At 43.7% G+C, this 71331-nt stretch overlaps 4 protein-coding genes and 1 non-coding gene across 5 annotated transcripts; 2 read left to right on the top strand and 3 right to left on the bottom strand.

The window, feature by feature from the left end:
* Window positions 1-21255: 21255 nt before the first annotated feature.
* On the bottom strand, window positions 21256-23847 carry LOC100383121 (uncharacterized). The gene is made up of 7 exons (NM_001175787.1): window positions 23698-23847; window positions 23569-23595; window positions 23357-23456; window positions 22475-22621; window positions 22312-22392; window positions 22076-22221; window positions 21256-21571 (listed from the first exon to the last, which is right to left on the bottom strand). Exons 1-7 carry the CDS (start codon window positions 23748-23750, stop codon window positions 21505-21507), a joined length of 621 nt encoding a protein of 206 aa, NP_001169258.1. The 5' UTR covers window positions 23751-23847; the 3' UTR covers window positions 21256-21504.
* A 13955-nt stretch (window positions 23848-37802) lies between these two features.
* LOC103630609 (proline-rich receptor-like protein kinase PERK2) lies at window positions 37803-42439 on the bottom strand. The gene is made up of 8 exons (XM_008651656.3): window positions 40882-42439; window positions 39590-40084; window positions 39384-39470; window positions 39208-39278; window positions 39054-39130; window positions 38809-38956; window positions 38549-38710; window positions 37803-38411 (listed from the first exon to the last, which is right to left on the bottom strand). The coding sequence occupies exons 1-8, from the start codon at window positions 42341-42343 to the stop codon at window positions 38058-38060; spliced, it is 2856 nt and encodes a 951-aa protein (XP_008649878.1). The 5' UTR covers window positions 42344-42439; the 3' UTR covers window positions 37803-38057.
* Window positions 42440-46139: 3700 nt separating this feature from the next.
* Window positions 46140-47333, top strand: LOC103630608 (uncharacterized). The gene has a single exon (XM_008651655.4). It carries the CDS (start codon window positions 46657-46659, stop codon window positions 47080-47082), a length of 426 nt encoding a protein of 141 aa, XP_008649877.1. The 5' UTR covers window positions 46140-46656; the 3' UTR covers window positions 47083-47333.
* A 1589-nt stretch (window positions 47334-48922) lies between these two features.
* TRNAR-ACG (transfer RNA arginine (anticodon ACG)) lies at window positions 48923-48995 on the top strand. Its single transcript has one exon. It is a non-coding gene; the product is annotated as a tRNA-Arg (tRNA).
* A 1635-nt stretch (window positions 48996-50630) lies between these two features.
* Window positions 50631-53992, bottom strand: LOC542193 (expressed protein DH12). The gene is made up of 4 exons (NM_001111807.2): window positions 53611-53992; window positions 53225-53509; window positions 51802-52330; window positions 50631-51710 (listed from the first exon to the last, which is right to left on the bottom strand). Exons 1-4 carry the CDS (start codon window positions 53875-53877, stop codon window positions 50977-50979), a joined length of 1815 nt encoding a protein of 604 aa, NP_001105277.2. The 5' UTR covers window positions 53878-53992; the 3' UTR covers window positions 50631-50976.
* Window positions 53993-71331: the final 17339 nt, after the last annotated feature.

Below are 71331 nucleotides of genomic sequence, written 5' to 3'. Positions count from 1 at the left end.
TCCCTTAAAACCGGGTGTGACATCTTGGATATAAAATGAAATATAAAACTCACTTATATAGATATTATTCTATACATGGGCAGCAATTATAGAACTTCCTTAATGTGATGGAAATCGGGAAAAGATTTCTTGGTAAACAATATTCTTCGTTTCATCTACTGATTTTCCATCATCATCTTCAATCAGCACTTTGAGTCCTTTTTTTAAGTAACTCTAGAGACAGCAACATATAGTTGTCCATGTGTGAAAACAGGTTTTTTAAGAACACGGTAACATTGGACAGAGTTTGTCCTTGGCTCTTGTTAATTGTCATGGCATAACAAACTTTAATGGGATATTGTCTTCTTTCTAGAGTGAATGGTAGCCTTGTGTTTTTAAAGTTAAACATACACGTGGAATCAGCATAGTTTTGCTTTATATTTTCCAGTCATGATCTTGGCTTCAATAATCAGATCTCCTAGAGTAACAATAATTAACCTCGTTCCATTGCAAAGACCTTCATATTGGTTAATGTTACGCAAAAGCATAATTGGTACTCCTTTTTTCAGTATTAATTGATGTTGCGGGAAATTGTTGCCAGTAACTGAAATGAGGAATTCAACAGGATATAATAAGTCATATGGATCATTGTTGTCTGGTCCTTTTACTATGCTATCACAGCTAAGATATTCCTTTGGACCACCAGGTATTAGAGTGACAACAAAGTCGTTGACCATGTCAATAATCTCATTTGTTGGAGAAAGTATTGCATGTTCTTTTAAGTATTGTATTTCTGCATACCTATCTCTTATATCTGGATACGCAGAGTCAACAATGCATTGAAGACTATTATTTTGAAATGTTAGTAAAATGTCATGCGGAATTTTTATCCAATATCTTTCGGTTTCACTGTCTCTTGCTCTTGCGGGTACTTTGCCATCACCTATGTCCAACAGCCATTTGCTAAAGGAAGAAATCTCATTCTTGCTTGTAGCATCCAAATGAGATGAGTTTAATCTCATATTTTTAGTCAAGTATAAGACAATAATAGAATTCCATAGAGGAGAGCTAGTTATTGCAGCATCTATAATCTGCGACCGTGTACCACCTTCAATAACTAGGAGTATTTGTCTAGCATCACCTCCTAAAACAACAACCTTTCCACCAAAAGGTGTTTTTCAGCTGTAGGACATCGAGGAGAAAGTAAATCACGCAGTGTTCGATCTAGAGCTTCAAAAGCTATCCTGTGAGTCATGAATGCCTCGTCCCAAATGATTAATGAAGCAATTTCAATCAATTCAGCCAGCATAGTTCCCCTCTTAATACTGCAGGTAGTGGATTCATTTAAATCACATGGTATTTTAAATCTAGAATGTGCTATACGACCTCTGGGAAGGAGTAATGCAGCAACCCCTGAAGAAGCAACTGTAAGAACAACTTTTTTCTGTGAACACAAATATGTTATAATAGTATTCCAAAGGAAGGTTTTTCCAGTCCCACCATAACCTGAAACAAAGTAGAGGCCAGGCTGTCCCGACAAGACATTTTCCACAATGGTATTGAAGGCTTTCATTTGTTCTGTGTTTAATTGAGAAATAAGGACTTTAGATTCATTTGAGAGGTTGTTTGCATCGTATGATAATTCTTCTTCAAGTAAACGATTGACACTTCTATCTTGTAGGTTGTCAGTTTTCCTTGGGAGGTTGAAGTCTTGGATGTTGCTGCCGCTCTTGTTGAATAAAATTGCTAGCTTATCTAGTAAATAATTCTTGAGATCATCTTCTATTATGTGGAAATTAGGTTGGTCAAGTGCTTTATGAAAAATATATTCTATGTCATCTGCAAGGTATTTCCAAACTTTTTCAAAGAGTGTATACTCATCAGCTACCTGACAGTAAAGGAGCATTATGACAAAAAGTTGTCTTAGCTGAGAAGACATTGCCCAAGTTGCAGCTTCATTCATAGTAGCCAACCATTCTTGATCATCGCCAAGGAGCCCACATGCTTTGCATGCTTCCTTGAATGTATCATACACAATATTGTTGTAGGTTCGAACTTCCTCGTAACTACGTGCACCTTTGACAACTAACAAAAGCATTCTAAGATAATATTTGTCGCCTGCTAGGGGATGCACATAGTATAGACGTCCTATTTTCCTTCTCTTGCTTGTCTAGGATGCCAAGTTTTGGTCTTGTCATCCCACCTCCATTTTGATGGGAATTGAGAATATGTAAGATCTCTAGCATTAAAATATCGTTGATTAGTAGTAAACCATTCAGTAAGCATGGTTTTTCTATGAAATGGTTGCGACAATATGTCTGCCATGTTAGCAGAAGTATTATATGTTATGTAATTTTAATTTGGTAAATGAACATGTATCCTTTCCACAGCTGAGTAATGTCTATGTATCTCAAATCCAAATACCCACCAGCAAGAATCAATGTCACAAAGATACCGACTGTCAAGGTATTCTTTGATTTTGTTTCTTGCATCAGTTTCTTCATCATAAGGAACATCTTCACCTCTCTGAATCCTTTGAAGGAACATTTTGTTATGGTCTAGTCCTTTGGTCACATATTTAAAAAGATACTTTATAAAGATGGTTTTATTGCACCATTCAACATTTATATGTGCACCAAATTTTTTCAGCAGCAACAAATTTGTTGGCACAATGTACCTATTATCTAGTGCAATCTTATTTTTTAAAACAAAACGTCCATTATTTCTTCTTCTGTAGAGAACAAAGCCATTTTCATCAAATGAAGTTTCCTCTTGAAATTTTTTTGGATAGTTTTTTGAACATTGACCATTTTTCATGCAAGGAGCATGTTTGTTGTAATTTCCACATGGGCCATGGACAATATGTTCAGCAACTAAGGCATAACCCAATGGATCAGTTTCTGGATCCATTATCTCAGCAGTTATAAATGAGTCAATCATTTCAGGTGTTGGTTGAGAAGTGTCTGTAGAGACCCAAAATATAATGTGTGCATGAGGTAAACCGCATTTTTGAAATTGAACGATATGTAAGACTGCAAGTAAATATAGATGATGATGTTATATAAAAAGAAAAGGAAAGAAAAATGAATCAAAGAAACTAATATAAGATAGAAATTATGTTGCACTAGAAGTTATTACAGATAGAATTACCTGCCTGGAACGGACCAAAGATAGTTCCTGATCTAATATCTTGAAGCAATTCATGAAGCTTTAGATGGAAGACCCTTGTAACTACATCCGATCTATCAGGAGCTGTTTGACCGTGTTGAAAGATACTTCCAGTAATTTCAGGCCATGAAGCGTTACATGTAAATGTAACAAAAAATTCCGGAGGGCCATACTTTCCGCAAATTGCTAAACCGTCATGGTAATTTTGAAGCATATACCGTCGCCCTCCAATGTGAGATGCTGGAAGAACAATTCTCCTACCCATTTTATCGCCATTTATGCATCCACGACTAACAGCATCAGTTATTCCTTGGATACTTTCCATTCTTAATTTTTTTGATTTTGAGCAAAGTAGTGAAGTCTACTTTCCTCGATAGCAGCACGTGCATCAACTTTGGCTTGGCTTGATAGTAGACTGTAGCATAGGTACGGATTTGGCTGATCCTTCCTATAATGGAATTGATAGCAATAATATTCTTGCATTGTCATATGGTGTACTGTGGTTGCTCCATTAGGATTCCTATGACTATAATGAATACCAAGCTGGAATCCATGTTCACCATAAGGAAATAAAAGAGGATATTGTAGTGGCATGTAAGCTAGATGTAAAGAGGAGATTCGTTTAAGGTCTCTACAATGTGTTTCAATTATGATATCACGTTTGTACGTATCCAAAGAGAAGTCACCAACCACCAACATTGCAAGTTCATCAGTAGTTGGTAGGTTGTATTGAACTGGATCACCCTCTCTTGTGCCAACAATTCTGATGATGAAATCTTCATTATTGTGATCAGTCAACCGATCTCTTGCCATTCTAAATTTCTTAGCAAATGGAATATGTTGATCTAGCATGATAATTAAATCATGTATAATTGATGGATCAAGTGATTCAATGGGTCTATGCTCAGCATCAAGACATTTCATTCTATTGCTAACTTCATTAGCAGTGTCATACACATAAAGTTGAAGAAATTATGGGGCGGAATCATCAAGGGGTAAAAGAGAACCAACATGATGATGTACTTGGCCACATATTTTGAATAGCGGCGGTCCGCGACCATCATTAATAGAGTTGTCAATTTGTGCGCCCATTGATGTGAAAGCAAAGAGACAGTTATATTTCCTGATACTACGTATGCATTTACTATATCTAGAGTCACCATTGAAGATTGCCAAGGAAGCCAGTGGTTCAGGTCGATCTTTAAATGAAGGTATATCAATCTTCCCACTCTTACAGCAAGTATGGTACCGAGGCCTTTTCGTTTGGCAATTTATAGAAGATTTTTCACCATACCAGAATAAAGCATGACAGTACTCACATTCATAATCTAGTGTTCCATGGAATGATCGACCTTGATATGATGCTAGTAGGAAAAAATATGAGTTAAAAAATAAAGAATTTTTTCTAAGAAGAACTTTATACGTATAGATAACTACAAATTATCTAGCATTCTATATATTACTTATATTAGAGGCGTGTTGTTGTTATACCTTTAAGCGCAGCTATGTATTCTTCAGGAAAATAACCACATGTCATTGATGTTCTGATACTTTTGGTAGGACCTATGTTATTGTATTGTCAGAGCCAGCAGACCAAGTATTAATGTTGTTAGGCATTGTAATTATCATGTATTCTTTGGTACCTCGGGTGACTAATCGATGATGTTCCAACGCTCTTTTACGTTGTTGTCGTGCAAGTACAACATTTACGTGGCTAGTCACATAAGAAATCTTTCTCCAAGGAGTTAAAGCCCAAGTATCAGTTACATGAGAAGCCACAAGAGAAGTAGGAGGATCTGCTTCATCGTTGACATCCATTTCATTTGTTGCTGAAGAATCACTCATTTGGCAAATTAAGCTTTATATGACTGGACAATTACTCGTCCTATAACATTTAGTTGAGGTATTATATGTTAGTTTGCGTATGGATGAAACACTATGCGATTGAAAAATGTAGATATATGGCGAAAGCATAATCAACAAAAAAAGATGGGGAGCTCTAAATATCATTATAAATTATGTGAATGAATCTAAATTCATGATAATAGTGAGCAAAACATTTATTGCATTGATTAGACCAGGAAGACGTTAGTACAGTGGGGAATAAGCAGATAATACATTACCATTGTCGATGGTCGATATTCAGCCATCTAAGCTCTTCTTTTTATGGATGAACTTGCAACTACTGCAAAACATGGCAACTTATATCTTTTAGTATGTATTTGGCTACATAGGTATCACAAGAAATAAAGAATAGGAAATTGTTGTAGGTACAAACTTAGCTCCCTGAACCTGGCTTTCAATGAAAGTGTTATCCCTGCAAAGTATAGTAATATACAGATTTTAGTTTTTTTTAAAAAAGGGGCGAAGCCCCCTATTTTATTAGGAAATAGGAAAATGTTCATTACACATGACACCATTGCGGCCAGAAGGCCCGACAGAAACTTGGCTTAAACGAAACCCTACCAGATCACCTTTCAATATCATCCTAGATAAGCAAGGAGACCTAGTAAAGAACAAAGCCCAAACAGCTAACAAGTCCATAAGCATTTCTTATTACAACGACAGAAACCCTCGCTAAGAAGCGAGGAACAGCGTAAACTAGCTATGAAACCTAAAATCAGAAGTTTAGACACCAGCACAACCCTGAACCAACAGCTTCCAATCACCCAGAAATGAGACGGACCCTCAGACACCATCCATACGCCCGGCCAAACGCTTCACTTGCTATCTTTCTAATTAGCTTGCTTCCTTGAACCACCATCTTTTTCCCCTCTCTTTCTGTCGAATAGCCCAGGAATCCAACCAGAAGCAACAAAGAAAAATGACATTAGAAGGATCAAACAGAATCTTATCACCGAAGCACCAATCATTTCTTGTTCTCCAAATTGCCCAGAACACCGCACCGCAACCAAACAGAAGGAGATTGGTTATTATATCTTTATGTTTACTCAACCAACCATCACACAGATCTCTGATACTTTTTGGAATGACTACCAAATTTAAGGCAACCTGAATCACTCTCCACACATATCTTGCAATGGGACAGTGGAAGAATAAATGATCAATTGTTTCATCGCACCCACAAAAACAACAATCTTGAGAATCTTTCCAATTTCTTTTTTTCAAATTATCTTTTGTGAGAATTTTCTTTCTCACAACCAGTTAGAATTTTTTTTTTGATTTTTTGTGGTAAATTGGATTTCCATAAGAACTTGTACGACACTTGAAAGGGAAATGTGCCTTTGGGCCATTTCTATAATGTTTTGGTGATTAAGTGTCCAACACATATTAAGTGAGTTGATTATGTGCCAAACAAGCAAGAAGTGCAAATCATGTAGCAAGGTATGTTTCTAGAATTAGTACATTGTTTTGAATACTAACATATATTGTCTAAGTGCTAGAAACAGAGAAAAGAAGAGAAGAAAAGAAATGCAAAAGACTTGGCTTGGTACAGCCGAAGTCCAGCTCGGCTTGGCACACCGGACTTTCCGGTGGTGCACCGAACAGTGTACGGTGCGCCAGGCCAACCTCCGGTGAACATGCCACTCTCGGGAAAAATCGGCGGTGTATGGCTATAATTCACCGGACTGTCCGGTGGTGCACCGGACTGTCCGGTGAGCCAACGGCCGCCAGCGCAACGGTCGGCTGCGCAATCTTTACGCGACACGTGGCTCGCGCCAACGGTCGGCAGGGGGCATCGGACAGTGTCCGGTGTGCCAACTGCCACGAATCTGCAACAGTCGTCTGCGCCAGAATAGGAAGGAGATCGGCACCGGACCGTCTACAGTGACTGTTCGGTGGCGCACCGGACTGTCCGACGTGCCACCTGATAGAAGGCAAGGATAGCCTTCCTTGTTGGCCTCCAACGGCTCCTAGCTGCCTTGGGGCTATAAAAAGGACCCCTAGGCGCATGGAGGAGTAACCCAAGCTTACAAGAAACATTCTAAGACTCCAAGACTCCAACTTCGCGCATTTGGTTCTTTGAGATAGTGACTTGAGCTCCATTTGAGTTGAGAACTCCGTGCGTTGTGTTTTGAGCTCGAGTTGTGACTTGTGTGCGTGATTGTGCTGCGATTTGAGTCTTGTGTGTGTTGCTCTCCCCTCCCTTACTTCTGTGCTTCTTTTGTGATCATCATTGTAAGGGCGAGAGGCTCCAAGTTGTGGAGATTCCTCGCAAACGGGAGAAAAGACTAAGGAAGAAAGTTGTGGTATTCAAGTTGATCATTGGATCACTTGAAAGGGGTTGAGTGTAACCCTCGTCCATTGGGACGCCACAACGTGGAAGTAGGCAAGTTTCACTTGGCCGAACCACGGGATAAAAATCGCGTGTCTCTTGTGCTACTCCTCTCTGTGATTAATTGTGTTCGCAAGAGATAACTTCAAGCCGCTTAGCCGCACTAACACTTATAACTAAGTTTTGTGGCTATTAGTTTTTGATTTTTATAGGATCACCTATTCACCCCCCCCCTCTAGGTGCTCTCAATTGGTATTAGAGTCGTTCTCTACACATAAGGGACTAATCGCCTGAAGAGATGGATCCTAAGGGAAAGGGGATGGTGGTCAACGATAAGGAGAAGGAGTCCATCTTCAACGAGCCAGGAGATGACAAGCCCACTGACTCTGGCTCGAGTCACAAGAAGAAGGACAGGAAGAAGAAAAGGCACATCAAGAAGATCGTCTACTACGACAGCGATGAATCTTCTTCTTCACCAAGAGACGACGACGATGACTCGTCTAAAAAGAAACTGGTTAATCAAAATTATTCATTTGATTATTCTCGTATTCCATTCAATTCTAATACTCATTTGCTATCAATCCCACTTGGTAAACCTCCACATTTTGATGGAGAAGACTACTCGTTTTGGAGTCACAAAATGCGTACTCACTTATTTTCTCTCCATCCTAGTATTTGGGAGATAGTTGAAAATGGAATGCATTTTGATAGTACGGATAACCTTGTGTTTATTAACGAGCAAATTCATAAGAATGCACAAGCTACCACTGTCTTGCTAGCATCTTTGTGCAGGGATGAGTACAACAAGGTGAGCGGCTTGGATAACGCCAAGCAAATCTAGGACACCCTCAAGATATCTCATGAGGGGAATGATGTCACCATGATCACCAAAATGGAGTTGGTGGAAGGAGAGCTGGGAAGGTTTGCGATGATCAGGGGAGAGGAGCCAACACAAACATACAACAGGCTCAAGACACTGGTTAACAAGATTAGAAGCTATGGAAGCACAAGATGGACGGACCACGACGTCGTCTGACTTATGCTAAGGTCATTCACGGTAATTGACCCCCATCTTGTTAACCTTATTCATGAGAATCCCAGGTACACCAAGATGACGCCCGAGGAGATTCTTGGGAAGTTTGTGAGCGGGCGCATGATGGTGAAGGAGGCCCGATATGTGGACGATGCTCTAAACGGTCCACTACCCGTCTATGAGCCTCAAACCGTTGCCCTCAAAGCAACAAGCAGCAGGGAGGCGCTACCAAGCAAGGTGGCACAAGTTGAAGCTGCCGGGCAAAATGAAGAAGAGATGGCCCTAATCATTAAACGCTTCAAGACCGCTCTAAAAGGACGCAAGGAGCACCCCAACAAGAACAAAGCGAAGGGGAAGCGCTCCTGCTTCAAATGTGGTAAGACTGGTCATTTTATAGCTCAATGCCCCGATAATGAAAATGACCAGGAACAAGAAAAGCATGTGAAGAGGGAGAAGAAGAAGGTTTACAAGAAGGTGAAGGGCGAGGCGCACCTTGGCAAAGAATGGGACTCGGACTGCTCTTCATCCGACTCCAACGATGAAGGACTGGCAGCCTCGGCCTTCAACAAGTCTTTTCTCTTCCCCAACGAATGCCACACTTGCCTCATAGCCATGGAAAAGAAGGTGAGTGTTCGAGAAACCCCTAAGTATACTACTTCAAGCGATGATGATTCTAGTGATGATGAAGTAGATTATACTGATTTATTTAAGGGTTTAAATAGAGCTAAAGTAGATAAAATGAATGAGTTAATTGATGCTCTAAATGAAAAAGATAGATTGCTAGAGAAGCAAGAGGACATTTTATATGAAGAACATGAAAAATTTGTTAGTGTACAAAAATCTCTTGCTTTAGAAACTAAAAGGAATGAAATGCTATCTTCTGAGTTATCTGCTTGCTATGAAATTGTATCTAGTTTAAAGAGTTTAAATGATGATTTAAATGCTAAGCTAGAAGAAGCTAATAAATCTAATTCATGTGTAGAGCATGTTAGTATTTGTAATAGATGTAAGGACTTTGATGTTAATGCTTGTAATGAACATCTTATTGCTATTACAAAATTGAATGATGAAGTGGCAAATCTTAATGCTCAACTTAAGACTTGCAGAATCGATTTTGATAAGTTAAAATTTGCTAGGGATGCCTACACCGTTGGTAGGCACCCCTCAATTAAGGATGGACTTGGCTTCCGAAAGGAAGCCAAGAACTTAACAAGCCAAAGGGCTCCCATTCCCAACAAGGAGAAAGGAAAGGCCCCTATGGCTAATAGTACTCAAAGGAATCATGCTTTCATTTATAATGATAGAAAATTTTCTAGAAATGCTCATTATAATAGGAGTTATGATGCGTTTAATTCACATGCTATGTTTGCTTCTAGCTCTACTTTTGTGCATGGTAGAAGTGAGCCTAGGAGAAATCATGTTGTGCATCATGTGCCTAGGAGAGTATGTAATGAACCATCTACTATTTACCATGCTTGCAATACTTCTTTTGCAATCTTTTGTAAGAATGAAAAAGTAGTTGCTAGGAAGTTGGGATCCAAATGCAAGGGAGATAAGACTTGTATTTGAGTTCCAAAGGCTATTGTGACTAACCTTGTAGGACCCAACAAGAGTTGGGTACCTAAAACCCAAGTGTAAATTGCCTTGCAGGTTTATGCATCCGGGGGCTCAAGCTGGATTATCGACAGCGGATGCACAAACCACATGACGGGGGAGAAGAAGATGTTCACCTCCTACGTCAAGAACAAGGATTCCCAGGATACGATTATTTTTGGAGATGGGAACCAAGGCAAAGTTAAAGGTTTGGGACAGATAGCCATCACAAGCGAGCACTCTATTTCAAATGTATTCTTAGTAGAGTCACTAGGGTATAATCTCCTGTTTGTAAGTCAATTGTGACACATGGGCTACAATTGTTTGTTTACAAATGTTGATGTTTCTGTCTTTAGAAGGAGTGATGGTTCATTAGCGTTTAAGGGTGTACTAGACGACAAACTCTACTTAGTTGATTTTTTGAAAGAGGAGGTCGATCTAGATGCATGCTTAATAGCTAAGACTAGCATGGGCTGGCTGTGGCATCGCCGTCTAGCACATGTTGGAATGAAGAACCTTCATAAACTTCTAAAGGGAGAACATGTGTTAGGACTAACAAATGTTTGTTTCAAGAAAGATAGACCTTGTGTAGCTTGTCAGGCAGGAAAACAGGTGGGGAGCACTCATCACAGCAAGAATGTGATGACAATATAAAGACCACTAGAGCTACTACATATGGACCTCTTCGGACCCATTGCCTACCTTAGCATCGGGGGAAGTAAGTATGGTCTTGTTATTGTTGATGATTTTTCCCGTTTCACTTGGGTGTTCTTTTTGCAGGATAAATTAGAAACCCAAGGGACCCTCAAGCGCTTTCTAAGGCGGGCTCAAAACGAATTTGAGCTCAAGGTGAAAAGATAAGAAGCGACAATGGGTCCGAGTTCAAGAATCTGCAGGTGGAGGAATATCTTGAGGAGGAAGGCATCAAGCACGAATTCTACGCTCCCTACACACTACAGCAAAACGGTGTGGTAGAGAGGAAGAACAGGACGCTTATCGACATGGCGAGGACGATGCTTGGAGAATTCAAGACGCCGAGCGGTTTTGGTCGGAAGCTGTGAACACAGCCTGCCACGCCATAAACCAGCTCTACCTTCATCGCCTCCTCAAGAAAAACCTCAGTCTTCAACAAATCATCGGGTTTGGTTGAAGTCTCTAGCGACATTGTATTTGATGAGACTAATGGCTCTCCAAGAGAGCAAGTTGATCTTGATGATGTAGATGAAGATGATGTTCCAACGGCCGCAATACGCACCATGACGATTGGAGATGTGCGACCACAGGAACAACAAGAGCAAGATCAACCTTCTTCCTCAACGATGGTGCATCCCCCAACTCAAGATGATGAACAGGTTCCTCAAGAAGAAGCGCGTGATCAAGGGGAGCACAAGAAGAACAAGTTATAGAGGAAGAAGCACCACGGGCCCCTCCATCTCAAGTCCGAGCGATGATCCAACGACATCACCCCGTTGATCAGATACTGGGTGACATAAGCAAGGGAGTAACAACTCACTCACGTTTAGCTAATTTTTGTGAGCATTACTCGTTTGTCTCTTCTATTGAGCCTTTCAGGGTAGAAGAGGCCTTGCAGGATCCGGACTGGGTGTTGGCCCTGCAGGAAGAGCTCAACAACTTCAAGAGAAATGAAGTTTGGAGCCTGGTGCCACGTCCAAAGCAAAACGTTGTGGGAACTAAGTGGGTGTTCCGCAATAAGCAAGACAAGCATGGGGTGGTGATAAGAAACAAGGCTCAACTTGTGGCAAAAGGTTATGCCCAAGTCACAGGTTTGGATTTCGAGGAGACTTTTGCTCCTGTGGCTAGGCTAGAGTCTATTCGCATTCTATTAGCCTATGTCGCTCACTATTCTTTCAGGTTGTTTCAAATGGATGTGAAGAGCGCTTTCCTCAACGGGCCAATTAAGGAGGAGGTATACGTGGAACAACCCCTGGCTTTGAGGATGACAGGTATCCCGACTACGTTTTTAAGCTCTCTAAGGCGCTCTATGGACTTAAGCAAGCCCCAAGAGCATGGTATGAATGCCTTAGAGATTTCTTAATTGCTAATGCTTTCAAGGTTGGGAAAGCCGATCCCACTCTTTTCACTAAGACTTGTGACGGTGACCTTTTTGTGTGCCAAATTTATGTCGATGACATAATATTTGGTTCCACTAACCAAAAGTCTTGTGAGGAGTTTAGCAGGGTGATGACTCAAAAGTTTGAGATGTCGATGAGGGCGAGTTGACCTACTTCCTTGGGTTCCAAGTGAAGCAACTCAAGGATGGCACCTTCCTCTCCCAAACAAAGTACACTCAAGACCTTCTCAAGAGGTTTGGGATGAAGGACGCAAAGCCCGCAAAGACACCGATGGAAACCGACGGGCATGTCGACCTCAACAAAGGAGGTAAGTCCGTTGATCAAAAGGCATACCGGTCTATGATAGGTTCCTTGCTTTATTTATGTGCTAGTAGACCGGACATTATGCTTAGTGTATGCATGTGTGCTAGATTTCAATCCGATCCCAAGGAATGTCACCTTGTGGCTGTTAAGCGAATTCTTAGGTATTTAGTTGCTATGCCTTGCTTCAGGATCTGGTATCCAAAGGGGTCTACCTTTGACTTGATTAGATATTCAGACTCCGATTATGCCGGGTGCAAGGTTGATAGGAAGAGTACATCACGTACGTGCCAATTTCTAGGAAGGTCCCTGGTGTCGTGGAGCTCAAAGAAACAAACATCTGTTGCCCTATCCACCGCTGAGGTCGAGTATGTTGCCGTAGGACAGTGTTGCGTGCAACTACTTTGGATGAGGCAAACCCTCCGAGACTTTGGCTACAATCTGAGCAAAGTCCCACTCCTATGTGACAATGAGAGTGCAATCCGCATAGCGGATAATCCTGTTGAACACAGCCGCACTAAGCACATAGACATCCGGCATCACTTCCTGAGAGACCACCAGCAAAAGGGAGATATCGAGGTGTACCATATTAACACCAAGAACCAGCTAGCCGATATCTTCACCAAGCCTTTAGATGAGAAAAGGTTTTGCAGGTTGCGTAGTGAGCTAAATGTCTTAGATTCGTGTAACTTGGATTGATCTATAGCATGCATGTGTTCTATGCCTTTGATCATGTTACTTTATGCATTTATGTAATGTGTTGCTTATTTATGGTGCTCAAGTTGTGCAAGGGATCCTCGGACCTCACAAGTCCATGTGTGAGTGATGCACATATTTAGAGGGAGGTGTGCTACAACTTGACCCTTTGAGACTAATCCGTTTGTTTGAGTATACTTGATGTAGTCTCAAAGGTGAATTGAAAGGGAAAGGTGAACTTGGACCATGCAAAGACTTCCACTGCACTACGGTATTAGTGTACTTAATTCCAAGTTCATTCTTATGCTCTTATTGCCTTTTGCTCTTAATTGACAATTTTTGGTGAGGCAATGGGGTTAAAGGGCAAAAAATGATCCAGTTTTGGTGCTTAATGCCAAAGGGGGAGAAATTAAAGCCAAAGCAAATGGATCAGCTACCACTTGAGAATTTTGAAAATAGTAGAGTTAGAATTTTTTATTTGTCCAAAATACTCTTATTGCAAAATTTGGTACCACTTGAGAATTTTGAAAATAGTAGAGTTAGAACTTTTGATTTGTCTAAAATATTCTTATTGCAAAATTTGATCTCTTGTGGGGGAGAATTTATGATTATGGGAAAAAGGGGGAGTTTTTGGCTCTTGATAAATTTTTCCATTGGAATATCTCTCTTTGTGCCCAAACAAGTGAGTTTGACTTAGAGATAGGAAAATGAATTTGATTTGCAAAAACAAACCAAGTGGTGGCAAAGAATGATCCAAATATGCCAAATTAGAGTCAAAAATAATTTAGTCCTTATTTGCATCGATGTTGCACTTATTTGTGTTGCTTTTTGATGTGTTGGCATAAATCACCAAAAAGGGGGAGATTGAAAGGGAAATGTGCCTTTGGGCCATTTCTATAATGTTTTGGTGATTAAGTGTCCAACACATATTAAGTGAGTTGATTATGTACCAAACAAGCAAGAAGTGCAAATCATGTAGCAAGGTATATTTCTAGACTTAGTACATTGTTTTGAGTATGAAGCAAGTCTCTGTATCTTATTGGTGAAACTGAATACTTGAAATTCAACAGAACCCCTGTTTTCTTGTTTTTCTTCTTTAACCATAAATCAACAAATTTTTCTACCTCCTTTCTTTTTCAACTTAGTGAGTTGCGGGGGTGTGTAATATCCATATCCATCTACTAAGACGAAGACGGTGTTTAATAACACTTTTGCTAACGCGTGCATTAGAAGTGCATCAGATGGGATGGCTGAGATGAGTTTGCATAACCTACTCCGGTTAGTTCGGATGATCCGATATGATGGCAAAACTCCTACCTGCTATGGCAGCCTCTACGCTGTGGATTATTGCGAGATAACTTCTATCTCGTACTTAGAGCAGACGGAGAACCCCACTTTGAAACTTCATTCAATTGGCATTCGCACTCAACTGCTTTCCATTTTCTTGAACATAGGAACCAGCACTATTCGAATCAGTTCGTTAACTCGAGTTACACTACGAACAGAGTGCTGCCGTTGATTGATTGCAAAAGTCTGATTCCCACTTTTGAGTAGTCATGTGCATAGAACGTCGTAATATGGTCCGCGTTAACCCGCTTTTCCATATCAACCATCATATACCCCCCTGCGTAGGGCACGTGAGTTTTGTCGACATTTGTGTCTCGTCTTTTTAATAAAAGAGTTTCTAGATCAGCAACAAAAAAATATAGTTTTGTTTTTAATTTCTGTTTTATCGACAGGGATATATGACTGATAGCGTCTTTTTGAACGTCGACCCATAGTATTAGTTAGTAGTACTATTCTATTAGTTAGCGATCCCGGCTCTGTGAGTTCTTTCTTCCGTGATGAACTGTCGGCACCAGTCCTACATTTTTTCTCTGTGGACCGAGGAGAAAGGGGGCTCAGTAGGAAGAGAGAGGATTAATTGTACCATGAGAGAAGCACAGAGGTCAACCCGCTTCAAATATGGAACATGGATTCTGGCAATGAATAGTGCACTCTCCTCTCGTGGCTGTTGCCGATCGCTTGATTGAGAAGCAGCCCTCGACTCGGTCTACAACTCTAAGATCTCAGGATTGGCACTCTTGAGGGCGGACACCGGCCTAAACTCCTTCTATTGGATTGAAAGAGGAACGCTTGCAACGATAGCCCTTGTCAAGCAAAGCATCCTAGTGTGAAAACAAGGCTGACTTAGCACTTAGCATAATGCTTTAGTTCTAGTGCATAAAAGTAAGTGAGCAGGTGGGTGAGTCCAAAGGTTTTTCTGAAGCGCGAAGGACTTGCAGTTCTAAAATAGGAAGGGCTCTGTACTCAAATCAAAGTAGTACTAACATATATTGTCTAAGTGCTAGAAACAGAGAAAAGAAGAGAAGAAAAGAAATGCAAAAGACTTGGCTTGGTACAGCCGAAGTCCAGCTCGGCTTGGCACATCGGACTGTCCGGTGCGCCAGGCCAACCTCCGGTGAACAGGCCACTCTCGAGAAAAATCAGCGGCGTACGGCTATAATTCACCGGACTGTCCGGTGAGCCAACGACCGCCAGCGTAACGGTCGGCCACGCAATCTTCGCGCGACGCGTGGCTCGCGCCAATGGTCGGCAGGTGGCACCGGACTGTCCGGTGCGCCAACTGCCACGAATCTGCAACGGTCGTCTGCGCTAGAATAGGAAGGAGATCGGCACCAGACCGTCTACAGTGACTGTCCGGTGGCGCACCGGACTGTCCGGTGCGCCACCCAACAGAAGGCAAGGATAGCCTTCCTTGTTGGCCTCCAACGGCTCCTAGCTGCCTTGGGTCTATAAAAGGGACCCCTAGGCGTGTGGAGGAGTAACCCAAGCTTACAAGAAACATTCTAAGACTCCAACTTCGCGCATTTGGTTCTTTGAGATAGTGACTTGAGCTCCACTTGAGTTGAGAACTCCGTGTGTTGTGTTTTGAGCTCGAGTTGTGACTTGTGTGCGTGATTGTGCTGTGATTTGAGTCTTGTGTGCGTTGCTCTCCCCTCCCTTACTTTTGTGCTTCTTTTGTGATCATCATTGTAAGGGCGAGAGGCTCCAAGTTGTGGAGATTCCTCGCAAACGGGAGAAAAGACTAAGGAAGAAAGCCGTGGTATTCAAGTTGATCATTGGATCACTTGAAAGGGGTTGAGTGCAACCCTCGTCCATTGGGACGCCACAACATGGAAGTAGGCAAGTTTCACTTGGCCGAACCACAGGATAAAAATCGCGTGTCTCTTGTGTTACTCCTCTCTGTGATTAATTGTGTTCGCAAGAGATCACTTCAAGCCACTTAGCCGCACTAACACTTATAACTAAGTTTTGTGGCTATTAGTTTTTTATTTTTACAGGATCACCTATTCACCCCCCCCCCCCCTCTAGGTGCTCTCAGCACTGCTACTTGATCACTAACTTTCTTTTTATACAAAGAATTCACAGAAAAACCTTTCTTACCAAGACACCAAACAATTATGTCTTCTTGGTCAGACAGAGAAAGATTATTACAACAACCCAAAAGATCCTCAAACATCAAGCTCAAATTACCAATAATCCTTCTCCTAAAAGAGAGAACTTCAAAATTGGAACCCAAGACTTTATTAACAGAAATGTCTTTGTCATAAGCCAAGTCAAATAAAATAGGGAATTTGACAGCCAGAGGTAAGCCTCCTGTCCAGGAACTTTTCCAGAAACTAGTTTTCATGCCATTACCCACAACCACTTTGCAGTTTTTATAGAAATTATCTCTCAAACTCAAAATCTTTTTCCAAAAATGAGAATCAACTTGTTCTTGTCTGACGGAGATAAGGGGTTTTCCCTTAATATATTTTCCAGAAATGATTTTTTGCCATAAACCATCTGAATTCTCAATATTCCAAAGCCATTTAGTCAATAAAGAATCATTCATGTATTCAAGGTTCAAAACACCTAAACCTCCCTGACTTTTAGGAGAACACACAGATGACCAATTAACCAGGTGAAATTTCTTTGACTGATGCCCACCTTGCCATAAAAGTCGTTTCCTATAAATATCCATATTTCTAATAACAGATTTAGGAATAGGATAAATAGAGAGCATATAAAGCAGCACATTGGATAGACAACTATTTAACAATGTCAATCTGCCACCCAAACTCAAGAATCTGCCTTGCCACCCAGCAAGCTTTTTTCCCATTTTCTCCACCATGGGGCCCTAGAGACTTTTATTAAGCTTCTTGTTATCAATTGGAAGTCCAAGATATTTTATAGGAAGATTGCCAATAGGACAAGTAAAAATATCAGCATACAAGTCTTCAATTTCCATGGCCTTTCCAAAACAATAAATTTCACTTTTGTGAAAATTGATTTTAAGACCAGATATGTTTTTAAACAAATACAAAATGAATTTAAGGTTTCTGGCCCCTTCCAAACAGTCTTGAATAAGAAAAATAGTGTCATCAGCATATTGAAGGCAGCAACAGCCGGTTTGGATGATATGAGGAATAAGACCTTCAATAAGACCCTCATCTTGAGCTTTGAGAATCAGGCAGGCCAAACCATCTACAACCAAATTAAACAGAAGTGGGGAGAAAGGATCCCCTTGTCTCACCCCTTTATGCATGGTAAAATATGGACCCAACACCTCATTCGTCTTGATGGCGACTTTGCCACCTCTAACTATTGCCATAACCCAATCACACCAGGTACTCCCAAATCCTTTTTTCCATCATGTAATACAGAAAATGCCAGTTGACTTTATCATAGGCTTTCTCAAAATCAACCTTAAGCACCACTCCACTTTATTTTTTCTTTTTAACCTCGTGAAGAATCTCATTGAGAGATACCACATCATCCATTATGTATCTACCTTGAATAAAACCATACTGAGATTCACTAATCACATTGTTTATGCAAAGAGCCAGTCTATTATTCAACACTTTGGTGATGATTTTATAACAAACATTCAAAAGGCAAATAGGTCTAAAATTCTTCATTTCAACAACATTATCCACTTTTGGTAAAAGAGTAACCATCCCATAGTTTAATCTTTCGATATCGAGATTTCCATCATAAAAATCTTTGAATAAGTTCCAAATGTCAAGGTATATAAGCTCCCAAAAGTCTTGAAAGAATTCAGCAGGAAAACCATCGGGACCGGGAGCACTGTTATGTTTCAAATTAAACACCACTTTTTTAATCTCGTTGATGCAAAAAGGAGCAGTTAGAAGCGATCGGTCCATGATAGACAGCTGATTCATTGGAAGATTATTCAAATTAATACTGGAAGAGACAGAGGGGCCAAAAAGTTCTTTATAAAATGAAGTCTCGATTTTATTAATGCCATCGGCATTATCCACAGATGCCCCCTCATGCAATAAAGAAAAAATTTTGACTCTTCTTTTTCTTCCTTTCGCCATAAGGTGAAAGTATTTGGTATTCTCATCACCTTCTAACATATTGCTACCTTTTTACATATTGCTGACAGAAAATAAGATTGTATAAACTATTTTAGGCACAAAGAGATCTATGGTAACTTGTATGTCTTGTTATGTATTTGTTTATATAGGTAGCAAAGGGGAAAAAATAGAGCATAGAAAAAATTAATAAGTAGAAACATAGATCTCTGAACGTGGCTTTGAACGAATGTGTTATCCCTGCAAATTACAGTATAGTGTTTATTTGAGCACACATTTTTTGTGTACTGCTAATAGATAACAGAATATAAGATTGAAGAAAATATTTGAGGCTTAAAGAGATTAAAGGATGGGGAAAATGTGTGCAGCGACATGATACATCAGAAGGAACTGAAAGCATAACCAGGTAAGTGGCATTCTAATTGTTAAATAAAACTCTAGACTCTAAACCATAAAATCTAATTGTTAAATAAAACCCTAAACGACACAAGGTTCTTATTTTCCATTTAGGAACATTCGACTAACTATTTTTCCCAAAATGTTTTAACGCTTTCTTCACTCGGCAGTACTAATGAGGGTGAAACAAATTCATTTCCCAAATGTTTTAACACATTTTCACTCAGCAGTACCAACGACAGTAAAAATATGATGGGTAGAATACTAAAGTGGTGTAAGAGAAACTGGACGTCATCATTGTATATTCTTTAAAAAATCTGGGATAAAGAATCAAAGTGGGGCAAGAGAAATTGGAAGAGGCGATGAATGGAGGGATGGAGGGAGGCTATAGACAGCTTCTAAAAATGTTGAAGGATGGAGAAAATGTGTGCAGCGACATGACATATCAAAAAGAACTGAAAGCATAACCAGGTAAGTGGCATTCTAATTGTTAAATAAAACCATAGATTCTAAACCATAAAATCTAATTGTTAAATAAAACCCTAAATGTCACAAGATTCTTTTTTCCATTTAGGAACATCCGACCAACTATTTTTCCAAAAATGTTTTAACACTTTCTTCACTCGGCAGTACCAATGAGGGTGAAACAAATTCTTTTTCCAAATGTTTTAACACATTTTCACTCTGCAGTACCAACAAGGGAAAATATGATAGATAGAATACTGAAGTGGGGTAAGAGAGCCTGGACCTCATCATTGTATTCTTTAAAAAATTGGGATAAAGAACTAAAGTGGGGCAAGAGAATTTGGAAGGCGATGAATGGAGGTATGGAGGGAGGCCATATACAGCTTCTAAAAATGTTGATTCAAGGATGATAGTAGAAAAAATCTTGTACAACAACGATCAGAGCATATTACGGAGGTAAAGATCCAAAAAAAATGGGGCAAGAGAACCTGAAGAACAACGGACAGCGGGGAGCCGATGGCGTCCGATGACTGCAGAGTTCTCGTTGAATGCGACTTCTACTTCTCTCTATTTTATTCAGTCTGTAGAAGACTCTGGATGTACCCAGCTGTAGCCCCAAACAGGAAAAACATGCCTTCACTCGTAACCCTTCGGAACATTCGGAACAGCCTTTTTTCTTATTTATATTTTTATACGAGACGTCGGATTATAATCTGAAGGATGAAAATATATCTGTGACTATCCACGATTGCACATTTAGAGTCAGCTGGTTAATATAGTATTAATATAGTAAATACGGCTACCCAAACGGCCGTGTTCACCCTTCCAGCAAAGAGGACACGAAAAATGAGCGTTTATCTTAAATCCACGGCCTGCGCATGAGATAGCCTTAGGTCATTTTCAGTGAAAGTTTCACGAGAGTTTCATTCTCATTAAATAACATACTATCTAACGTTATTTCAAATTTCACTCTGCAGACAGTGTCATCTATAGTTTACCGTTCTCTGTTTTAAATGATCCACTAGAGACAGAGAGGATGACACAACAACGAAGGTATACAATAAGATCCATACCAACGACACAATGCAAATGGGTGAGGCAAATAATTCATATGCGTGTGTGTACAGTAGACAATGGTCACGTAAAAAAGGAGAGACGTCCAACAGCGTGCATTAGACAAAAAAAAAAACGTATTTATTGCGTCCTGACAACGCGCAGGCAGCTCCCCTCGGCCAAGCCACGCAAAAATGCATCGGTTATGTGTTGGAAGCCGATTTCGTGGGGAACAGTTCCAGTGGGCAACCATATGCCTTGTGCATCGCGTCTATGCGTTGGGGTCGAACTAAGGAATACACAATTACAATTCAAAGACCATAGATCAGTTTTCCAAGTTTAAGGAACTAAGAGAATACATGTTATAATCTAAAGCCTTTGATCATAACTTATATATTTTCAATCCCATAGAAACCTCATATTAAGGGTTAGTTTGGGAACACTATTTTTCCAAAATATATCTATTTTTCCAAGAAAAAAATAAACTAATTTCCATTAAAAAATAAAAATTCTTTAGAAAATGGAATTTCTAAACTAGCCCTAAAAGGGATTATACATGCTCTAACAGAGTTTTTGAAACTCTGGATATTGTTTTCTAGGCAAATGTTTACATAATAGCCTTAGAAACAATGCGATAAAACTACTCTTAGAGCTAGTTTGGAACCCCATTGTCCCAAGAAATTTTCATTTTTTTAAGGGAAATTAATTCATTTTTCCTTGAAAAAATAGGAATACCTTGGAAAAATGGATTTTCCAAACTAGCCCTTAATGAATAGCCTAAGCGATGGCATTAACATGTTTGCACTGAAGCAGAAAGCGAGGAAAAGGCGGACGAGTTAATACAACACAAAACCATAAAGCATGAACTTTAGTTTACACTTCCTCTTATTTTGGCCAATTGTATTCACAAGGTATGACGCTACTGATGAAACTGCACAAAGTCCACCGAATTGACAGGCGCCCTTGGGTACATAGCAGTGAGACTGGAAAGGTAACAAATGGAATACGGATACGTAGATAACCACGGAGACCCAGCAATGCTAAGGTATTGTTTGGTCACTGCATAACCGACGATGATGGTCACAACGCCTCGTGATGCCTCGTGCCTTAACAGCACCCGGATGATCTCTGGGCCCGGTTGCCACCCACCACGTCCACGGTATCTGGCACATACCTTCAAGAACAGATCGACAAGATCAAAAAAGAACGCTCAGAAAGAAATACAACCAAGAGAAAGAAACGAACGGTGCAGTCCTGAAACTATGCAAACATATCACCCAAAGAAAAGAACCAACGCATGGAAACAAAAAACAGGTCTGGTCCTCAGGAAAAGAGACCTGAACGATGATTTGACATAGATAATACTGAAAGAAGGGACCGACATAAGTTATTTAAATTCAAAATCTTACTACTCTAGTATTATTGCTGCAAATGATGCTAGTCCTGGTACACGATCCAATTACACCCCCAAAAAGAGGACCAGCAAAAGGTGTCTAGTTTTGTTGATGACTAACAACTGGAGCAAAAGACCCAACATGAGCATCACTTGATGTTTCGAACGTAATTAGTCTTGCTGCGGTTCTCCATTTTCTAGTACTTGCGATGATTAATGTCGCATAAAACCAGTACTGTCAAGTGTCAATCAAAAATGAAGAGGAAGGAGAATCAGTGTGCTTACAGTTCTTCCTCTGGCTCATTCTTCAGAGCATTCTTCACGATACACTGGAAGGCGTCTTCCACGTTCGTTCCGTCCTTAGCAGACGTCTCAAAGTACGGGATGTTCCCTTTGGAAGCACACCATGCCTTTGCCTTTTTCTCAGATACCTAAAATGAAAGTGGTTCACATTTCTAACCAGCACAATCTAGTTCAAGCGGAGAATTTATTCTGAGAGCAAATCGTGCAGTGGTGTTTACCACGCGGCTGTTGCCACCATCTACATCAACTTTGTTACCCAACAGAACAAAAGGGAAATTATCAGGATCTGATGGGCTAGCCTGCAGAGGGAAACATCCAAAGTTAGATAAAAAGACAGGATTGCTGTGAGACTGAACTAATAAACCATTGGAGATATTTCACCTGAATTAGAAACTCTTCTCGCCAGTTATTCAGGTTGTCAAATGATTTCATAGAATTAACATCATAGACTAGGACACAACAATCTGCTCCCCGGTAGAATGCAACGCCGAGACTCTGAAACCTTTCCTGGCCAGCAGTGTCCCATATCTACAAAGATATGTTGTTAAATACCCTAAACCAGCGGACAATACCTTTGACATTTCTCTTCACATCATATTATTCTGAATCTACATTTATTATGTACGCAATAGAGACGACCAAGATGAAGAAGCATAAAAAAATAACAGATATCTAGAAGGTTTGAAATTATCTGAACAGTCATCTGTTAATTAAGCAAAGATCAAGATTTCGGTCAAGTACAAAAAAGGGTTAATGACACACTTGTCCCAAATGCCCTATGCTAATCTAAACAACATCATGACAATCAGCAGCGCGATGCCAACATCTGATTCACTATTAATGAAAATAATGTACATGCCCACAAGTTGTGAAGAGTACACTTTTTACAATTTAGGAGGAGCGTTTTATAGCAGAAATACTTCGCTGCATTGTTTTGCTAATGCAGTAAATTAATGAAGCAATAAAATTGATGAACTGACATTTTGTCAACAAGAGCTAGTGCCGGAGCTCGATATTTCAAGTGCAAGCGAACTGCCTAAATAAAACAGCATATTGGGTAGACTGTGTCGGCCGCAACAAACATGATGCTATGGCCTAACAAGCAAGCATTCGAGTGTTTAACGGCAAACATCCTCTCTTATACTTTTTAAGCATCATGGCTGATAAATTCGCAAACTAATTAATAAAGTACTAAGTTGACGTAAAGAAACCGAACTACTCGCGGAGCACGGCACAGCATATGGATAGGGGAACCAATCTTACTTGCAGAGTGAAGAGCCTGTCCTCGAACTGCACCTCCTTGGTGAGGAAATCCGCGCCGATCGTAGCCTTGTACTGATTGCTGAACTTCTTGTTCACATATCTGAATTACATCACAGCTCAAAGAAAACAAGCCAACCAACCAGAAGAAATAAAAAAATCGACGAAACGAAATCAAGTCAGCTTGTCAAGAATCGATCCGAATCGCAGGATACTGGTTCATCAAGGAAGTCTTCCCAACCCTAGATCACAGGAAACAGAGATCAGCGAGAGACAAAAAGGCAAAGCGTTCGCAAGGGGGGAGCGGGAGTGGGGCCAGGGAGGAGGGGATCTGAAGCGCGCACCCACTATCGCCGAGGATGATGACCTTGAGCAGGGTGCGGCGGCGCGAGGCCATCGGGATCTAGGGCCCACACGGGGCGGCGATCTCGCGCGCGGGGACTGGAAGAGGAAGGCGGAGAGCCGGGGAGAGGGAGACCTGGCCAAGAGACTTGTTGGGGTTGGGGAGCCGTCGCGATGCGTTGCGTTTTGGGGTGGCCTGGTAGTGGTGGGCGCCTGTGATGAGGTGGCGGCCACACCGCGGCCCACAGATGAGCAACTCGCATCCGTTGTAGGTAAGGGCTGCATATCGAGACAGGCTCGGATCGGCAGAATTCGAGCTGGTTTCCCAGAGCTGTTTGACACAGCTGCTGCTTATTAAAGAAACAACTTATCTGATAAGCTAGTAAAAAACAGCTTCTGCTTGTTGTCTGTTTTTAGTTTATTTTAAAAAGCAGCTGAATTAATAAGCTGCTGCAAAAGCTGTCTGTTTGTCAGAACTTCTGCTTAAATTTGTGAAGAAGCTGAAAATAAGCTATGCCAAACAGGGCCTTAAACTAAAGAGTTGGCTCGGTTCGATTCGGCTCGTTAATCTAACGAGTCATAGAGTCAGTTTAGCTCGTTAAGCTAACGAATTATAGAGTCAGCCTAGTTCGGCATGTTTACGAGCTCGAGCTAACTGGTTTAGCTCACGAGCCACAATAGAAAAAACATTATGTGAAAGTCGCCTAGAGGGGGGGTGAATAGGGCGAAACTGAAATTTACAAATATAAACACAACTACAAGCCGGGTTAGCGTTAGTATTAAAGAAACGAGTCCGCAAGAGAGGGCTCAAAACAAATCCCAAGCAAATAAGCAAGTGAGACACGGAGATTTGTTTTACCGAGGTTCGGTTCTTGCAAACCTACTCCCCGTTGAGGAGGCCACAAAGGCCGGATCTCTTTCAACCCTTCCCTCTCTCAAACGATCCGCGGATCGAGTGAGCTTTCTTTTCTCAATCACTTGGAACACAAAGTTCCCGCAAGGACCACCACAAGCTTGGTGTCTCTTGCCTCAATTACAAGTGAGTTTGATTGCAAAGAAAGGATCAAGAAAGAAGAAAGCAATCCAAGCGCAAGAGCTCGAAAGAACACAAGCAAATCACTCTCTCTAATTACTATGGCGTTGTGTGGAGTTTGGAGAGGATTTGATCTCTTTGGTGTGTCTAGAATTGAATGCTAGAGCTCTTGTAGTAGTTGGGAAGTGGAAAACTTGGATGCAATGAATGATGGGGTGGTTGGGGTATTTATAGCCCCAACCACCAAATGTGGCCGTTGGGAGGCTGTCTGTTCGATGGCACACCGGACAGTCCGGTGTACACCGGACAGTCCGGTGCCCCCTGCCACGTCATCACTGCCGTTGGATTCTGATCGTTGGAGCTTCTGACTTGTGGGCCCGCCTGGGTGTCCGGTGCACACCGGACAGCTATTGTTCCTTGTCCGGTGTGCCGGAATGGGCGCGCCTGCCATCTGCGCGCGCAGAGCGCGCATTAAATGCGCAGCAGGTATCCGTTGGCGCGGAGATAGCCGTTGCTCCGGAGTCGCACCGGACAGTCCGGTGCACATCGGACAGTCCGGTGAATTTTAGCGGACTAGCCGTTGGAGTCTCCCGAAGCTGGCGAGTTCCTGAGGCCGACCTCCCTTGGCGCACCGGACACTGTCCGGTGTACACCGGACAGTCCGGTGAATTATAGCGCGAGTGCCTCTGGAAATTCCCGAAGGTGGCGAGTTTGGGGTGGAGTCCTCTGGTGCACCGGACACTGTCCGGTGGTGCACCGGACACTGTCCGGTGTACACCGGACAGTCCGGTGCTCCCAGACCAGAGGGCCTCCGGTTGCCACTTTGCTCCTTTGTTGAATCCAAAACTTGGCCTTTTTATTGGCTGAGTGTGAACCTTTTACACCTGTATAATCTATACACTTGGGCAAACTAGTTAGTCCAATTGTTTGTGTTGGCCAATTCAACCACCAAAATTAATTAGGGACTAGGTGTAAGCCTAATTCCCTTTCAATCTCCCCCCTTTTTGGTGATTGATGCCAACACAAACCAAAGCAAATATAGAAGTGCATAATTGAACTAGTTTGCATAATGTAAGTGTAAAGGTTGCTTGAATTTGAGCCAAAATAAAAACTTACAAGATATGCATGGATTGTTCTTTCTTATTTAACATTTTGGACCACGCTTGCACCACATGTTTTGTTTTTGCAAAATTCTTTTGTAAATTCTTTTCAAAGTTCTTTTGCAAATAGTCAAAGGTAGTGAATAAGAGTTTTGCAAAGCATTTTCAAGATTTCAAATTTTCTCCCCTTGTTTCGAATGCTTTTCCTATGACTAAACAAAACTCCCCCTAAATGAGGTTCTCCTCTTAGTGTTCAAGAGGGTTTTGATATATCATTTTGAAATACTACTTTCTCCCCCTTTTGAACACAATAGGAAAACCAAATGAAAAATATTCAACACTAAGTTTTTGAAATTGGTGCGGTCCTTTTGCTTTGGGCTCATTTCTCCCCCTTTTTGGCATGAATCGCCAAAAACGCAATCATTAGAGCCCTCGAAGTGCTATCTTCCCCTTTGGTCATAAATAAATGAGTTAAGATTATACCAAAGACGAAGTCCTTTTGCTTGGAATTCTCCCCCTAAAGATGGAGAGAAGCGCGGAGTGGCGGCGAAGGATGAGTTACGGAGTGGAAGCCTTTGTCTTCGCCGAAGACTCCAATTCCCTTTCAATATACCTATGACTTGGTTTGAAATAGACTTGAAAGCACATTAGTCATAGCATATAAAAGAGATATGATCAAAGGTATATAGAAGAGCAATGTGTGCAATCTAGCAAAAGAAATTGCGTGAATCAAGAATATTGAGCTCATGCCTAAGTTTGTTAAAAGATTGTTCATCAAGAGGCTTGGTAAAGATATCGGCTAATTGATCTTTAGTGTTAATGTAAGAAATCTCGATATCTCCCTTTTGTTGGTGATCCCTAAGAAAATGATAACGAATGGCTATGTGTTTAGTGCGGCTATGCTCGACGGGATTGTCGGCCATTTTGATTGCACTCTCATTATCACATAGCAAAGGGACTTTGGTTAATTTGTAACCATAGTCCCGCAGGGTTTGCCTCATCCAAAGCAATTGCGCGCAACAATGACCTGCGGCAATGTACTCGGCTTCGGCGGTGGAAAGAGCAACCGAATTTTGCTTCTTTGAAGCCCAAGACACCAAGGATCTTCCCAAGAACTAGCAAGTCCCCGATGTGCTCTTCCTATTGATTTTACACCCCGCCCAATCGGCATCAGAATATCCAATTAAATCAAATGTGGATCCCCTAGGATACCAAAGCCCAAACTTAGGAGTATACGCTAAATATCTCAAGATTCGTTTTACGGCCGTAAGGTGAGCTTCCTTAGGGTCGGCTTGGAATCTTGCACACATGCATACGGAAAGCATAATATCCGGTCGAGATGCACATAAATAGAGTAAAGAACCTATCATTGACCGGTATACCTTTTGATCCACGGACTTACCTCCCGTGTCGAGGTCGAGATGCCCATTAGTTCCCATGGGTGTCTTGATGGGTTTGGCATCCTTCATCCCAAACTTAGCAAGAATGTCTTGAGTGTACTTGGTTTGGCTAATGAAGGTGCCCTCTTGGAGTTGCTTCACTTGAAATCCTAAGAAGTACTTCAACTCTCCCATCATTGACATCTCGAACTTTTGTGTCATGATCCTACTAAACTCTTCACATGTAGATTCGTTAGTAGACCCAAATATAATATCATCAACATAAATTTGGCATACAAACAAATCATTTTCAAGTGTTTTGGTAAAGAGCGTAGGATCGGCCTTTCCGACTTTGAATCCATTTGCAATAAGAAAATCTCTAAGGCATTCATACCATGCTCTTGGGGCTTGCTTGAGCCCATAAAGCGCCTTAGAGAGCTTATAGACATGGTTAGGATACTCACTGTCTTCAAAGCCGGGAGGTTGCTCAACATAGACTTCTTCCTTGATTGGTCCATTGAGGAAGGCACTTTTCACGTCCATTTGATAAAGCTTAAAGCCATGGTAAGTAGCATAGGCTAATAATATGCGAATTGACTCAAGCCTAGCTACGGGTGCATAGGTTTCACCGAAATCCAAACCTTCGACTTGGGAGTATCCCTTGGCCACAAGTCGAGCTTTGTTCCTTGTCACCACACCATGCTCGTCTTGCTTGTTGCGGAAGACCCATTTGGTTCCTACAACATTTTGGTTAGGACGTGGAACTAAATGCCATACCTTATTTCTAGTGAAGTTGTTGAGCTCCTCTTGCATCGCCACCACCCAATCCGAATCTTGGAGTGCTTCCTCTACCCTGTGTGGCTCAAAAGAGGAAACAAACGAGAAATGTTCACAAAAATGTGCGACACGAGATCGAGTAGTTACCCCCTTATGAATGTTGCCTAGGATGGTGTCGACGGGGTGATCTCGTTGAATTGCTTGGTGGACTCTTGGGTGGGGCGCCATTGGTTCTTGCTCATCCTCCTTTTCTTGATCATTTGCATCTCCCCCTTGATCATTGCCGTCATCTTGAGGTGGCTCATTTGCTTGATCTTCTATTTCATCAACTTGAGCCTCATCCTCATTATGAGTCGGTGGGGATGCCTGCGTGGAGGAGGATGGTTGATCTTGTGCATTTGGAGGCTCTTCGGATTCCTTAGGACACACATCCCCGATGGACATGTTCCTTAGCGCGATGCATGGAGCCTCTTCTTCACCTATCTCATCAAGATCAACTTGCTCTACTTGAGAGCCGTTAGTCTCATCAAACACAACGTCACAAGAAACTTCAACTTGTCCAGAGGACTTGTTAAAGACTCTATATGCCCTTGTGTTTGAATCATATCCTAGTAAAAAGCCTTCTACAGTCTTAGGAGCAAATTTAGATTTTCTACCTCTTTTAACAAGAATAAAGCATTTGCTACCAAAGACTCTAAAATATGAAATGTTGGGCTTTTTACCGGATAGGAGTTCATACGATGTCTTCTTGAGGATTCGGTGAAGATATAACCGGTTGATGGCGTAGCAAGCGGTGTTGACCGCCTCTGCCCAAAACCGATCCGAAGTCTTGTATTCATCAAGCATGGTTCTCGCCATGTCCAATAAAGTTCTATTCTTCCTCTCCACTACACCATTTTGTTGTGGAGTGTAGGGAGAAGAGAACTCATGCTTGATGCCCTCCTCCTCAAGAAAGCCTTCGATTTGAGAGTTCTTGAACTCCGTCCCGTTGTCGCTTCTAATTTTCTTGATCCTTAAGCCGAACTCATTTTGAGCCCGTCTCAAGAATCCCTTTAAGGTCTCTTGGGTTTGAGATTTTTCCTGTAAAAAGAATACCCAAGTGAAGCGAGAATAATCATCCACAATAACAAGACAGTACTTACTCCCGCCGATGCTTATGTAAGCGATCGGGCCGAATAGATCCATGTGCAGGAGCTCCAGTGGCCTGTCGGTCGTCATTATGTTCTTATGCGGATGATGAGTGCCAACTTGCTTCCCTGCTTGGCATGCGCTACAAATCCTGTCTTTCTCAAAATGAACATTTGTTAATCCTAAAATGTGTTCTCCCTTTAGAAGCTTGTGAAGATTCTTCATCCCAACATGGGCTAGTCGGCGGTGCCAGAGCCAACCCATGTTAGTCTTAGCAATTAAGCAAGTGTCGAGTTCAGCTCTATCAAAATCTACCAAGTATAGCTGACCCTCTAACACTCCCTTAAATGCTATTGAATCATCACTTCTTCTAAAGACAGAGACACCAATATCAGTGAATAGACAGTTGTAGCCCATTTGACATAATTGAGATACGGAAAGCAAATTGTAGTCTAATGAATCAACAAGAAAAACATTTGAAATGGAATGGTCAGGTGAAATAGCAATTTTACCCAAACCTTTGACCAAACCTTGATTTCCATCCCCGAATGTGATCGCTCTTTGGGGATCTTGGTTTTTCTCATATGAGGAGAACATCCTTTTCTCCCCAGTCATATGGTTTGTGCACCCGCTGTCGAGTATCCAACTTGAGCCCCCGGATGCATAAACCTACAAAACAAGTTTAGTTCTTGACTTTAGGTACCCAAATGGTTTTGGGTCCTTTGGCATTAGACACAAGAACTTTGGGTACCCAAACACAAGTCTTGGAGCCCTTGTGCTTGCCCCCAACATATTTGGCAACTACCTTGCCAGATTTGTTAGTCAAAACATAAGATGCATCAAAAGTTTTAAATGAAATGTTATGATCATTTGATGCATTAGGAGTTTTCTTTCTAGGCAACTTAGCATGGGTTGGTTGCCTAGAGCTAGATGTCTCACCCTTATACATGAAAGCATGATTAGGGCCAGAGTGAGACTTCCTAGAATGAATTCTCCTAATTTTGCTCTCGGGATAACCGGCAGGGTATAAAATGTAACCCTCGTTATCCTGAGGCATGAGAGCCTTGCCCTTAACAAAATTGGACAATCTTTTAGGAGGGGCATTGATTTTGACATTGTCTCCCCTTTGGAAGCCAATGCCATCCTTGATGCACGGGCGTCTCCCATTATAAAGCATGCTACGAGCAAATTTAAATTTCTCATTTTCTAAGTTGTGCTCGGCAATTTTAGCATCTAGTTTTGCTATGTGATCATTTTGTTGTTTAATTAAAGCCATATGATCATGAATAGCATTAACATCAACATCTCTACATCTAGTACAAATAGATACATGCTCAACAATAGATGTAGAGGGTTTGCAAGAGTTGAGTTCAACAATCTTAGCATGAAGAATATCATTTTTATCTCTAAGATTGGAGATGGTAGTATTGCAAACATCTAGTTCTTTAGCCTTAGCAATTAAATTTACATTTTCTACCTTAAGGCTAGCAAGAGAAATGTTTAATTCTTCAATCCTAGCAAGCAAATCATCATTATTATCTCTAGGATTGGGAATTGAAACTTTACAAACATGTGAATCAACCTTAGCATTTAAACTAGCATTTTCATTCCTAAGGTTGTCAATCATCTCACGGCAAGTACTTAGCTCACTAGATAATTTTTCACATTTCTCAATTTCTAGAGCATAAGCATTTTTAACCTTAACATGTTTCTTATTTTCTTTAATTAGACAATCCTCTTGAGAATCCAGAAGGTCATCCTTTTCATGAATAGCACTAATCAATTCATTTAATTTTTCTTTTTGTTCCATGTTAAGATTGGCAAAAAGGGTACGCAAATTATCTTCCTCATCACTAGCATTATCATCACTAGAGGTTTCATTTTTAGTGGAGGATCTTGATTTTACCTTCCTTTTGCCGTCCTTTGCCATGAGGCACTTGTGGCCGACGTTGGGGAAGAGAAGTCCCTTGGTGACGGCGATGTTGGCGGCGTCCTCGTCGTCGGAGGAGTCGCTTGAACTTTCGTCGGAATCCCATTCCCGACAAACATGGGCATCGCCGCCCTTCTTTTTGTAGTACCTCTTCTTTTCTCTCCTCTTGCCCTTCTTGTCGTTATCCCTGTCACTGTCACTTGATAATGGACATTTTGCAATAAAGTGACCGGGCTTACCACACTTGTAGCAAACTTTCTTGGAGCGGGACTTGTAGTCTTTCCCTCTCCTTTGCTTGAGGATTTGGCGGAAGCTCTTGATGACGAGCGCCATTTCCTCATTGTCAAGCTTGGAGGCGTCTATTGGTTGTCGACTTGGTGTAGCCTCCTCCTTCTTTTCCTCCGTCGCCTTGAATGCGACGGGTTGAGCTTCGGATGTGGTGGGTTCGTCAAGCTCGTTGATCTTTCTTGAGCCTTCGATCATGCACTCAAAACTTACAAAATGCCCGATTACTTCCTCGGGGGTCATTTTAGTATATCTAGAATTACCACGAATTAATTGAACTTGAGTGGGGTTAAGGAAAATGAGAGATCTTAGAATAACCTTAACCATTTCGTGGTCGTCCCACTTTATGCTCCCGAGGTTGCGCACTTGGTTCACCAAGGTCTTGAGCCGGTTGTACATGTGTTGTGGCTCTTCCCCTTTGCGAAGCCGGAACCGACCGAGCTCCCCCTCGATCATTTCCCGCTTGGTGATCTTTGTAAGCTCATCTCCCTCGTGCGCGGTTTTGAGCACATCCCAAACCTCCTTGGCGCTCTTCAACCCTTGAACTTTGTTATACTCCTCTCTACTTAAAGAGGCGAGGAGTATCGTTGTCGCTTGAGAGTTGAAGTGCTCGATTTGGGCCACCTCATCCTCATCATAATCCTTGTCCCCTACCGATGGTACCTGTGCACCAAACTCAACAACATCCCATATACTTTTGTGGAGTGAGGTTAGATGAAATCGCATTAAATCACTCCACCTAGCATAATCTTCACCATCAAAAGTTGGTGGTTTGCCTAATGGGACGGAAAGTAAAGGTGCATGTTTAGAAATGCGAGGGTAGTGTAGGGGAATCTTACTAAACTTCTTACGCTCTTGGCGTTTAGAAGTTACGGAGGGCGCGTCGGAGCCGGAGGTCGATGTTGATGAAGTGTCGGTCTCGTAGTAGACCACTTTCCTCATCCTCTTTTGTTTGTCTCCGCTCCGATGTGGCTTGTGGGAAGAAGATTTTTCCTTCTTCTCTTTGTGGTGAGAAGAAGATTTCTTCTCCTTCCCTTTGTTGGAGGAGATCTTCTTCTTTTCCCTCCTCTTGGTGCGGGACTCTTCCGATGAAGTGCTCCCGTTGCTTGTAGTGGGCTTTTCGCCGGTCTCCATCTCCTTCTTGGCGTGATCTCCCGACATCACTTCGAGCGGTTAGGCTCTAATGAAGCACCGGGCTCTGATACCAATTGAAAGTCGCCTAGAGGGGGGGTGAATAGGGTGAAACTGAAATTTACAAATATAAACACAACTACAAGCCGGGTTAGCGTTAGTATTAAAGAAACGAGTCCGCAAGAGAGGGCTCAAAACAAATCCCAAGCAAATAAGCAAGTGAGACACGGAGATTTGTTTTACCGAGGTTCGGTTCTTGCAAACCTACTCCCCGTTGAGGAGGCCACAAAGGCCGGATCTCTTTCAACCCTTCCCTCTCTCAAACGATCCGCGGATCGAGTGAGCTTTTTTTTCTCAATCACTTGGAACACAAAGTTCCCGCAAGGACCACCACAAGCTTGGTGTCTCTTGCCTCAATTACAAGTGAGTTTGATTGCAAAGAAAGGATCAAGAAAGAAGAAAGCAATCCAAGCGCAAGAGCTCGAAAGAACACAAGCAAATCACTCTCTCTAATTACTATGGCGTTGTGTGGAGTTTGGAGAGGATTTGATCTCTTTGGTGTGTCTAGAATTGAATGCTAGAGCTCTTGTAGTAGTTGGGAAGTGGAAAACTTGGATGCAATGAATGATGGGGTGGTTGGGGTATTTATAGCCCCAACCACCAAATGTGGTCGTTGGGAGGCTGTCTGTTCGATGGCACACCGGACAGTCCGGTGCACACCGGACAGTCCGGTGCCCCCTGCCACGTCATCACTGCCGTTGGATTCTGACCGTTGGAGCTTCTGACTTGTGGGCCCGCCTGGGTGTCCGGTGCACACCGGACAGCTACTGTTCCTTGTCCGATGTGCCGGAATGGGCGCGCCTGCCATCTGCGCGCGCAGAGCGCGCATTAAATGCGCAGCAGGTATCCGTTGGCGCGGAGATAGCCGTTGCTCCGGAGTCGCACCGGACAGTCCGGTGCACATCGGACAGTCCGGTGAATTTTAGCGGACTAGCCGTTGGAGTCTCCCGAAGCTGGCGAGTTCCTGAGGCCGACCTCCCTTGGCGCACCGGACACTGTCCGGTGTACACCGGACAGTCCGGTGAATTATAGCGCGAGTGCCTCTGGAAATTTCCGAAGGTGGCGAGTTTGGGGTGGAGTCCTCTGGTGCACCGGACACTGTCCGGTGGTGCACCGGACACTGTCCGGTGTACACCGGACAGTCCGGTGCTCCCAGACCAGAGGGCCTCCGGTTGCCACTTTGCTCCTTTGTTGAATCCAAAACTTGGTCTTTTTATTGGCTGAGTGTGAACCTTTTACACCTGTATAATCTATACACTTGGGCAAACTAGTTAGTCCAATTGTTTGTGTTGGCCAATTCAACCACCAAAATTAATTAGGGACTAGGTGTAAGCCTAATTCCCTTTCATTATGCATATAATAATCAATTTCTAATTAAATCCAAACTAATTTAATAATTAAAAATAATAATTATATCTAGAGTTTCACAGACCACATCAATGTAACACCAAATTAACACAATTCATCACTCATCGATTCACAATTCATGTCGTGTTCATCAGTTAAACCCCACAACGATATTCGCATAACCCAATTTAAACACATAGACATAGTTTATCAATCATTAGTTTAACTTATAGGCCATAGACACCACATATATATACAATATGTTCATCAATTGTTGCATAAATAATATGCATATAGTTTCGTTTTGCTAAAATATGGTAGCTCGTTTAGCTCGCGAGCTAGGGTGGATATCGAGCCAGCTGAGCTCGTTATGGCTCGTTACTTTAACGAGCCAGCTCGGCTCGACTCGTTATACTAACGAGCTAAACATCTGGCTCAGCTCGGCTCGTTAGGAAGCTCGAGCCAGCTCGTTAAGCTTTCAAGCCACACAACTAAATACAAAGATCTATGTACATAAATATATATGTCGGGGACCATAATTCGGGGTACCCTCAAGGCTCCTAATTCTCAGCTGGTAACCCCCATCAGCACAAAGCTGCAAAGGCCTGATGGGTACGACTAAGTCAGGGATCGGTCCATTCGAGGGACCCGACCACGCCTCGCCCGAGCCCAGCCTCGGGCAAGGGCAGCCGACCCCAGAGGATCTCCGTCTCGCCCGAGGCCCCCCTCCAGCGACGAGCATACTTCCGGCTCGCCCGAGGCCCAGTCTTCGCCAAGAAGCAACCCTGGCCAAGTCGCCACGCCAACCGACCAAATCGTAGGGGCATTTAATGCAAAGGTGGCCTGACACCTTTATCCTGACGCGCGCCCTTCAGTCGACAGAGCCGAAGTGACCGCAGTTACTTCGTCGCTCCACTGATCGGCCTTATAGAAGGACAGCCGCCTGCGCCGCTCCGACTGCTGCGCCACTCGACAGAGTGAGGCTGACAGGCAGTCAGGCCCGGCCTCAGGCACCATAGGAAACTCCGCTCCGCCCGACCCAGGGCTCGGACTCGGGCTCAGCCCCGGAAGACGGCGAACTCCGCTCCGCCCGACCCAGGGCTCGGACTCGGGCTCAGCCTTTGAAGACGCCGAATTCCGCTCCGCCCGACCCAGGGCTCGGACTAGGGCTCTGCCCCGGAAGACGGCGAACTCCGCTCCGCCCAACCCAGGGCTCGGACTTGGGCTCAGCCTCGGAAGACAACAAACTCCGCTTCGCCCGACCCCAGGGCTCGGACTCAGCCCTGGCCTCAGCCGACGGTCTCTGCCTCGCCCGACCCAGGGGCTCGGACTCGACCTCGGCCACGGAAGACAGACTCGACCTCGACCTCGGAGGAGCCTCCACATCGCCCAACCTGGGGCGCGGACCGACCACGTCAACGGGAGGCGCCATCATTACCCTACCCCAAGCCGACTCAGGCTACGGGGGACAAGACCGACGTTCCATCTGGCTCGCTCTGCCAGATAGGCAATGATGGCGCCCCGCACGCTCTGTGACGACGGCGGCTCTAAGCCCCTTACGGAAGCAAGAGGACGTCAGCAAAGACTCGACAGCTCCGACAGCTGTCCTTCCGCCAGGCTCCAGCGCTCCTCCGACGGCCACGACACCACACGAACCAGGTGCCAAAACCTCTCCGACCGCCACGATGGCGTGTACTTAGGGCGCTAGCTCTCCTCCGCTAGACACGTAGCACTCTGCTACACCCCCTATTGTACACCTGGATCCTCTCCTTACGCCTATAAAAGGAAGGACCAGGACCCTCTTACAGAGGGTTGGCCGCGCGGGGAAGGGGACGGGACGACGCGTAGAGTCCCTCGCTCTCTCCTCCGCGGACGCTTGTAACCCCCTACTGCAAGCGCACCCGACCTGGGCGCAGGACAACACGAAGGTCGCGGGTTTCCCCTCTTGCCTGTCTCCCTCCGTGGTTCCCCCCTTCATGCTCCGTCTCGCGCCGACCCATCTGGGCTGGGGCACGCGGCGACATTTCACTCGTCGGCCCAGGGACCCCCCGGTCTCGGAACGCCGACAATATATAACCGAAAAATCATATTTTAAGTGTTTAACACTGCAAACCCAAACCATTTATAATACTATTATCATATCATTGTCCTAGCTTCTAACTTTTAATATTAAATTAAATAACCAAATATGTATTAACTTACAGATTTACAAATCCTTATTATAATAAGATAGCAACAAGCATCATTATAAAATAATTCATCATCCATTCCACAAATATGTAACATTCTATTGCACAACACTAACATCATATGCTGCTAGAAACAAAGTTCACAAAACCATAACCAATAATCAAATATTAAATACGCAATGTAGGTATGTAGTCATGCAATAATACAAATATTTAAGCAAATGACACATCCATACATGTCCATATCACAGATCATAACTACGAGAAAACAAGACTATGAGAGATGAGACGACACCAACAACTAGACAAACTTGTGTTGTGGCTTGACTCGTTTGGCTCACGAGCTAGCTCACGAGCTAACCCGAGCTGGCTCATTAGAGAACCGAGCTAGAATGCTTGCTTGGCTCGCTACAAAATTAAAACGAGCCGAGTCGAGCCGAGCTACTAACGAGCCGTGTCGAACGAGTTATCGAGCCACGAGTATTTCGTCCAGCCCTAAACCGAGCTAGGATGTCAGATCAACTCATGAAAAAATTCAAACGGGCCTATCCGAGTTGAGCCGAGCTGACCACAAACCGAGCGAACCGACGAGCCACAAGCATTTCATCCAGCTCTAGTTGTAGGTCTTCGTACCACTCCCACTACTGCTTTGGAGCGCCTTCGTCCAATTGTTTTTATAAGAGCACAAGCGTGACATATACAAATGCTATATAATTTAAAACGAGTATATTTTATATATTTTAGAGGCTCAATAAATTATTTTGTTCCAACAGTAAAGCCCTAAATTTAGATTATAGGTCAACTTACTACGGTACAATATATTTAAGACACTTGAGAGGATGCTAATTTTTGACCAAAATTTATAAATTAAGTCACTGTTGGAGTAGCTTTTTTCTGTGTAGGGCCCTATATTTCAAATTGAAGCACCAGTTTGGGACATTGTTGCATATGCTCTAATGTGAATAGGAATGGTATTAGAGCCTGACGGTGTGGTTAGTTTGGCTTTTGACTTCGACTTTTGTCCTCTAAAAACCAAAAGCTAAATTAAAGGGTTATGATATGTGATATGTACATGTGTGAGTGTGTCATATGCTTAAATATCTGCGTTCTTGCATCCCATATTTAGGGTGGCGCAGAGTAATCCATAATTGTAAAGGTTAGATATAAATTTACCGTATGTTGTCTTGGAGTCTTTATAGAACATAGTTATTGTTATTGTTGATAAAAATAAAGTTTTACCGATAATTTTGTGAAGATTTATATTGCTTATGCTTAGAGGGTGTTTGGCATAGCTTCAGAGCAAAATTTTAAGGAAAAGCTGGCTAGAGCCACCTAAACGCCTCTAACTATAAAGTTGCAAACTCCATAGGATTTTAAGATCTACGGTATAAATTTTTGGAGTACCTCTTTTTGTTAAAAAGCAACGTAGACATAAAGCTTAAAGTTATTAATTCGCCACTACTACATGTTATGAGAAAGCAATCTAGACTCTGTAGAGTTTTGAAGTATAACTGCTTTGAAGTAGAGGTAGAGCGGAGCCATGACAAAAACACCCTCAGTATTTTCTCGAACACGTATTATGAGGATCATGCGGAGATTAGTATATAGCCTACCAATCATGTGACTTTAGGGTCATCATTTGATGGTGTTGGAGGTCTGGATTGAGGTGAGAGTGTAGACGCCAATGGATGTTAACTATCCACCTAGCATTCAGCAAATCTCTTGTAGCTAAAAAGGCACGTGGGTCAGAAGAGGAATCAAGCCGCTGCGTCTTACTCGATATCTTTTGTTCTCCAAAACTTGACTGGAAGTAGTTTTACTTTTATCTAGCAAACCCTTGGACCGAAATGATACGAGGAAGCTAGAAAAGTTCCATCCCTACCACTAACCTGAATTCCTAATTACCTGTATGGTGTAACAAACGTTAATAAATTAAAGAACCCAAGAAGGAACTTTACGGCAACCCGCCGGCAAAAAAAAAATTTGTAACTCCGTTGCGAGCGTCACTCGTCGGCGCGTCCCGACCGCGTGCGGCGGGTCATCCCGTCGGCGACGCCGATCTCGCCGGACCTCTGCCCGTCCCTCCCTGCGCTGGCCGCCTCGCTCGTGGCGCCGTCGTCGCTGGAGCTGGACGACGACGGGTGCAGCCCGTACTCGCTGGTCGCTTCGCTCACGTAGCTCCTGCTCGTGTCCTCGGTGAGGAAGCCCCCCGTGGAGGAGGCCGCCGGCACGAACGCCAACCGCCTCATCCGCCGCAGCTGGTCGGCCGCGCCGTCGTCCACGGTCCCGCTCTGCCCCGGCGCCACGCCGCCGTTGAGGGCCTCCGCCGACATCTGCCCTTCCAGGAACCGCACGATCTGTGTTGTCCATGGATCGACGAAAACAAACACGTGCGCTGCTGTTAGTGTGTGTCGGTTAAGCTCACGTCGTACTGCAAAAGTCTGCGGGCGAACGAATTGAAATGGCCGCGATCGGCAAGTGCCAGCCACCTCACCTGGCCCATCCGGGGGCGGGTCCGGGCCGTGGACCGCACCGCAGCGGCGGCGCAGGCGATGAGCCGGCGCATGTCGACGCCGTCGTAGTTGGTGCCCAGGATCGGGTCGGTCAGCTCGTCCAGGGCGTCCTCTCCGAGAGCTCTCGCCAGCCTAGGCTTCGACTGCACCAAAAACATCCACAGGCAGAATGGCAGCAGAGTCAGTCACCTCGCTCTGCACGAACAGCTAGCCAGTCAAAACAACCAAGGTAAAAACCCACCCAAGAAACCAGAGTCTCGTCGTTGTCTGGCTCCGGCGACAGGACAGGCGTCATCCCTGTGATCAGCTCAAGAAGCACGACCCCGAACGAGTAGACGTCGGACCGGTCCGTTACTTTGCCGGTGGTGGCGTACTCCGGCGCCAGATATCTGAAGAAAAAAAACGAAACGAGTTCGTCACTGACAGTGCATGCATGTATTCTAGTTTCTACTACAGTCGTAGACTTCTTAGTCACAAGAGGTTTACCCAAAGGTTCCCATAACACGCGTGGAGACGTGAGTGTCGTCTGCCGGCTGTATCTTGGCCAACCCAAAGTCTGAAACCTGCACACCAGATGTTCATTTTTTTAGACAAATGCATGACATCCAGAATTCACACGCCTTGAGCTGAAATCACTTGCCTTGGGCTCGAAATTGTAATCCAGAAGTATGTTTGCCGCCTTGATGTCACGGTGGATAATCTTAGGATCACCTGAAACCAACAAACACAAAGCAGTTTCACACAAAAAACGAAAAGAAAAGAAATAAAGAAGAAAGAAAAAAGAAAACACGCAAGCACAGTGCTGCTGGAACTCACAGTCCTCGTGCAAGTATGCCAGTCCCTTGGCGGACCCAAGTGCGATCCTCCACCTCTGCTGCCAATCCAGCACCGGGCGACCACTCCCTGTAAACAATGCAAAACCCACCTCAGGCGAGCCGTTCCCGTGCACGCAATGCAAACCCATGCCACGAGCATGGACGGGCACCAGCACGTAAAAAGAACGCTGTCACGTACGTACGTACCGTGCAGGTGGAGCTCGAGCGTCTTGTTGGGCACGTACTCGTAGACGAGCAGGCGCTGGTCGCCGTGGATGCAGTAGCCGACGAGGGACACGAGGTGGCGGTGGTGCACGCGGCTGATGATCTCCACCTCGGCGCGGAACTCGCGGTCGCCCTGCCCGCTCCCGGGCCGCAGGCGCTTGATGGCCACCTCGCCGCCGCCGCCGCCGCGCTCCAGCGTGCCGCGGTACACGTGCCCGAACCCGCCCTGCCCCAGCAGGTTGGCGTCCGAGAACCCGCGCGTCGCCGCCACCAGCTCCGCGTACGACACGGTGCCGCCCGTGAACAACGGCGGCGGCGGCGGCGGCGGCGGGCGGAGGGGCCCCAAGAGCACGCCGCTGCTGCTGCCGCTGCTGGTCTGCCACGACTGCCCGAGCATCTGCTGCGAGTAGTGCGACTGCGGCTTCGCTTGCTGGTGCGACCACGTCACCGGCAGCCCGCGGGGGCCGTAGACGTTGCCTGAGGATGCAATATTGGGAAAAGTTAGAACAACAACAGCAAAAAGTTGAAAAAACAAGACACCAATACAATACGTGGAATTTTGACCTCTTTTGGTCACCCGTCGTCACTGACGGGAGTCTCATGATTTGTTACGACGACTTAACAGTCTACTCAACCCAGAAACAGAAATCTAACGAGAAAAAGCAGCACGCTAGTACTATCAAACACGTACGTAAAGCGATCAATGACGCCCGCAGAGAACTCTAGAACGTATAATAAGCAGTATGCAAGTACCAAACACGTAAAAGTGATCGATGACGCAGAGATCTCTAGACTGCACGCACTTGTATAGACAATTAGCCATCGCTGTTTCCATGGACGAGTTCATCATCAACGATGACCGACTTTTACGCGGCAAGCTGCCGTGAGTCACGACTCACGCACGCACTTGAACAGAAAAGGAACACGGTTTATCCCGCAAGAGCCGCCGGCCGTTCAGCTTCGACGAGACAACAACCAGCTGATCCCCGGGCCATGCATGTCCATGGTGCACGTGTCGCCATCGTCACCAACACCGGCGAAGGTGGCTCCTGTGCCGCCGCCGGCGCACGAGTGGCGAGTGCGCGACTGCGCGTCGACCTAGGCGCGGGCCCCGCGCGCGGGCACGCCAACTTCTTACGTTGCTTGACGCGCGCGCGCACTCACGGCGTGCGTGTCCAACACTACTGCGCTGTGGTGCGCTTGCACCGGCCAAGGCCATAGCGTGTCGCTCAAACGTATGGGGGTATAGGAGCGTTGTTGGCATACGTACGTACCGGGCGGAGAGCTGCGGCGGCGTTGACGGCTCTTCTTGGAGCAGCAGAGGCAGTAGATGAGGCCGACTATGAGGCCGAGCATGACCACCGTTGCGACGGCCACGGACACGCCGATCACAGTCCCGTTTGAACCTGACGGCGCCGGAGGTGCGAATGATGTCGTGGAAGAAGGGCCATCACTTGGGGACGACGGGGTTACGCCGGGAGGAGGAGGGTGAGACGGAATTACGCCAGGAGGAGCAGGAGGGGCATGCGGAGATCGCGGAGCAGGAGTCGGCGAGGGCGGCCGTCTGCTGGGCGCCGCTGGAGGGTCTGGCCGGAGTGGAGATGGCGTCGCGGGTGGTGGCTCCGGCGTTCGCGGGGATGGTGGTATGATTGGAGCTGGGACACCTGGGGGAGACGGAGTCACTGGCGAAGGTGGAGACGGCCTTGCCGGGGAAGGCAATGGTGGCACCGGTATTGATGGAGATGGCATCACTGGAGACGGCGGAGACGGCACTGGTGGCACTGGCGTCACGGGAGAAGGCGGCGACGGCAAGGGTGGTGCTGGAGGAGTGGGTGTTGGTGGTACCGGAGCCACGGTAGGAGGGGACGGCGTCACTGGTGCTGGCACCGCAGGGGATGGCGGCGGTAATGGCGTCAGTGGTGTCGCAGGCGTCACTGGAGGCGACGGCGGCGTGGGCGTTGGCGCAGGCACCGGCGGCATTGGAGGCGCCGGAGTGGGCGTTGACGGTGAAGGCGGCGTGATCGTCGGTTGGGACGGTGTGGGAGTTACTGGCGCAGGGATCGCTGGCGGCGATGGAGGAGAGATTACTGATGGCGCAGGCAACGGTGGTGGCATCACCGGTGCAGGTGGAGAAGGTATTGGTGGCTGCGGTATAGGAGAAGGAGACGCCGGTGGAGCAGCTGGTACTGGTATAGCCGGTGGCTGTGGTATAGGAGCAGGAGACGCCGGTGGTGCAGATGGTGTCACCGGTGGCTGCGGCGTAGGAGGAGACGCCGCTGGCGGCGGAGCAGCAGGAGTCACTGGCGATTGCGGCAGAGGAGCCGGTGGCGCCGGCGGGGCAGATGGCGTGGGTCCCGGGGGTGGAGTAGATGGCGCCAGCGGTGGAGGCGAAAGTGCCGGCGGAGCAGATGGAGGCGCTGGCGGTTGCACGGGGGGCGAGAGAAGCGGCGGGGCGGGTGGCGAAGGAGCCGGACGATCAGGCGGCGGAGACACCGTTGCCGGTGGGCCAGCAGGAGGAGTCCCTGGAGGAGAAACAGCCGGCGGAGCAACCGGGGTCGGTGGCGGCGGCGGCGGCGGAACTGGCGCTTGCGGTGGTGGAAGCGACGGGGCTGCAGCGGACGTGGTCGAGTTCGACGGCTCTGGAGTGCTTGGAGAAGGAGGCGACAGGGCTGCAGCTGCAGCTGCAGGAGTAGAAGTAGATGGAGGCGAAGTATTGGATGGTGGAGGGGCCGACATGGCGGCGGCTGCGTGCGCGGCCACCACCCCGTCACGCGTCGCCGTGGGAGGCCGGGGCCTGGAGCGCGGAGATCTCGTAGTTTCCGTTCGCTTTTAAGCGTGGCGCCATTGTGGACTTCCCGAAATCTTAACGACCAGAATTGGATTGGATTGTGAAACGAGCACGGCGTTTTTGGCGGCCGCTACACCGCTACATCTACATGCGTGTTCCACGTCTCCATGGACTTCAGATTATCCATATATGCGTATAGAATCTTACTTATTTAGAGAATCTTTATTTTTTACTCTCTATTTGACTCTTTATTTGTCTCTCTATAAATATTAACCTCTATATATAACATCTCATTCCAACAGACTCTTCAACGTACAAGTTAGCTTGGCTAGCGAGAGTTGCTAGTCAAATTTGACTAATAAGGTAGTCAATTTAGAGAGCCGGATAGCTTGTCAAGTTAAATGACTAATCTGTTGGAGAGCAACTTTTCTATTAATTAACTAAAATTTAGCTTGATAAGCTATTTAACTAGTCTCTTGGAGATGCTCTTATACCTGTATCCCGCTAGAAAGTCCTCAAACTCTAATATTCATATCAATTAAAGTATCAAATAAACACATAAATATAAGTTTAACATAAAAGTATAGCAAACCATGTTATTACATAATTTAGTTAAAAATAATAGCGCGAGAAGTATTTTGTTTTAGCTAAGATGTGCTTTATTATTGATAATAACAGTATGATGTGGATATATTTTAACCACGGATACACGAGTATGAGTGATATCCACCATACCGTACCGTCTACTCAACAGATAAAGATTCTACCCACTAGTATATCTGTGGATAGAGAAACTATGTCATACTCCTTCGTATATCAGACAAAACTTATCAAATTTTTTAGGTTTCTAGTATCTATTGCCATCTCTAGCCCGACGAGAGGAACTGCACCGGACCGTGTCGGACGTCGCAGCCTGACGCCTGAGAGAACGTCGGGCCATATGTCTCCAGATTTGGACCGTGTCCCAGGCAATACCGGCCCAATTGCGGCGCAACTACTGGACCGATCTGGCTCGCGCGATTGTGCCGCAGGGCGAGCCCACTGATGTGCTGTAGTGGAGCCTTATCTGGATCACAACGTTATTATGAGCCTTCTTTCTTTCTCAGTGCAGACTGGAATAATTCATCTCCATCAGACCATCATTAATTAACTAATGTTCCTTATTGTTTTTTTTTCTTGAGGCTGAAGCCCTGAGTAGGAACACGTCGGAGTGGGTGTGCAACTTTGAATATTGCAGCTGGTGCAGTGCTGTGTCTATGTACTTGAGAGAGCTGAGACTACAGGGCGCAAGTGTACAGCGGGGTTGGCGCTATCTTGAGCTAGCTAGCTAGCAATGATCGATCTTTCATAGGAAGCACCGTCGTATATAATTGAAGTGGTCCTCTCACTAACTACGCACTTACTAAGCTCCAGTAGTGAGCTAGTGATAATTGCTGCTAATCATGGGCGATCAACAGCTTTCCAGAAAGGATGCAGGATAAAAGCTCCAGTAGTCACCTCATCAACAAAAGAAGACTTAGTTGTTCGCATGTAAAATATGGGATTTGCACGGTGAATGAAGTTTGAAATGAAAAACAGCGTCAGGTTCTTTTTATTTCGTTGCCACACTTCGCAATAACTAGCGCGTCATAAATTTGACAAACTATGGCTGACGTTTGCCTGGTGATAGATTTAAGGTTAAAGATCAAAAAGTGAATATCCAAATAGTTAGGATAAAATTAATATTTTAAAATAGACATGTATAAAACCTGATGCTGATATTTTTTTTATATTACCAAAAACATTATTACAAATAAGAACAAGATTTTGTATAAATTGTTTTATATATTATTTGTTGCTCCCTACAAAAAAAAAACGAAAAAATATCAAATTTGTATCCAAATTTTATATCTATCATCATTTGAGAAAATATATGATAAATTTAAAACCTATCTTTTATAAATCTTTACAAGCTCGATGCTAAAAACAAGAATACGAATTTTCATAGCAGATTTTATATCGTATTTATTTACAATCAAAGAAAAAGATAATAAAATATTGATATTCGGATAAGTATATATTTCATCCCTAATTAACGTAATAATGTGTGCCACAACAAAACCGCGACAACGTAATTCAAATTTGTGTAGCGAGCATTTTCAATGCCAGGCATTTGGCGCGCAGCGACCACTGTGGCATGGGACATTGTCTATTTGCCTATCTATAGAACCTTACTCATCCCTATCTCTCGTTTCAAATCTCACTCTTTAAATAGTGCAGTCTACCATACAAAACAAGTGCTCAACAATATTTTGCATGGCGATATACATAATCTACTTGCCCTAGCCTTATCGTACTACCTATGTTTTTCGTTTTGTTTTAGAAACCTTTTTATAAAAATCTTATTTTATTCCTATCTCCCCTCTTCAAAATATTACTTCTTCCTTGTTTTGAAAACTCTTGTAGAACTATTTTTTCTTGCAATCTTTCTTCTTTTAGTGCTAGTTTGGGAACCTCAATTTCTCAAGGGATTTCTATTTTCCTATGGGAAAATGAACTAATTTTCCTTGGGAAAATAGAAATCCCTTGAGAAATTGGGGTTCCTAAACTAGCCCTTATATGGCATGTCATTCTTGTTGTTATTATTATTATTATTATCACGTGAGTCATTTTATTGTCCTTGATCTTGTTATTCTCGAACTTGGAACATTAGCGAGCAAGAAGACTAAGTTCACCATAATTAAAGCCATTCATCTCGAAAATATACTTTCTCTTGCTACTTGTGAAGAATTATGTCTTCCTTAAATCAAACTTGGTGCCCTCATTGTTGAGATTTTGAGCATATTTGTGGTCTTGCTAACCGCTGAGACAGACATATTAGTTTTAAATCGTGCTTAAGAGTCTTAGACAATTAGATTAGTGTGGCAATCAACTGAAGGGTGAAGATCACCAGGAAGATGAAATGGCGGATCGAAAAACAGTGCGAGAGGGAAAGCGGTATTGGTCTTATGACTGTGTTTGTTATTTTGTTTGACTCCTGTTTGGAGTGGCCAGAAGCTGTTGGTCTGTCGAGAGTTCATCTCAGATACATGTAAGAGGGTGTTTAAAACTACTCCTCTCCACGTGTTTGAAACTACTCTACTTCACGTGTTGTTTGCCAAACAGTCTCAACTTCAGCAACTCTGCTCTCCAAAAAATGTGGAATTGGGGTCAACTCCACCGCTTTGGTGGAGCAGCCAAATAGCTACTCCACAAAATATATTTTTAGATGTAAACGTGGAATTCAGGGTTAATTATCCACCAATGTTATTTGTTATGGAGAAATAACGAAACCGTTTTCTGTATTCTTTTTTTCTGTCGCCTATATCGTTGCCTGCATAGGCCTTCTTCCCCGACGCTCTCCTGGCCGCCGCAATCTCCTACTCCTCTTGGCCTCTCCCACGGTTGGTGCAGGCGCTCCTCTTCGTGCTGGGTCCACGCGTCTTGTTTGTGTGCGCCTTCTTCTCGCAGCACGGTGACTGTGTGATCCTTCCTATGCAGCGAACATTTGATATGAGTGGAGGTCAAATTTGAAGGGTACAAGTATCTGATATTTTTAAAGTTGAGTTATTATGTAAGCTAAACAGTTTAAAAACTCTACAAATTTCATGGGAGAGCTACTTTACGGTGAAGTTGGTAGGACAAGTCTAAAAATAGTAGAGCAGAGAAGTCCTAAACACATTACCATTTGTAGTTGGAGAGTCTCTTTGTTTTGGGTTGCAGCCACATGAAGAGTCGGAACTGTAGTCTTTAGCTGTCTCTAGGACGAAACGCTGGTAGCTTATATTATTTTTTTGTTGGTTACGAACTCTTTATTTTCGTTGGTTTTGGTTCAATAGAAACGGCCGGGGTTGCTTCCTGTTCAGGAAAAAAAAATACAGAGAGATAGCGAGGCAACGCTGAGGATACGCTAACGACCAAACTAGATTGGGTTTATACTTGTGATCGATCAGAGGGAGTAACATTAGATCCGATCAAGAATATATACAGATAGATTCTAGCGGATAACAGAAACACATCTATAATCTATCGTAAATAGGTTTCCGACTTTTACCGTCATAATCTATCTGATATCTAGCTCGGTATCTACATGTAACCGTCCCCTCCCTATACTTATAAAAAGAAAAAAACGAAGAGGGAGAGAAGCCATCAGATCAAGAGACCGCCACCAATACACACGACACAGCGTAGGATATTTAGCCGCCGCCTGTCTCGCTGTGCCTGTGTGCCCTCCTGTCAAGCCATGCCGCTCGACATCGAGGACAGCGAGCCGTCGACGCCGACGACCCAGTCGTCGTCCTACTTCTCAGGCTGCATGGCGGCCTCCCCGGCGTGGCCGCTGCCGGCGGGCGTGCGCCGGAGCCCCGCCCGCTACCAGCTGCTCGCCCGCGGAAGCGGGGACGACGCCGGCGGCCGCGGCGCGCGGCGCGCGTGGAGGCGGCTGCTCCGGCGGCTGGTGCGGGAGAGCAAGAGCATCTGCAGCACCGTCTGCAGCAGGGCGCCGCCCGCCGCGGCCACCTTCAAGTACGACGCAGACAGCTACGCCAAGAACTTCGACGACGGCCGCTGCCACCCCTGCGACGTAGCCGCCGCCGGTTGTCCCGCGCCGTCGCGGGTCGCGCCGCTATCGAGCCGGCGCCCGGTCGACCAGTCCGCCGGAGAGAGCTAGCTTTTAGCTATATTAGATAGTAGATCTTTAATTTGCTTATCTTTTTTTTTTGTTAGTTGAGCTGTAGCTGTTGGTCTTGATTCTTGAGGCGGTGGTTGCGACGCCGGTGTCGAGGATGATGGCTTCATCACCGTGCCGTGCCGTGCCGTTGCGTTGCTTCTTGGTTGTACAGATGCATGATTGGGGATGCATGTCTCAAGCAGAGTTCGTTCTCGGCAACAAAACTCCTTCGATGCGTGCGTTCCATCCCACTCTCGCTCTCGATTTCGCTTGCGTCCATGACTTCTCGTGAATCGCGATGAACTGCTGATCCGATTTCTTTATTTTTTTAAAAAAAAAAATCAGCGCAATGTTGCATGCACCCATCACGCGTCAGATAAGAATCAATTTGGTTGGAGAATGTGTTTATGGGAGTGTGTGTGTGTGTGGTGGTGGTGGGCGTGGGCCGTGGGGGACGAATTGTTTAACAGGAAAGCGAGCAAAAAGCAACGCGGCGCAGATCAACCACCTGAGGAAAATCACGCGGTAACCAACACAATAGTATAAGCCACGATGATACCGATGCCATCATTAGCGAGATGATCGAAAAAGCAAAGCTTCACTGCCAATCAGCATCAGGCTCAATAACTAGAACCGTATGGAATTAATCCATGGGGGTTTGCTTTGCACCTGATGTCAGCGCACACAGATATCATATATCCCGTTGCTTTTGCTTGCACAGCGAAACAGCCGGTCCCCGCGTAGAAGAAGAGGGCGGCCTCTTGGATCTGCGGCGCCTGTTCGGTCATATCCGTCTTGACCTGCCGTTTCCGGCACGGCATTGCTTGTGGCTAGAGCAAGGGGCCATTGGTTCGTTGTCGTTGGTTCGTCATGAATTCTCATGCCATCTGAAACCGAACTACATCTACATGCGGCCGGCAGTACTGACGACGCTAGCTCACCAACAGGATTGCATTATTAGCATATAATGTGGAACTGTATTTAGGCTACGACCTCCAGTCTTAAATCCGTAGCAAAAGTAGTATCGCTGCAGCGCCTAGTTCGGTTTAGGTGTTTTCCTGTCTTTAGGTAGTGTTCGGTTCCGGAGCTAGTTGACGTGAGTTTTTTTTAGACTTTGATGATTTCAGTATGTGCGCATAACTTTTTCAGTTTAGAGCCACTCTTTTTTCTTCTACATAGAACCAATCTAAACATTATTAAATTAGAAACTACTATACTCTCGAACCAAACAATATCTAAAGGTCTTCATCCCAAATGTCTGGTACGCAAGTGGTGATGAGGAGCGGTACTACTGAAGAATGGCACACCACATTATTGGGCCCTTCTGGACGGAGCTTTGTCGAAGCTCGGTGCAGCGTTGTGTCTGTTCATTTAGCTTTAATTCGTACCGACTTCTACTACTTCTATAATGTTGTCTTTATGAATCGCAGCTACAGCGGTACGAATAATTGTCTTTAATCCAAAACGAACAGCTGTCTAAGGCGTTGATTTCACTTTGAATTGATGTCCCACGCAACGAAATAGTAGCAACAGGACCTACTACGCTTTACTCTCTCTACTTCTCCTATAAGTATTTTTTAAATTTAGGTTTCACAATATAAAACATGCTCTCTTTAAACATAAATATATCGACATAACATAATAGTACTGTTGTTCATCAAAAAAATATTTTTTATCTTTAAAACAAGATATGATTACGCCTTACATACTATAAGAGGGAGTAATAAGTTCAACAAAGTATACAAATTATATAAAATAAATATTATTTGATAATATCAAATCATATATGTGTTAACGTATATGTTATGTATACAAAACCAGTAATTTTTTAAACAACACAGACTCCGTGGCCCAATGGATAAGGCGCTGGTCTACGGAACCAGAGATTCTGGGTTCGATCCCCAGCGGAGTCGAATTTGTTTTTATTTATCCATTTTTTACTGTGTGAACTGATTTATCTTTGATTTATTTTTTTCCACCTGTGTATATTTTTACCACGAAAACTGATTTATCTTGTTTTTATTTTTTTACCTCTATCCAATTTTTCATCTAGAAAAAGCATAGCCTGCACAATGGGTCGACAGCTTGGAGATGTCCGTTGTGACGTTGTCTTACCAATATGCAACTGCAACTTTACAAAACTACTAGTCAGCTGGTAGAAATATTTATGACACAACAATGATGAAAACATGTTAGCAACAGAATATGTTATTAAATGGGTGTTTGGTTTTAAAGACTAATTTTTAGTCCCTCTATTTTGTTCCATTTTAATTCCTAAATTAATAAATACGGTTAATTTAGAGAATAAAATGTAATAAAATGAAGGGACTAAAATATACTAAATGCGGACATCATTTTTGTCATGCTATATTTTCATTACAGAAACAAGTCAAACATCAAAATAAAAAAGAGAGATCTTATAATACACATTTTGAGTAAACAAAAGGCATCGTAAGCTCATTTCTTTAATCATCTATAGACAGAACTAAGCTACAGTAACATAGCAGAGCTCTCAAGTTTCTTCAGCAAATTAAGTAAGTCATTCCTCGAATCCAAAGTAAATTTTGTTGTCAAGTTTAGAGTCAGATAGAAAAAAGAAGCAGCAATTGTTAACTGAACACCAATAAAAAAATGTTGAAAGAAAAGCGTGAAAACATTGTTAAAGGTCCATAGACGTCATGCTGAAGGGTGGGCCTGGTGCAATGTTAGAGTCTACCGTCTGTAACCGGAAGGTAAGACTTGGCGCTTATAGATATCTTTTTCTAGACCTCGCACAGTGCGGGAAGACTACTGATACGCCCTTACTGTTAAAACAAAGCCTCTGCACACTAGATTGAAATATAACAAACTGTTTAACGTTGGTCCACCAAGTTACTTTGTTTATTAGCAGCAGCAGAAGTTTGGTGTGCTCAACACCAGACTGTTCAACAGTCCGACATCAATATCAAAATTGATGAAGTGTATTTCTACTATTTGCGATTATTGTATACCTAGAAGGAATTATCCCATTAATGGCGTATTGTATCCCTAACCCTTATATATGATTATCATGCTTGATGTACTGTTTTGTAAACTTGATAATGAATTTAGGTGCCTTTTGATTCACATATTTGTAATATAATGAGTAAGATTCACATATTTATAATATAACGAGTAACTGATAACATTAAATCATATTTATTTAAATATAACAGTAATCAGATACCACACTAAAAAATGATACAAACTTGTTACCTCTGCTACTCGAGCGTAAACCATTACCATTTACGTTATATTTCGTGAATCAAACATCAACTTGATACTCGAGCGTAAACCATTACCATTTACGTTATATTTCGTGAATCAAACATCAACTTGAAAGGTGAGGTAGTCAGGAGTGGAACTATTCTTCAGAAAATGGAATAGACATCTGCGAGTCAAAGCGGGAGTTTATTCGCTTCGAGTTCCAATTTCCTGCTCTGGGTGCTGCTTTGGCTCGGGACTTTGGCAATGGTGTGGCATAGATTTTAATAGATCCAATCCAACTTCACAGGTTTCTCACGTATAAATAGGCACATAAAATGAAATGGTCGAGAGTAAAAACGGCTCAAAGAACTTAGGACTCAAATCTAACATACCCAAGCAGCAACTGGTTACTGGTACAGCAGACTAATTTACATTCAGATTGGCAACTTGGACACCGGCTATATTATACAGAGTTTATGCAAGTATACCTCTGCATTTCAAAATTCAAATACACCGACCTGCCAGGCCCCCGTGCAGAAACCAACCATTTAGAATTTAGAAATGTGAAGGGCCAAGCTACTCAGCCCCAACTTGGTCGATGATGTTAGAGGTTTTTGCTTGATAAGTGCCATGCAATGCATGAGCAGCTACATGATGCTGCCTGCGTCTTCAAGTCCCGTCACTTGGGTTCCAAAAGAAGCTGCTTCCTTCGGCTGAGTATCCCTGTGGAAGGTGAGGTCCATAGACGACGTTTTCAGAATGTGGAAGATGAGGTCCGTAGACAACGTTTTCAGAATGTGGAAGATGAGGTCCATAGACGACGCTTTCAGAATGTGGAAGGTGAGGTCCATAAACAACGTTTCCATTCAGAAATGCCATTTGGTTCACCTGCTGCGTTGTCTGATAAGCATTTGGAGCATTAACTTGATTGGGAGTGTTAACATGTGGACGGGTATTTGCATTGGTATCCTTCTGGTTCTGGTTAGCCTTTGGCTTGCTCCTAGCAGTCCGCTTGTTTTCCACAGGGCTGTCTGCAGTCAGCCTGCCCATTCGCTGCCGGATTTCATTCAGTGGACTAGCCAGTTTTGACTTAGCAGCACCCTTTTTGGGGTCAGAGGACTTGTACTCAAGACGGTACAAGGCGAGGGCATCAGAAGCATTGATCTCATACTCGAAAAGATGCCACTCATGGCTGCTTGATGGTTGTGGGTCCATGTAATAGGACCTCTTCAGACCTGCGAAATCTTTCATTACCAGCTTCCTTGATTCATGCCACCCACGACCACCGTAATCCGGCAATGACCTCTGCTTCCGGTTGCCACTCTCAAATGCTCTTCTTGGAGTATCAAAGAACAACCATTCTCTAAGAGATTCACCCTCCAGAAGAGAAAGATCGAAAAGTTCTGCAACAACAGCACAACATAGAAGTTAGCAAAATAATTTGATGCTATCAACATTAACCATCCATGCTAGCACTAATATAACAATACTTACCAGGTGCATTCCATGGGGATTTAGACGTAGCAGCGCCTCCACACACAGGAATACCAACGTTCTTTCCTTGAACTTTTGCAATGAGAGCAGCAAACAGTGGCCCATCTTTCAAATCAATACCTCTTGGACGCATCACAGGTCTTATCCCAAGAAGACCATCATCATTCAAAGCCAAACCAGCATGGTAAGGGTTGCAGTAATCTCCAGAGTCTTCTGTCCCTCCAGCTGGCCTACCACAGTCCCAAAGTGCACATTTTGGCCCCAAATACTGAGAGGGTGACGGCCATATTGTTGTAAGCAAGTCTGACATGTGAACAAAAACATCTCCAGTATTTTGCTCAGAGTTATTTGCATCAGCATATGAATGAGTAGGTGGCAAATCTAATGGCAAATCAAACTGTTGATGTCCCAACTGGCCAATCCCATGCAGATTATTGAACTGATCTTCATTAGAACCAGAAATATTTATTTTGTAACCATCACCACACAGAAAATCATCAATATTAAGTTCATAGTCTGTATAGTACATCTGCAAGCAAAGTAAGATAGGCTCATTAAAGCTATCAATAGAGATGGTAAAAGAAACATGATACACTACATGCAACAGAATAATGGAATGGTATGAAACAGCATGTTATTGGTTAAGCCAACCACTGCCAATTATTGTCCTCTGTTTTGTGTCTAGGTTCGTAATCATGTATCAAACCTACAAGTAACATAACATGTACATATGCTCCTTTGTCACAAGGTACAGTTTAGAGCCCATAACAATTAAATTGAATCAGAAACTCAAAACTTTGAGACATGATATGAGGCCTAAAATTGTGATTTTTCAAGAGTCTACCATTATTTTTTATTTACAACTAGCCTAACTACACAAAGATATACTGTTATGACTTGTACTCTTCAGAAGCTTAAATAGTACTACCACATTATTCCACATGCATCAACATATTGTCTATGATACTCATGTATAGCACTAAAGTATCAGGCACTGCGAGTTGAAACAAGTCATCACTCATGAATGAAGTTAGTTTATAGTGCTGATCCATACTGATACTATGGTATATAATTTGCAACTGAACAACATAACAAGATGGAAGAAAACTAGTGAGTTCTAATGCAAACAAAGATACTGTATCCAGTTGACATATTTTGTTATTGTGACAATATCATCAACATAGTAATTAAAAAAAGACCATCCTACACATAGATATCCTCTAGAACGAAAAGCCTCAGTGAGAGAATGCCTAAGTGACCAATCACTCAAAAGTTAAACACTATCCAACAAAATCCACATGCTTGGGTTTCCTTAGAATGACTAGCATCACAATGTTAGTAATTCATCGAGACAAGCTCCTCCGCATTATCAATCTGAAAAAAGAACAGTTTCCAGAACGATAATTGAAAATAAAAAGACTACCCGATGATTGAACATTGCATTAGCAACAGAAGACACTTCTCCACAATCTCCATCCACTCCCTGACCTAGAGAGTGCTGCGCAGGAGCAGTGCCCCCATCTATAGCTTCACACTGCTGATCAGTATTGGCCATCCTGCTGTCCTGCCCGTGCTCGTGGGTCTGACGAGAAGGGGGCACCAGGAGCTTACTGCTGGCATCGTCCTCCTCCTCGGGCACCGCCAGCTGCAGCAGTCGCAGCGTATCCGACGGTGGATCCGAAGCCTCCCGGTTGTTCCCCTGCGAGTTCTGCGCCGCACCATGAATACCCGTCAGCACCAATCTACTGCGCACGAAAGACGAAAGGGGAACGGTGGGACGGGCGGAGGGCTAGGGTTCGGGGGACTTGCCTGGAGAGAGGAAGCCGGGGATGGGACGCTGAGCTCGGCACGCCACTCGCGGAGCATCTGGTGGACCTGCTCCTCGAGGACAGCGGCGTCGGCGGAGCGGCTCTCCTTGCGAGCGGATTGGAGGCCGCAGAACATCTCTTGTAGGTCGTCGACTCGGACCTTGGCTCGGTCGCGGAACTGACGGTGCCGCGTCGACGAGCGGGAGCTCTTGCTCCCCGACGCGGGGTGGGCGTTGCCGCCGACCCCGGCGGCCGGATCTCCCGCCATCGTTGCTGATCAAGGCAATTATTTCCGGTGGACTGGGGACGGCCGAATGCCGATTGACTCGATTCGGCGTTTGTGTTGGTTTGCAAAAAGGGACCGCCCCACTCCTTTTCTTTGTTTTATGTTATGAAAAAAATTACGGTACCTATGCTCAAGTTTCGTTTGAGGAAATTGCGGGGAAGAAACACAACCGCAACGAATTATATGATAAATCTAATATTTTAATATAGATTATATAAAATTTGTGCTAATCTTTAATCATGTTGTTAAATATATTATTAAAGATAAGAATATGTTTTTAATAATTTTTTACATTATTTTCACCCTATAATAAAAAAGCGAAAAACATCTGAACCCGAATAACATGAATTTTATATTAATTGTTTAAAAATATATAGAGCAAATTTGAGATGTACTTTTTATAAATTTTAATAATCTCAATGCTAAAAACATAAATATAAATTTACGTTGTTCGTAATTGAAGAAAGGAGACTAAAATTTTAACATCCAATTAAGTATCCAGCTATGTCCCTACACTGCCCTTATCATACTATCATACGACTTGTTAACGTGAGGAGAGGGATCGACATGGACGACGACACAAGTGAGGGAAGGGGAGGATGCCACGCTGTCACTAGGAGGAGAGAGGTTGGGGCAGTAAGGTCAGGGGAGGATTGAGGGGAGAAGAATAATCCAAATGATATTGTCTATTGGATTTGAGTAAGGGATAAGAGTTATCCAACGATCTAAACCTGTCGTGGTTTATGTAACCGGGGTATAATAAGATTTGTGTTCGACAGGGGTGCTAGCTCGGACTCACTCCGAATGGTGAGCTACGGGGGCTCGAGGGTGGATCTAAGGCGAGTTGGTTATACTGATTCAGACCGGATCTCTAGTCCAGTGTAGTGCTGATCGTGGTATTGCTTGGAACGTGTTACAACTGAGTGCTTGTGTGAATACATAGAGATATGGGATGATCTTTGGATGGGGTTGTCTTGCCCTTTTATAGCCCAAGGGTAGACGTTACAATGAGGACTAGTATTCTACTGGAGTGGAGTTTGGGCTCCTCCTTTCTGGGCCTCGTAGCCCCTATGGTCTCATCTGTTGAATCATGTTTCTAGGCATTGTAGCCCCTACGGAGTCGTCTGCCGAGGCGTGCGCTGTCGTACCTCTGGTATGGCGTCGTATCCTGTCCGCCTTCCTGTAGCTACTCCAATTTAGATGTGGCGGTGCTTGTCGGTTCTATTGAGTCAGCTCAATGAGTGGTTTAGGGATGTCTTCAGTACAGCTTCATCTTCCGTCATCCCACTAGCGTCATCTTTTATCATGCGTAGACGCACGTCTGGTACGTTGTATTGCCCCGTCCCCTCTGGTGTATGGGTCTCTGTAGAGACCCCAATGTTGAGGTTTCTACGACCGGGGTTGTCTGATCCCACTAGTCAGCAGGGATACGTATCTGGCGTCGTTCCTGACAGGGACCCCTCGGTACCTATTCCATAGTCCGAGTATGGCTCGGTGATGTCCCATCGTGTCGACGTGGCTTGATAGTACTAGGTCGGCTTTTCCTGAGAGTCAGCTATTGTCTTGTTGGGTTGTTCGGTGGGCAGGTTGGTCGGTAGCCTCGCCTCGCCGGGTTGCTCGGCGGGCATGTTAGTCGACAGCCTCGCCTCGCTGGGTTGCTCGGCGGGCAGGTTGATCGGTAGCCACGCCTCACTGGGTTGCTCGGCGGCCTGGCCTCAACGGGTTGCTCGACGGATATTTGTTTGGTGGGCTAGCTAGTCGGCCTGGCGGGCCGTCCTCGGGAGGCCTTTTGGACCTTTACGCCGAGATGCTTGGTAGGCGGGCCGCTTGGTTCATGGACCGTCTATGGGAGGCCTCCGTGCCCTCTTTGGGTACCATGTTACCAAGTACCCAACAACAACCCCCGAGCCTTTGTGTAACTCCTTGGAGTTGCGTAGAAGCTTTTCTTGTGTGGTTCCTTTTTGGGTGCGCACAAGCGTATCTGTTAGATGTAGCCCCCGAGTAATCCATGTGGATTACTTGGGGGTTAATGCAGTGTAAGGGACGGACCCTTTCCTATGACGGTTCGTTACGCGTCGTGCGTGAGCCATATACGTTGTTGTTTTGTCATCGTTCTTGGGCTTGTTTCCTCTGTTTCCATCTATCTTTTGTCAAATGTGCTTCTCCCCCGGAAGGTCCTCTCTTTTAATTTCTTCCAAAGGGAGGGCTGAAAGTCGCCTAGAGGGGGGGGGTGGATAGGCGAAACTTGAAAATTATAACTTTACACCCCAACTAGATCCCTTGATTAGTGGTTAGAACAAGATGCACAATTATCAGAGTATAAAAACTAAGTTCTTTGCTTGCAACGAGTATTGTTTTCAAAGAGTGCGGAATTTAATCAATAGCAATACTAATAGAAATGTTAGTGGAGAATAATGCAAGAGGGCTTAGATAAAAAGAGGAGAAACACAAGTTCTTTCTTGCAAGGAGTTGAAATGGGAAGACAAACCTTTTGGAGAGGTGGATTCATCATTTGGTCTCCAACGTTCACTTTCTTCTTCTTCCTTCAAAGGGTTAGTTTCACAAGGACCAAAGGAAGTAGAAGCACAAAATGAACCATCATGTTTGGACTCATCAAATTTATTTTTAATTCTAGTCTAAATATCATGCGCATCACGAATAGATTCATTATAATTCATTATGAAGGCACGATAATCTTCTTTGCTAAGAGAATTACTTAAGATGTCATAAGCTAGGTAGTTTAAGCGTATACATCTTTGATCTTCCTCGGAAGCATTTTTTCATTATAACTAGAGGGTATTATACTCTTGTCTAAAATTTGTTCCAAGTGAGGATCTACGGTTGTAAAGGCATTTAGCACCCTAGTAGATCACGAAACATAATTAGAACAATCAAAAAGTAATATCTCAAGAGTTACCTCATTGTTTTCCTTCGGAGGTGTCTTCTTGTTCTTTTGGGATCTTCTACGAGCTATCACTTCGAGTTGTTAGACTCAATATGAAGTGCCTAGCTCTGATACCAATTGAAAGTCGCCTAGAGGGGGGTGGATAGGCGAAACCTAAAAATTGTAACTTTACACCCCAACTAGATCCCTTGATTAGTGGTTAGAACAAGATGCACAATTATCGGAGTATAAAAACTAAGTCCTTTGCTTGCAACGAGTATTGTTTTCAAAGAGTGCGGAATTTAATCAATAGCAATACTACTAGAAATGTTAGTGGAGAATAATGCAAGAGGGCTTAGATAAAAAGAGGAGAAACACAAGTTCTTTCTTGCAAGGAGTTGCTTCTCTAAATGTGAATTTAACTTGAAGCAACACTAAATAATATTAGCAAAAGGTAGTGCAAGAGAACTTAGAAAGGGAGAGAACAAACAAATCACAAGCAATAAACACAAGAGACACGGGTGATTTGTTTTACCAAGGTTTGGCCCTCGAAGGCCTAGTCCCCGTTGAGGAGTCCACTAAGGACGGATCTCTTTCAACCCTTTCCCTCTCTCCACCGATCACCAAGACCGACGAGCTCTTCTTCTTCTCAAGGATCACCACACACTTAGGTGTCTCTTGCTAGCTTTACAAGCCTCCAAAACTTTGGAGGAAGTTCAATGGGAGTCAAAACTCCACGCACAAATTAACACAAGATGTAGCACACACTTTCCCTCAATGAATCTCACAAGGCACTATTGCTAAACTCACACGAGAAGCTTTCTTTTGCTTGCTCTCTCTTTTGTGGCACTTGTGTAGGTTGAAATGGTCTAAATCTTGTGTATAGGATGGATCAATGAATAGAGGTGGTTGGGAGGGCTTGGATATGTCAACTATATGACTTGGAATGTTGCTTGGGCTCCCCCACCTTGAAGTGGCCGGTTGGGGTGGTATTTATAGCCACCAACCAAATTGTAGCCGTTGGAGAAGGCTGCTGGCGATGGGCGCACCGGACAGTCCGGTGCACCGCCACGTCACCCTGTCGTTAAGGTTTGGAGCTGGTCGACCGTTGGAGGCTTTGTCCTCATGCGGCACCGGACAGTCTTTGACATTGTTGACATGGAATATCCTTACAATGCAATCATTGGTCGTGGAACACTGAATGCCTTTGAAGCAATACTTCATCCAACATATCTATGCATGAAGATACCTTCGGAACAAGGGCCCATTGCTGTTAATGGGAGTCAAGAAGCTGCCATAAAAGCCAAAGGAAATTGGACAGACTCAAAAGCAATTCACAATATAGATGGAGCCGAAGTCTGTGAACATTACAAATACAAAAGAGAGAAGGCTGCTTCGGTGGATCAGCCGAAGCCCATGCTTCTATGTGAAGACATAGTAGAGCAAAAAGTACTACTGGCGTCTCAGTTATCTGAAGAGCAAGAGAAAACCTTGATAAGATTTTTATTTAACAACAAAGATGTCTTTGCTTGGTCAACCAATGATCTCTGCGGTGTCAACAGAGATGTCATTGAACATTCACTCAATGTGGACCCATCCTTCAGGCCAAGAAAGCAAAGGCTTCAGAAAATGTCTGATGATAAAGCCGAAGGTGCTCGGAATGAAGTGAAAAGGCTTCTCAGTGCTGGTGTCATCAGAGAGGTAAAATATTCAGAGTGGTTAGCCAATACTGACATGGTGAAGAAGGCCAATGGCAAATGGAGAATGTGCATTGACTTCACAGATCTTAACAAGGCATGCCCAAAAGACGAATTCCCGCTACCAAGAATATACTCTCTTGTAGATGCAACAACTTCTTCAGAGCTCATGAGTCTATTGGATTGTTATTCAGGCTATCATCAAATCTGGATGAAGAAGGAAGATGAGCCGAAGACTAGCTTCATAACTCCTAGTGGCACCTATTGCTATCTTCGGATGCCTGAGGGGCTCAAGAATGCTGGAGGAAGCTTCAGTAGAATGACAGCCAAGGTCCTTCATTCCCAGATAGACAGAAATGTGCTGTCCTATGTTGATGATATCATAGTGAAAAGCACGAAGCAAGAAAATCACATTGCTGATTTGCAAGAAACATTTGCCAATTTCAGGCAAGCTAGCCTGAAATTAAATCCAGAAAAATGTGTTTTTGGAGTGAAGAAAGGCAAGTTCCTTGGCTATCTGGTATCAACGAAAGGAATTGAAGCTAACCCAAGCAAGATCGAAGCTATCCTTCGGATGGAGCCACCAAGCACGAAGAAAGGGGCTAAACAGCTGGCAGGAAGATTAACATCATTAAACAGATTCATATCCAGATCAGCGGAAAGAAATCTGCCATTTTTTGAAATACTGAAGTCGGCCGAAGTCTTTCAATGGGGCCCGGCACAACAAAAAGCTTTTGAAGAGTTGAAACAATATTTGATTGATTTAACAACATTAACTCCACCCGCGCCAGGGGCTCCATTGCTCTTATATGTGGCAGCTTCACATTCTGCAGTGAGTGCGGCACTGGTACATGAGAAGCTAAATGGTCAGGCTAAAAAACAAGCTCCAGTATACTTCGTATCTGAAGTTTTAAGTCCATCAAAGAAAAATTACATAGAATTGGAGAAGGTATTATATGCTGTGTTAATGGCCTTTAGAAAGCTTCGACATTATTTTCAAGCATACCACATAATTGTTCCTTCGTCACAACCTCTAAAGGACATCATGAGGAACAGAGAGGCTACTGGAAGGATTGGAAAATGGGTTGCAGAGCTTAATGAATTCACCATTAATTATGTGCATAGATCTTCAATTCAGTCCCAGGCGTTAGCAGACTTCATCGCTGACTGGACGCCAGGGGCTCAGGAAGAAGAGATAAATAAAGATGCTGAAGCTTGAACAGTGTTCTGCGACAGTTCTTGGGGAACCTTCGGCGCAGGAGCAGCAGCTGTTCTAGTAGCACCTTCAAAAGTCAGAACATGTTATGCAGCCAAGCTAGACTTTAGTTGTACAAATAATATTGCTGAATACGAAGCACTCTTGTTGGGGCTTCGGAAGTTAAGGGCAATGGGAATAAAAAGGGCTATTCTGAAAACTGATTCTCAAGTCATTTCTGGCCATATAGATAAAAGTAGCAAGGCAAGAGATCCGAAACTTGAAAAATATCTGGATACAGTTCGAAGGTTGGAGGCTTCTTTCGAAGGTTTCTCTGTCAAGAACATTCCAAGAGGTGAAAATGAGCATGCAGATCTGTTAGCCAAATCAGCGGCTCACTCTACCTTCAGAAGTATTTTTCGAAACAATAAAGGCACCTTCGGTTGAACTCATGGAGAGAGCAGTGCTCGCCATTTCTCCAGTACATAGTGAAGATTGGAGGACTGAAACCATATCTTTCCTCCAGGGTAACTGCCTCTCGGACGACGAAATTTATAATAAAAGAATAGAAGCAAGAACAAGATCGTATATCATAATAAAAGGGGAATTATACAAACATGGAGTTTGCTCCCGCCTTATCAAGTGTTTATCCAGAACCGAAGGTATAGAACTAATGAAGGAGATACATGCAGGATTGTGTGGATCTCATATTGGGTCTAGGCCTTTGCTGGGAAAGGTTTTTAGACAGGGATTTTACTGACCGAAGGCAGCTTCGGATGCAGCAGATCTAGTCCAAAAGTGCGAAAATTGCCAAAAATGTGCAAGAGACTAAAAACAACCTTCGTCATTAACTCAGTTAATACAACCAACCTGGCCATTGCAAAGATGGGGCTTGGACTTGTTAGGCCCACTTCCACCAGCACAAGATAATTTGAAATATGTCATGGTGGCTGTAGAATATTTTCTAAGTGGATTGAAGCAAAGCCTTTGGCTACAATAACTTCGGTTACAGTCCAGAAATTCTTCTGGCAAAATATCGTTTGTCGCTTCGGCGTGCCGAAGGCTATAACTGTGGACAATGGAACACAGTTTGATGCCAAAATTTTCAAAGATTTCTGCGACCAGATTGGCACGAAGATTCATTTTGCATCAACCAGGCACCCGGAGTCAAACGGGCTGGTCGAAAGAGCAAATGGTATTATAATGACGGGAATAATGAATTTAATCTTCAATCAGCCCAGAGGAAAGTGGCCAGATGAGTTGATTAAAGTGGTGTGGAGCCACAATACAACTATATCAAGGTCAACAGGTTTTACACCGTTCAAGTTATTGTTTGGTGACGAAGCTATAACCCCAGAAGAAGCTAAAGCAGGGTCAATTAGAACAGTAGCTTCGGCAGAGGACAAAGCTGATTATTCTGTGGCAAAAGATATTATAGAAGGGACCAGACTTCAGGCTGTGAAGAATATCAATAAATATCAAGCCGAAACAATAAAATGGCGTGACAGAAAAGTTTGGCTGAAAAACATTAAGCCAGGGCATCTGGTACTTTGGAGAGTGGCCAATCCAGACACAGTAGGCAAGCTACAGCTGAAGTGGGAAGGACCCTTTCTGGTGGTATCTTCGTCAAGACCCGGTTCTTACAGATTGAAAGATATGGACGACAATGACATTCCTAGATCTTGGAATGCGGATGAGCTTCGACGATATTATGTGTATCTTGATTTAATCTTTTTCATTTTTCCTATGGCACCCCTTTCCTTTTCGAAGGGGGAGAAAGGTTTTTAATGGGGCCATAGTTTGTAATTTTTTCCTTTCTTATCCAGCTCTATGAGAGCAAAATCCCCCAAAATATGTAAAATGTAAAATCTGAGCATGCACCATCGATTGCAGAAAAAGAAAAAAAGGGAGAAGCTCAAAAGTCGTCCCTAAGGGGATGCAGAGCACGACGAAGCTACAAAAAGCCGTTCCCAAGGGAGCGCAACGTAAGTTTTCTGCTCAAAAGTCGTTCCTAAGGGAATGCTGAGCCAAATACCGCTGAAATAGAAGGTGAAAAAGTTCAAAAGACGTTCCTAAGGAGATGCAGAACTTACATCGAAAAGTCAACGGTGATACCGTCGAAATAGAAGGCGAATAAGTTCAAAAGACGTTCCTAAGGGAATGCAGAACTTACACCGAAAAATAATCGGTGAAGCCGAAAAATAAACGACAAAGAGATTTTGGTCATTTCTGAGGGAATGCCGAGTCTGGATGTGGCTTCGTACGTGTGTGTTTGGACATTCACTTGCACATTACATCACATCATTCGTTGCATTCATATATATTCATTTAGACATTCATAGGATCATCATCATCATATCATAGAGCACAGACAGTTGCTTTGGTTTTAATGACAAGGCTTCGGCGAATACAAAAGAAGCAGATTTATGCTTCGTTGTGTACGAAAAGAAGGGAAGGTGTTTTTCGCCTTCGGCTCAAAAAGTACAAGTTTCATCCACATCAAAGCAATGCATTCATGGATGAAAAGAAATTTTTTACAGTAGCTTCATCACTTCCCAACAAGCTTCGGTTCATTGATCTTCGGCTTCGTCATCCTATACATAACAAAGTAGTATAATGAAAGCACAAATTTCGAGGAGAAGGTAAAGCAGCAGACATAAGGTCATTACCGGCTTGAGGTGACTTCAAGCTTCGTCACCAGCTAAGCTTCGTCCACCCTTCGCCCAAATTTGAGTTACGAATCTGTTCCCAATGCTTCGGGCCAGGCCGGGGATGTCATTCAAGTCCGCTGGTGATAAGCTGAAGTTCGACCTATTTACAATATTCCCGTGCGTGCAACCAGCCTTCATAAAAGCAACAGATGTGCCATGAGAAGCTAGCAGAGCGCAGAAGTCACCATGCCCAGCTAAGACTTCATCAAGAGCATCAACTTTGCCTTCAATATGATCGAAGGTGCCTGGCAGGTCTTCAGCTGAAGGTTTAAATTTTTTAGAACTGGCTCCAACTGAGTTGAAGACCTGCTTCAGTCGTTGTGCGCACCGGTTGCCGAAGTTCAGACATTTATCTTGAAGTTCCTTCAATGACTTTTGCAAGTTCGAACTCTTTGAAACTTCAGCTTCAAGCTTTGCATCAAAATCCTTCTTCTCTTGTTTGAAGCTTTTTGATTTCGCGGAGAGTTCACTGTTTAATCTAGCAATCTCGGCTTGGGCTTCTGCCAGCGAACCCTCCATTGTTTAAAGCACGAAATCCTTCTTCTCCGGAGCAGCTTCATGATCTTTAATTTTGCCCTCTAAGCCCTCAAATATAATCTCATTTTTCTTGTCCTCGAGGTCTTGTTGCATCCTCAGGGTTTTACTTAGTAGTAGACTCTGAGAAAATAACCTTCATCAGAAAGTAACCTTTATCTCGAAAACAATAAAAAGTTAAGGTAAGAACTTTACCTTAAAATTAGAATAAAACAAGCTACCGGTGATATGTTGCCGCCGGTATCTGCTGAGGTCAGCCTTAAGCTTCAGAAAGCCAACACTCTTCGATAGAGTGCTGACAACCTTCGCTCCAGTCCGGTCCTAGAGGCATCCTAAGCTCTCTTCGTCAACGCCACCGAAGAGCAACGCTCCTGGCTGGTAGCCGCAAGATATAGCATAATCTCTTAGCTTCTCTTTTTCAGTCTTGGATAACTCTTGACCAATCATGTTTTGAAAATTGAAGTCCCCTTTCTCCGAAATATCTTCGGTAATCTTCTTCTCTTTGTTAAACACCTTCTCCCCTTTTCCAGGCACTAGGGCCAGGGTTTCCTCGGCAGTTGCAACAGTTTCTTCCATGGCCATATCCAAAATCATCTTATCAATATCAGAAAATGCGCCCTCAAGATTTGTGGCTTCGGCCGCCGTAGCTTCGGCAGTTGTAGCTTCGGTGGGAGCAGCTTCGACAGCTGGTGTTTTTGACGCTGAAGCCGACGGTGGCGTTTCTTCAATAGCATCAATAACAGTAATAATCCTTCGCCTTTTTTCAGCAGGCTTCTTGATTGCCACAGGCTCCTCCTTCTATAAAAGCTTCATCAGTTGTGGCCCTAGTGGACTTAGCTTGAGATATAAAGATTCAGTCATTACCTTTAAAATTTCCTCCACGTCAGTAGCAGGAGGAGTTGAAGGAATTTCTTCCTCTAAATCAGTTGTTTTTGGCTTCGCAGTCGCAACTTTTCTTTTCTTCGGAATAGCCACCTTCGGCTCAGGGCTGGATTTTTTCCTTTTCAAAGCTTTCTCATCTTCTTCTATCATTCTAGCAGCTTGCCTCTTCATAACACTGACAACTCTTTTTCGCTTTGGCCCTTCGGCACCCTTGCTTAACCGTTCATAGTCAGGGTATTCAAATTTCAGGGCATCTATTACTCGGTTCAGCCTTCATTTCGGTCGGGTGCCGAAGGCCGCGGTCATCAATTGATCTTCTTTCTTAGTATAGTTGCCCAAAATTTCATTGCACATAGCTTCAATCATTTCCAACCATTCTTGGCAAGGCCCTTTGAAATGTTTCTTGAACTTGAAGTGATAGGGCATTCGAACAAGTTCATTCTTTTTATTTTCTCCTTTAAGCTTCAGCATATTCCATTCCTTTAACGTCGGAAATACTCTATTGGCTAAGTATTCCTGCACCAAATCTCTAGTACCGATATGCTCAGACACAACTTGGAATTCGCCCACAGCTTCTCGGCATGGTGACCCTTGCAACATGTCGCACAGGGGCCTAGTTAATCCAAAGGTTAGGACCAGTGGGCTCTGAACTATCTTCTCCTTTTTCTGATCAACCTTAACATAGAACCACTCATTTTTCCAACCGGTTGGCCATTTGGTGCGATAGCTGATCACCAGAGTCTTCATATCTTTGCGGTAAGCAAAGTTGTAACAACCGAAATTCTTGTGTAGCCCATCTTCTCTAGCCTTCGTTTGATAATGAAGCTCGTGCACCCGGCAGAAAGCTTCGGCAAGCGGGTCCACTCCTTGGCTTCGGAGAGCCTAGATAAAGACGTTAAGCCTAACGATAGCGTTAGGAGTCAGCTGATGAAGATAAATTTCGAAATCCTCCAAAACATCCCCAATCATTTCATGCAAAGGAAACCTCAATCCTGCTTTGAATAAACTTCTGAAAACTACCACCTCATCATTTTCTGGCTTCAGAGTGGTTTCTTCCCCGCCAAAACGAATCAGCCTCTTCTCGGCTTCCCCGAAGTAGCCTAGCTTTATCATCATGGGCATATCAGCCTCATAAATAGTAGACTTTTCAAAGTCCAAGTGGCTGGGTTTGGATGGCATGACAGTGTTATAATCTATCTCTTCTTCATCAGCATTACTCTCTTCATTGTCAGCCTGTTCAGCTTCAGTAGCAGGTGCACCTTCGTCAGAAGCACCCTCTGTCACAACCAGTCCCAATTGCCTCATTACTTCGGAGATTGGGGCAGTCTCGGTAGCTTCGGCCTCCTCTCCGTCGCGTGTAACTCTAGCAGTTGAACGCACTCTGGCCATTTGACACTGAATTTCTTACGGTTTTGACGAAGTTGATGACTTTTTGCAATTTTGCCAAAGCTCCCTCTTATGACGAAGCTAAACCAAGACGATGCTCTAATTGAGAATATGATGAATAAACTTCGGCTATGGTCAAATTTTTCAGCAGCACAACAGTGCAATAGTAATAAATGCTGCGGTAACTTCACACCTACCCGTCTGTTTATATAGTGCTGCAGGTGGGAAGTTGAATCGTCAAGCCGCTCGCACCCGCTGAACAGTCGCCCGCACCCACTGAATGGTGGACCATAGTGCGCGAGAAGGTGAATCACCAGATCGCGTGTACCCGTCGTATAGTGGGACCACCTCGCACTCGAAATATTTAATCGTTTCTTGACAACGAGCTCAGGGAAGGTGTTTTTCGGACCTTCGGCATTTCGAAGCCTAAGAGAATTTTTCACGGGTCGAGCTCATTACGAAAAACGATCTGGCACCGTGAAGGGGCTACTGTTGGGGGTCTACTTCGTCGCCGAAAGTCCTGTAAGAAGAAACACCTTCGGAAGATCAACATAGAAGCAAAGCCGAAGCTACCATCCGGGGAGCTTCGGCATAGTGACACGCCTTGAGACAAAGGGTGGCACCGACTTAAAGATGAAAAGACCGATTGGCCCATGATAATCTGTGTCATGATTGTAATCAGTTATAAAGGACATGAATGTAAATCCACACAGGCTGCGTCCTGTGCCTATAAATAGATGAACAGTATCCCTGTACTATTCACGTTGACTTGTATTCACTCGCACGTCACACTTGGATTTTTACCTTCTGTCAAGCCGAAGGTATAAATGTAATTCAATATTGTTTATATTCATTCATGATTAAATAATAGTAAATGCATATTATAACATCATTCTATTATTCATGTTGTTTCCCATGTTTCGTATGCTTCGTCTTTCATCTAAGTATACTGTTGGAGACTTGTTCTCAAATGCTATGAATTAAGAACAAGGCAACATAAAATGTTAAATGTTGATATCCTTCGCCCTTCGAAGCATTATTTCCCTAAGGACATAATGATTTTCGGACGAAGGTTATGAAGGACGTACCTCCATCAGCATGAAATATAATAATGAAGAAGGAATCATATGAATCATATAAGTTAACACGAACTGTTATGAATTACTGGCAACTCATTTCTATTTTATTATGATAACGGAATAGAAATGATATCAAATTACAAGTGTACCTTCAGATCGTGAGAAGGTAAAAATACAAGTGTGACGCAAAGGCCAATGTCCAAATCAGCGTGAACAGTACGAGGATACTGTTCGCCTATTTATAGGCACGGGTCACAGCCCATGCAAAATTACATTAATGCCCTTTACATTTGTCAATAACTCTATGGTAATTCTTCGAGGTTTAATCTGGTTTTTCATCTTTAAGTCGGTTTCCTTTCCTGCCGTTCTCCCGAAGCTCTTCTACACACAGCTTCGGCCCTGCGTAAACCTTCGTGTTCCTTGTGCTTCGTCCTACCGTGGCTCTGATCCAAACTTTCGAAGATACCTGTTAACGTACTTTACTCCAAAAACATTGTTAAATCATGTTTTTGAGGACCTTCGGAAGCCGAAGGCCCCCAACAGTAGCCCCTCGCAATATTAATTTGTTAGAATAATAGATTCAGATTGCGAAATGGACGAAGGCTATGAGCCGAAGGTCCGAAAAAACACCTTCCTCTTGCGAGAATAGCAACAATCATTGGCAACTGGGACCCTCCAGTCTCCAACATGATGGGTTTATAAATAGGGGCTTGCCACAATTTATTTGACACGCACTCTTGCCATCCGTTCTGCCTGCTCAAAAAACTTTCTGCCCACAAATATTTGGTTTTCTCCTTAGTTTTAAGCTTCGGAAACGAGAGGCAAGAATTCCGAAGAGATGTCTGAGGAGAAGAAGGTTGCTGCCGAAACGAAGCTAAGCCTTTCTAAAGAGATGCATCTGGGCTTTCTCGAGTCAATAGCAAAGACGAACACGGAGAAGATTACAAGGGAGATTTTAGAAGGTTTATCTGAAGATACTGGTGATAGTGACAATTACGACGCAGATAGTGGAGGTGAAGATTCCGAAGATCGGCCATGGCGACCAAGCCATTCAGTCTTCGGGAAATCAGCTATCGGGCAAAGTCACCTTGAAAACATGAGGGGGAGATATTTTCGGGATATGTCCATTGTGAGAGCAGATGCCGGAGAAAGAACTGTGCCGAGCCCTGAGGATGATGAAGTCGTTATCTTCCGAAGCTTTTTAAAAGCTGGGCTACGATTCCCTTTAAGCAGATTCGTGGTAGAAGTTCTGAAAATATATCAGGTTTACCTTCATCAACTTACCCCTGAAGCGATAATAAGAATGGGAATCTTCGTCTGGGCTGTGAGGAGTCAAGGCCTAGAGTCAAGTGCAAAAAGCTTTTGCAATATTCATGAATTGTTATACGAAACAAAACCCTGGGGTAAAGAGCAATACCATAACAACTTTGGTTGCTACCACTTCGGTGCTCGCTCTGGATCAAGCTGTCCCGTGCCCACCTTTCGGAAGACATGGCCCGGAGAATGGATGAAAGAATGGTTCTATGTAAAAAATGATTTGAAGGTTCGAGAAGATATTAAGGATATCATCATGCGCCCCATCTGGCAGCGCTTCGGACTCCGGAAACCGAAGGTAGAAATGGATGAAGTGGCCGAAGAATGCCAACGGGCCTTCGGCGTAGTCTGCTCTTTTATCGGGACAAGGGATTTGATACAAGAACACATCGCCTTCAGAGTATGGCCTCTTGCAGATAATTGGGAAATGCCAAAAGAGACTGTTAAAGAAACTGACGAAGGTGGACTAGTCAGGCTGAAGTATACATTCAAGTATGGAGACAAATTCGTTGAACCAGATGATGATTGGTTAAAAAGCATTGAAACTTTAAGTAATGAATTGCTTGGGGCATATTCGAAGGCCGAAGATACTGCAATGTCAGCAGCCTTCGGAGGCCGAAGAAAGAAAAGACTGAACCGAGTTTTTGATGCAATTGGGTTCGTGTACCCCGACTACCATTATCCAGTGCGGGGGCAGAAAAGGAAAGGTACAACTTCTGCAAAAGAAAACGCTTCAGCTGCTCCTAGCGAGCCAGCACCGAAGAGAAAAAGGGTGAAAGTTCTCACACATCGACCACGCTACATTGAACTGGCCACAGTGCCTGAATCGGCAGCGCAACATCTACGGCTCCTGAAGCTAAGGGATCAACTCCACTATCAGGACCCACAGAGTTGGCCGAAGCGCCAACAACAAAAGAATTGGAGGAACCACAGACTCTGTTACCAGAAACCAAAGAGTTGGCCGAAGCGCCATCAACAGAAAAGATGGAAGAAGCAAAAGCATCAACTGAGGGAGCAAAAATATCAGAAATTTTAAGTCCTTCAGTAGAGATTGAAGTAACAAAAATTAAAAAGGGACCAACAGTGACCCCAAAAAGAAAGAGAATGGTTAACGTATTGGATTTTTTGGAAACAATTAAACTTCCAAGCACAACCCCAAAGAAGACTGCTGAAACTTCTGAGGCGCTTGTTGAAGTATCCGTTGCTAAAGCTCCGAGGCAACAGACTGGAATTGAAACCGGGCCTTCAGAACCGACCAAGGTAACACCTTCGGAAGCAGAAGAAGCAAAAATTGCAAAGGCCACCGAAGAAGTGAAAATGTCAGAGCCAACTTTGGGCGAAGAAATTGATACCGCTGCCCCCGAAGCATCTTCCAAAATATACGATTATATCGTGCGACATGCTTCGGGGAAGAAATTATCGGAAGAAGAAGTTTTTGAAGCTAATCACTATGCCAAAGAGTTGAAATATCCGAAGGGGTCACTAGTGTTTAATGGGACAAACGAAGAAGATTTCTTATACTGCCTCCCGGACAACAAAGAATTGTCTGTCTGCCGGGAGATGGCTAGAAGTATGGGGTTCCCGAAGCTCGAAGCTGGCTTATGTGCTATGACGAAAGAAGATCTCGCGGATAGTCTTGCGTACAATAGCCTGAAGGTATGGGAATTTGAGAATTTTATAATTCATAACTCATTCTTTTATTCTTATACGAACCCTTTTTCATATAGGGTTTAATTCTAAGCAACGCATTGAGAGCACAAAAGAGTGCCGAAGACGAGAGCTACAAAATTGCGTTCAACAATCTACGATCAGAAGTTATTAGACTGAGAAACGAAGCTCTGGAAAAGGATAAAATTCTGCTTACATTGGTAGACAAGATAAAAACGGACGAAGCTGCTTCAAAGGCCCAGGCCGAAGCCCAAAGACGTGAAATTAAAGATCTTCAGAAACAGCTAGCTAGAGCTAAGGAAGAGTGTATACTTGAAGAAACAAAACGCGAGCTTAGTGATCAACTGGCCAATCATTTAGAGATGAGTGTTAAAGAGCTTCGTGCGTCCCAGAGGAAATGTTATGTTAAATCCATAGAGTGCGTCAAAAAGATAAAATCTAGCTTCGCCAGCGTTGGTGCATTCTCTAGTGAAGAGAATTTTTCAAGAGGCAATCCTGAAGGTCCAATGGAATGGGTCAGTCACGAAGCAGAGGCCTTCGAAGAAATTCTAAATAGCCGCGGGGACATCTGCGCTTTTTTGGGTGCTAGAGGAGTTGCTACTGTTTTGGAGAGAATAGGTTGTGAGCATGTAAAATCCCTAGCTCAGTCCGAAGCTGCCTTGTCCTCCGAAGACATCAAAGACCCCTCGGCCGAAGCAAGCATGGTTGGCAGTAAATTCTTTACTGATATCTGGGACAATGGCGGCCGAGAAATGGCGCAAGAAATCATTCAAAAGAGTGAAAAAGGCATTCATGATGCTAGGAAAGTAGCAGAAGCTGCCGAGGAAAGTACAGAGCCCGAAGGGCATATAGGTATTAATTAGTGGTTTTTATGATGCTGTAATTTTTAATTCCAAACTCTGCTCTTGGTTTGTAATAGTAATATAGCCGTATCTTTTCTTCCCTCAGAACCTGCTGAAGCATCTCCGGGCCCCCACCCAAAGGGAGACGATGAAATTAGAAAAATGGCTGAAGACATTATGGATAAGGTTGTCAACCAACTTTTGAACGAAGCTGCAGAGATGGTTCTCAAGGAGAATTAAATCGTTATTGTAGAAACATTTGGAACATAAGATGTGTAATGTATTGTAACTTTGAATGTAACATATAGTCTATTTATAATTTAATTCTTTACGATGCATGAAACTGTGCGTACATACCATTTTTTGAGCCTTCGGCGAAAAAAAAACACCTTCCCTTCTTTTCATGCTTCGTGAAGAGAATCTTTTCTATATCACAAGAATTTGTTTACCTTTCTGATAAAAACATCCAAGCTTCGTGAACTATCCTCTGAAACTTATCTTCACTTCGATTCGTCTTGTGCCTTAGCACGATTTTCTCTTTTCCAAAACATGCTCCAAAGATTAACATTGTATCCCCTTCTTGTTCCAGATGCAGTATGTTGTATGATGCTTATGTTATGCAAAAATGATGTGATGATGTTATGTTATGCAAAATGATTTTTGTGCCGAAGATACACACATCCCTGCAATAGAGCACACAATCTTTTTATATCAGCGCTGACGTTTCGCTGTAAGCCTCCCTTAGGAGCTTCTTCGCCTTTTACTTTCAGCGGAATCAGCGTTTATTTTTCGCTGTAAGCCTCCCTTAGGAGCTTCTTCGCCTTTTACTTTCAGCGGAATCAGCGTTTATTTTTCGCTGTAAGCCTCCCTTAGGAGCTTCTTCGCCTTTTACTTTCAGCGGAATCAGCGTTTATTTTTCGCTGTAGGTTTAGAAAACTTACACTGCGCTCCCTTAGGAACGACTTGTACTGTGTCCGTTAGATCAAATTTCTGATAATACAAAGGTCCTCCAAATCAGTATAAGTTCGCATGCTTCGGCAACTCAAGCCTATGGAAAAAACATATTTTTATTATGGTAAAAGACGAAGGTATTACAAGGAATTAAAATTCAACAAAATACATTTAAACTCTTCATAGTTGTTTCTTATTGACAAAAGGGTAATAGTGAATATAGAAAATGCAAAAGAACTGATGTTGAGGTAGGATATTTGTCAATAAATGTGCTTCGACTCTGGCACAGTGCT

Source organism: Zea mays, chromosome 6 (assembly GCF_902167145.1).
Source record: "Zea mays cultivar B73 chromosome 6, Zm-B73-REFERENCE-NAM-5.0, whole genome shotgun sequence".
Lineage (NCBI taxonomy): Eukaryota > Viridiplantae > Streptophyta > Magnoliopsida > Poales > Poaceae > Zea > Zea mays.
Note: the sequence above shows the minus strand (reverse complement) of the source record. Positions and strands in the feature narration are given on the sequence as shown.

Coding starts and splice junctions, on each gene's coding strand:
- LOC103630609 (XM_008651656.3), bottom strand. CDS start 42,343: ATGTCGGCCCCTCCACCATCCAATACTTCGCCTCCATCTACTTCTACT. Junction 38,711..38,808: donor ACGAGACTCTGGTTTCTTGG/GTGGGTTTTTAC, acceptor TTTTTGGTGCAG/TCGAAGCCTAGGCTGGCGAG. Junction 38,412..38,548: donor CCCGCCCCCGGATGGGCCAG/GTGAGGTGGCTG, acceptor TGGACAACACAG/ATCGTGCGGTTCCTGGAAGG.
- LOC542193 (NM_001111807.2), bottom strand. CDS start 53,877: ATGGCGGGAGATCCGGCCGCCGGGGTCGGCGGCAACGCCCACCCCGCG. Junction 53,510..53,610: donor CCCCGGCTTCCTCTCTCCAG/GCAAGTCCCCCG, acceptor GGTGCGGCGCAG/AACTCGCAGGGGAACAACCG. Junction 52,331..53,224: donor ATGCAATGTTCAATCATCGG/GTAGTCTTTTTA, acceptor CTTTGCTTGCAG/ATGTACTATACAGACTATGA.
- LOC100383121 (NM_001175787.1), bottom strand. CDS start 23,750: ATGGCCTCGCGCCGCCGCACCCTGCTCAAGGTCATCATCCTCGGCGAT. Junction 23,596..23,697: donor ATCATCCTCGGCGATAGTGG/GTGCGCGCTTCA, acceptor CCTGTGATCTAG/GGTTGGGAAGACTTCCTTGA. Junction 21,572..22,075: donor AATGAGCCAGAGGAAGAACT/GTAAGCACACTG, acceptor CTGTTCTTGAAG/GTATGTGCCAGATACCGTGG.
- LOC103630608 (XM_008651655.4), top strand. CDS start 46,657: ATGCCGCTCGACATCGAGGACAGCGAGCCGTCGACGCCGACGACCCAG.